The sequence below is a fragment of the Littorina saxatilis genome, linkage group LG8, assembly GCF_037325665.1.
Source record: "Littorina saxatilis isolate snail1 linkage group LG8, US_GU_Lsax_2.0, whole genome shotgun sequence".
NCBI lineage: Eukaryota > Metazoa > Mollusca > Gastropoda > Littorinimorpha > Littorinidae > Littorina > Littorina saxatilis.
Window position 1 is genome coordinate 56,344,398 of NC_090252.1, and position 70,620 is coordinate 56,415,017.

At 43.9% G+C, this 70,620-nt stretch overlaps 5 protein-coding genes across 12 annotated transcripts in view; 2 read left to right on the top strand and 3 right to left on the bottom strand.

Moving 5' to 3' along the window:
- Positions 1-7,953: 7,953 nt before the first annotated feature.
- On the bottom strand, positions 7,954-14,769 carry LOC138973894 (uncharacterized). Its single transcript, XM_070346591.1, has 3 exons — positions 14,587-14,769; positions 11,834-12,352; positions 7,954-10,739 (listed from the first exon to the last, which is right to left on the bottom strand). Exons 1-3 carry the CDS (start codon positions 14,674-14,676, stop codon positions 8,178-8,180), a joined length of 3,171 nt encoding a protein of 1,056 aa, XP_070202692.1. The 5' UTR covers positions 14,677-14,769; the 3' UTR covers positions 7,954-8,177.
- A 1,417-nt stretch (positions 14,770-16,186) lies between these two features.
- Positions 16,187-33,478, top strand: LOC138973895 (BAG family molecular chaperone regulator 1-like). 2 transcript variants are annotated; one of them, XM_070346592.1, is made up of 7 exons: positions 16,187-16,258; positions 16,625-16,759; positions 18,134-18,225; positions 21,907-22,008; positions 23,782-23,904; positions 25,571-25,735; positions 30,450-33,478. In XM_070346592.1, exons 1-7 carry the CDS (start codon positions 16,213-16,215, stop codon positions 30,513-30,515), a joined length of 729 nt encoding a protein of 242 aa, XP_070202693.1. In that variant the 5' UTR covers positions 16,187-16,212; the 3' UTR covers positions 30,516-33,478. The 2 variants fall into 2 exon arrangements, with proteins under 2 accessions (XP_070202693.1, XP_070202695.1); XM_070346594.1 differs by lacking the exon at positions 21,907-22,008.
- Positions 33,479-34,346: 868 nt separating this feature from the next.
- Positions 34,347-57,312, top strand: LOC138973898 (NADH-ubiquinone oxidoreductase 49 kDa subunit-like). Of its 2 annotated transcripts, XM_070346596.1 has the most exons (13): positions 34,347-34,455; positions 35,585-35,694; positions 36,140-36,249; positions 40,901-40,981; positions 41,480-41,600; positions 42,237-42,349; positions 43,664-43,738; positions 50,062-50,225; positions 50,715-50,834; positions 51,651-51,780; positions 51,916-52,011; positions 54,594-54,735; positions 56,482-57,312. In XM_070346596.1, exons 1-13 carry the CDS (start codon positions 34,373-34,375, stop codon positions 56,517-56,519), a joined length of 1,383 nt encoding a protein of 460 aa, XP_070202697.1. In that variant the 5' UTR covers positions 34,347-34,372; the 3' UTR covers positions 56,520-57,312. The 2 variants fall into 2 exon arrangements, with proteins under 2 accessions (XP_070202697.1, XP_070202698.1); XM_070346597.1 differs by lacking the exons at positions 54,594-54,735; positions 56,482-57,312 and adding an exon at positions 53,011-53,106.
- LOC138973896 (uncharacterized) lies at positions 36,719-40,508 on the bottom strand. The gene is made up of 2 exons (XM_070346595.1): positions 38,900-40,508; positions 36,719-38,065 (listed from the first exon to the last, which is right to left on the bottom strand). Exons 1-2 carry the CDS (start codon positions 39,379-39,381, stop codon positions 37,171-37,173), a joined length of 1,377 nt encoding a protein of 458 aa, XP_070202696.1. The 5' UTR covers positions 39,382-40,508; the 3' UTR covers positions 36,719-37,170.
- Positions 57,313-61,696: 4,384 nt separating the features above from the next.
- LOC138973899 (probable methyltransferase-like protein 24) overlaps positions 61,697-70,620 on the bottom strand; it is an 85,541-nt gene continuing 76,617 nt past the window's right edge. For all 6 annotated transcript variants that reach the window (XM_070346598.1, XM_070346599.1, XM_070346604.1 and 3 more), the window contains 4 exons: positions 69,621-69,749; positions 68,197-68,271; positions 66,969-67,137; positions 61,697-64,472 (listed from right to left, as the gene is read on the bottom strand). In XM_070346598.1, the coding sequence (XP_070202699.1) occupies positions 64,167-64,472; positions 66,969-67,137; positions 68,197-68,271; positions 69,621-69,749 (679 nt within the window). In that variant the 3' untranslated portion in view covers positions 61,697-64,166. The remainder of the gene's footprint in view (positions 64,473-66,968; positions 67,138-68,196; positions 68,272-69,620; positions 69,750-70,620) is intronic.

The following is a 70,620-nucleotide window of genomic DNA, read 5'->3' on the forward strand; positions in this document are numbered from 1 at the left end:
ACCAGCCTAGAGAACTGCTACTGCGCAGATAATCCTGGGGACCCAGACCATGGAGCTGCATATGGTCATATAAGGTTTTAAAGGTAATTCTATTTGTAGCGCATGGAGCGAAAATGTGTTGAAATGAATAGGGTTCTCCACAATGGCAGGACTTGTTAAAGATATGGAAGCGGCAGCCGCCGGCACGGAGGCGTCTGAAGATAGTGAGGAGGTTTGTTGGGAGATCGGGGTGTAGATCGTTCATATCAATGGGTTGATAGGACAGAGATGTTACGTACTGACTTCGAATGAGTTTACGGATTTTACTGTAGAACTCGGTTACTGAGTAGCCGATGTTAGTGTTAGCTGGGCTAGATTCTGCCGCTTCTTTGGCAGCGACATCCGCCAGTTCATTTCCCCGGACCCCTACGTGAGAGGGGACCCAGAGAAATGATACGGATGTGCCGGATGAGATTAACTGGTGACATATAAAGAGGATTTCTCTTTGTAGCTCTGCCCGATTTGATGTGTTTCGATGCAGAGCTTGTAATGAAGAGCGCGAGTCAGAGCAGAAAACTACCGCACGCGGTGTGACTGGGAGGTCATTTATAAAAGTGCATGCCATGAGCAAGGCAAATAGCTCGGCTGAGAATATGGAGATGTCTTTATTAAGAGTATATTTCCTTGAGATTTTGAGATCTGGGATCACAAAGGCGCAGCCAACGCTGCCGTCTGCAAATTTGGATCCGTCAGTAAAGACTTTTAAATGCTCCGAGAATTTGTAGTTTAGGGTTTCTTTTGTAACAGTAGCTAGGTAGACGGGGTTATCTTTTTTGGTAGTATTATCTTCACTGTCGTATATGATAGTAGGGGTTTCCTCAAGCCAAGGCGGGTAGGAGGGCGGGGGGACCCTGGCCAGCTCACTGACCTTCACCCCGCTATCGGCTAGAATGCGGTTTACTGTGTCGGATAAGGGTAGCGTTTTGGCCAAGAGTTGAGTGCTATGTTTGGTGTTGGCCTCATAATTTTGGTGCTGAGGAAAAAAGTCAGTCAGGACCTCGCAGGCAGAGTTCTCTACCGCGTGGGCTCTGACAGCATACTGAGCTGAACGGAGTTTTATCTCATCCACAAGGGGCAGCCACCCACACTCGCTGTAGACTCGACTCTTACTCGCTTGTTGGGAGAGTCCCAGAGCTATTTTGAGCGCCCTGCACTCTATAATAGCCAGTTTTTTCATGAGCGCCGGGCGCGTCGCGAAATAAGCTTCGCATCCGTAAAGGAGGCGGGAGCGAATTAATGCCCGCACTACCTCTGTGACACACTTACGTCCTCTGGCCCAGGATTGGGACGCCAGGTAGCGTATGATATAAAGATCCTTGTTGGCCTTATTGATCAGATGTTCGATATGACTGGTCCAGTTAAGTCGGGTATCGATGATAACGCCGAGGAACTTAACTTCTGAGCTCGGTTTGATAATATCACAACCTATCTTTATACTGCAGTTCCTGTACAGTTGTCTACGGGAGACAACAAGAAAGACTGTTTTATTTGAGGCTAGTTGGAAGCCGTTGGTGTACATATATTGACAGAGGTTGTCGATTTTAGTTTGGTAAGAAGATAAGTCAACAGTGTTGGTAACTCTGTTATGGCGTGGTCTATTAGTGTCTATTAAGGCGAGGTCGTCCGCATACAGAAGTACACTGGCACCGTCAACCTTAACAGAAGTAATGTCATAGAGCATGATGCTGAATAAGTTTGGCGCGATGATACTGCCCTGGGGAACCCCCATGTCCAGCGCATGGGTTTCGGACACCGAAGAGCCCACCCGGACAGACATCTTGCGATTGCTGATGAAGTTTTTGATGAATTGGTACATGTGGCCAGAGACACCGATTCTGCCGAGTTTTAGGAGTAGACGAGCATGCCAGACGCTGTCGTACGCAGATTTAATATCAAAGAAGGTTCCAAGAAGAGAATTATTACTATGTGCCAAGGTCTTTTTGATTTTTTCAGTGACGTGCACAATGTGGTCCGCACACGAACGACCTTGCCTAAAACCTGCCTGGCATGTAGGAATGATATTGTGTTTATTGAGGTGGAACTCCAGCCTCTGGTTCACCACACGCTCAAAGATCTTGCTGAGGTGGGGGGTTAGTGATATGGGGCGGTAACTGCCAGGTAGATTGCCCGGTTTTCCGCTCTTCAATACTGCTACTACTTGTGAGTCTGACCACGCTGCGGGGATAGTATCCTTTAACCAGCATAGGTTGAAAAACTGAGTGAGCAACTTAACAAAGTTAGGTGGTAGATGTTTTATCATGTGATATGATATTGGGTCTAAACCTGTGGATTTTTTTGGGTCTTTCACAGAAGAGATGGCGTTTTGGACTTCTTTTGCCTTAAACATGCAGTTTATAGGCAACTGGTTGTCATCTGGGGGGTATGTGAAACCCTTCTCCTGATCTAACCTATAATTGAGTCGTTCAGTATCTAGGGATTTTGATTGACTATTTTTGGCAAAGGTATCTGCTAATAGGTTTGCCTTTTCAGAGTCAGTTGTGGTCATTTTATCACCCGATAGTAGTGGCTTTTCTTTAGTTCTGTATCTACATTTAAATCTGCGGATTTTCTTCCAGATTTTGCCACAGTCTTTGTAATCTTTAGTTTCTTTGTGGACAAAGTTTTCCCAGTTTTGAAGTTTAGCCTCAGCGGTGATCTGGTTAAATTGTATTTCAGCTGACTTCATATTCGTGAAGTTAGCGTCTGAGCAGTGCCTGAGATATGTCCTAATGTGATATCGCTTGTTTGCCAAGGCTTCATCACAGTCTGCATTCCACCACTCATTCCTTTTGGCCTTACAGTTAGGATTTACTGATTTAAGCGGAATGTGATTATTGGCAGCAGTGAGTATACATTGACGTATGTTATTGTAAGAGGCTTCGATGTCATCCGTAAGGAGAGTTTCCTCCCTGACACCCTCGAGCTCCGCACGGAAGCTGTCCCAATTTGCCTGTTTGTAATTGTACTTTTTTCTGACCTCCGAGTTATTGCGATTAGGGGCGAAGTGGCGGAAGGTAAGAACAATGGGTAAGTGATCGGAGCCGAGGGCGTCCGGGAAAACGTTCCAGTCGATGTCAGTGACTATGGCATTTGAGCAAAGGGAGAGATCGATTGCTGACGGGGAATGGTCAGCTCTGTCTGGAAGTCTGGTTGCCGAGCCATCGTTTAGTATACAAAAGTCAGTTTCCAAAATGACGTCAGCAAGGTTGCTATTGGCATGTTTGTATCTAGGGTTAGCAGAGTCCCACAGAGGGTGGTGATTATTAAAATCACCCATCACGCACCAGTGTGCCCTGCCATGATCCAGGGATTTTAGCCAGTCGGTAGTTCCTTTTTTATTACACCCGTGGGGGTAATATATGTTAACTATGTTGAGGTTTTTGGATCCTTTTATTTCGATTTCAACAGCACATGTACTGAGATTTTCTGAACTAGGGATGAGAGGTGCAAAGGGTTTGTAATTTAAGGAAGACTTTAGATAAATAGCTGTTTGAATGAGTTGCCCTGAGCCCTTTTGCTCTACTATGGGAGGGAAGTCAAAACCATCTATAGAAGGCAGTAGGGAGCGTTTTCTCTTGACTGACTGGATAACTAAGATGTCAGCAGAGTGATTTGATATATAATTATATAGCTGAGAGAAGTTAGAGTTGATAGAGCGACAGTTCCACTGTAATATGATAAATCCGTGACCGCTTTCACCTTGTTCAGCCATTTTAACACGCACAAAGAAGGTAAGTTAAAGGGCAGATTTAAAATAGGTTAAAAAGTGGTTTTAACAGCTTTCATATCCGTCACGGACAACTGCTTGGCACCAGCAAGAGCGCCCAGCGCCAGAGTGGCGCCGCCCGGAATGAAGCGTTCAACCTTGGTGTTGGAGAGTTGTGTGTATGTAGCTGAGAGGGAGTCGATCAGGTCGAGAGGACTCTGCATCTGTCTGGCCTTAACCATGAAGCCGAGGCACTGCTCGATGAAACCTTGAAGGCCTCTTTGTTGTTCATTTAAATTTGCATATTGCTCTCCTGTTTTTAGCTTATCTAGTGCAGCGTCGGCTAGCTCAAGCTCTGCCTTCTCCTGCTCCTCCCTCATCTGCTGCTTTATTTCCTGTTCAGTTTTAAGTTTGTATTCTCTGAATCTCTGGGCCAATCCCTCCTCCATTCTCCCCATCAACCTCTCGAAGAGCTGCTCTTCTTTCGAGTCCTCCTTCCTGTTCTGGGCTTTGCGTAGGAGGGAGGCCTTTAACCCGGGGGTCCCATGAAGCGGCGCCTCTGCCCGAGCCGTCTGAGACTTACAGGGCGCCTGGGGGCCAGGATTTGGATTTTGCGAAGTTGTTTGGTGCTTCGCGGTTGCAGCAGAACTGTCCGCATGAACTGGAAGGAGTGTATTGTCATGTTCGGTCATTTTGTTTTTGATTTCTTGTATTTTATTTACTTGCCCACCCAGGGGGGGTCTCTGGACAGCCAAAGAGTACCCGGACCGGGGGGTTGAGGTCCGCCGGATCGGTTGCGGAGGGGGACGCCAGAAGGAGTCCCTCATTTCCGCTGGGACAGTCGCTGTTTTATTTTGTTGTTTGGCGAGCTCGCGCCGCGCCCGATCCAGGGCCTCAGAATATGGTATGTATGCTGCCGACCTGATCTTATTGGCCTGCAGCCTCAGTCTCATTTCCGGGCATCCAAGATAAGCGGCGGAATGCTCGCCCTTGCAGTTTACGCAATGTTTGGCCTTGGTGCACGTCGCTCCGTCGTGGCCCTTGGAGCCACATCGGGGGCAGATCTGCACTTTTGATTTGCATTGTTGTTTTAGGTGCGATAGTCTCTGGCACTTCGTACAGCGCCGCACTGGAGGAGTGTAGGGTTCGACGCCGTACACCTCACTCTCCAGAACGACGCTGTCTGGAAGAATTGCCGTTGTAAACGTGACACGGACCGCCTGAGACGGTTTCCCATCCCTAAGGAGAAGACGGCGAAAAGATCGAACCGAGGAGGGGCCCTTTTCTACAAGACTCCCATCCTCCATCCGGACGCGCACGCCCACTGCCATCTCAGACAGGTCTGTTCCTGAATGTATTGTGGGTATGCGTTTAATGACACCTTCGGTTGTTACCTCCGGACGGTGGCATTTCACTTTGATGCCGCCGATCGAGTCCAGCCTCAATAGCTTGTTTTGTTGTGATGCTGAGGAGCACCCTACCAGGACGCTCCCAGCTGCCAGCATGCGTATTTCTTTGACCTCGCCGATGGCAAGGTCAAAAGTTTTTTTCCTCCTGAGGCCGAGTCCCTGCAATGTTGCAGGGCCCTCCTTCAGGTCCTGCACCACCACGGGGAACTCTAAGAAGGAGGGAGGAGGTTGCTTGGGTTGGTAAAGAAGTTTTCTTCGGGGTCTTTGTTTTGTGTGTGTGTGTGTATTGGCAGGTGGTAGTGGCTGTTGAGTTGTCTGGTTTTCTTGTGATTCAGTTAGGGGTTGGGAGGTGTCGACCCCCCGGGCAGATGTTGCGTGGGAAATACCTGTGTTTCCCTGAAGAGGGGGACCCTCGCAGAGGACCTTTTGCTTCTTTTTCTTTTTGGGCTTCTTACGATTGACTTCGGTGAAGTCTTCCTCAAAATGATCAGTAATCTGAGAGCGTGGGGGGCTATCCCGGAAGAGAAGAGATTCCGGAGAGCTCTGCCCCCCCTCAGGGTCGTCCTCCCGCAATCTCTTTCTCTTGAAAGGAGAAGATATGCTGGTTTTCTCATTGGTGATTGCTTTATTAAGCTGTTTGGATTTTGGGGACTGACCAGTCCGGCTGGCCCGGTCAGTCTCATTCAGTGATTCCATGGGAATATCTGGGGCGCGGTCAGAACCGCTTGCTGTTTGGTCCATATTAAGGGACCAATCTTGCTCCCTCAGAGCAGTGGTGTCCGTTGGAAGGTAGTTATCTACCCAGATGAACGTTTCCCGCCTATCAGCAAAGGTGGTGTTTGGCAGTTTGTGTTTAGCAACTTGGCTCATCACTTACAAGGTACGGTACGGTCACCAAGAAAAAACAAGCCAAACAGCTCAGGGTTAAAAAGGCAGGATAAAAGCAGGGTAACAAAAGCGTCCCTAGACAAAGAGTGAGCTGAAGCTCACCCCTCTAGCGACTTTCACTTCTCTCCCGAGAAACACGAGGACTCCTGCAGGGCGAGTGGGAACGCCACCAAGGGCAGCTAGCCCCCTTTCTGGACCCACGCCAAGAGCAGAGGGAGCTGTGTCGTGTGTTTAAGACACAACGAAAATGTGATTGTCCCCCTTTACCCTCAGGAATTCGGGAGAAAATCGCTATTTGAGCACTGACTTGGCTATGTAAGCTCGAGGTGCGTTAAAGCAGTCGCTATGTAATCAGCATGTTTGCTTGTGAAAGAACGCACTCTACGGGCCAGCAACTGCAGTGAATTACTCGTGCTGAGTGTGACATGACATGCGACATGACATCACGACATGACATAAAATTACACATAAGCCGCCAGACCACATCACAAACAGAACTGAACAATGCACAGGTGTTGCTTACATAGAGACACACACACTCACACACACACACACAAAAACACAGAGAAGCCGTATCTATAGAGAGATAGATGACAGTGTATTTTTCGCGTGGCTATAAATTGATTCGACCTTTGCACTTTTACAGTGAGGATAATTTACGGGTCCAATTTACGTTCTGTACACTGCGTTGACCTTCTAAAAATAGTAACAGTAACAGAACGCCGGGAATATATCCGAAGACGCTCAGCGCAGTGGACAGCGCAGTGTAGTAACTTACAACTGAACGGGAAAGCCACACGAAGGAAGGGAGATAAACGCCAAACACTGGAGAAGATAAGGAAGAGTTACTTATAAGGGTGAAATGAAGACAAAAACCAAAATCAGTTCAGCGCTGCGCGCTGAGAGCACGTGTTGAAATATCTCATCAATGATATTGTGTCCGGGGTGTAGCTGAATACGGTGTCCAAATTTGAAAAAGATCCACCGAGAACTTTGGCGTTGTGATGTGGTGTAGCGGCTATGGTGTGTCGGTATGGGGGCCCGGGTAAGCTGAGGTGGAACCAAAATAGCTGAGGTGGAACCAAAATCGGTTCCGCGCTGCGCGCTGAGAGCACGTGTTGAAATATCGACCAGGTTGTGTCGTGTCCCGGGTCTACCTGAATATGCCCACCAAATTTGAAGCAGATCCATCGAGAACTTTGGCCGTGCATGGCGAATACACAAATACACAGACAGATACACAAACACACAGACAAACAGACACAAGTCGTATATATATATATAGATGATATGTTTGGATTAAAAACACGTTCAGAGAGTTAAAAAAGAATAGAGATATAGAAAAGCATGCTATCCTCCTCAGGGTAACCGCTACCGCGCTTTTCTGGATTGTTAATTTCACTGCCTTTGCCACGAGCGGCGGACAGACGATGCTACGATTGTACGGTCTTGCGGAAAAAATGCAATGCGTTCAGTTTCATTATGTGAGTTCGACTGAGCTTGACTAAATGTTGTATTTTCGCCTTACGCGACTTGTTTTTAATCTAAATGTTGATTAGTTATCATTGTGTATCGTCTCTTCAGCATTTTAATCTAAATAAAAAGTTTAAAAAGTATAAAGCAAAACAAACAAAAAATGAGCAAAGAAAGATAATCATAACTTCACACGCAGGCGAAGTAAAACTTTTCTCTCGTCAATTCGTTTTTCGCCGGGAAGGTTCAATAATTGAACACTTTGATAAAGCTCTGGGGGCCGGCAACGTCGCTGCGGAGGACTGCGGACTTGGCTATACAGACCGGATTGAAGATTTAGCAAGGCTTCGAACGCAGAAGAAGAAGATGAAGAAGAACACTTTGATTTTCCAACAGACAGAATAGAACAAGAAAACATATCATAGAGTGTGATTCTTCTTCTTCTTCTGCGTTCATGGGCTGAAACTCCCATGTACACTCGTGTTTTTTGCACGAGTGGAATTTTACGTGTACGACCGTTTTTTACCCCGCCATTTAGGCAGCCCTACGCCGTTTTCGGAGGAACTAGAGTGTGATCATTTCACAGTGTCTATTTTCCGATAGACAGAACAGAAAAGGAGAACATATCATAGAGTGTGATCATTTCACAGTGTCAATTCAGTTCACTGTTTGTCCAAACCAGAACCACGCAGCTTCCTGACCGTGGCCACGTGCGAAGCGAGAACCGAGTTGATCCAGCCTTGGATCTCAGCCAGCCTCATGACGGCCTTGACTCCTTCCTGACCTTGACCCGAAGGACTTGCTCCCCAGGCCTCGAAGATGGACTGGGCGAAAGTGCAGAAGGCCCCGAGGTCCTCGGAGATGCGCAGAGCTCGCCGTCTGTGGAGAGAGTCTGGCAGATCCTTGAGAAGCACTAGCGAGTACTCGGCCACTTCGTACAGTTCTCGCTTGCTGCGGGCAGCGCGCTTCAGAAAAGTGGTGACTACCTCAATCACTCTGGGGGTTTTGACGGCAGGGGATACAGGGGCTGCAGTAGGTTGAGGGAAGGAAGAGGGAAAAGTGTTGGAGCACACGTTGACTATGTGCTGGGCCAGAGTCTTGTCTTTGGCAGCGGCTGTGGCGACTGCTTTGGCCATGCTGGTGACGACCTTGCCGTGCTGACCGTTGAGACGTCGTTGACGATGTTCAGCCGCCCTCTCCATCAGCGAAACCCGTTGACGTTGGACCGCCGCTGCTTTCTGTCTCTCCTCTTTCTTCTCGTCTGCGGGCAACTCAAGGTGGTGGACAACAATGGTGGTGGTCAGTTTCTTTTCTGTGTACTCGCTCACACAACCTATGCCCCGGTTGGGGTGAGAAGAGCCAGCCTTCCCGCAGAACCAACAGAAATTCTGTCCGCAGCGGCACGTCATCTGGGGACAACCGCCGTCCTTGTAGACGAAGTTGCTGCACCTGGGGCAGTACTTGCCTTCCACCATCATCACCTTCTTCTCCTCCATCTCACGCTTCTGTTTGGCTTCCAGGTCGACGTTGTGGTCATCGTGGACCTCGCCTTCGCGGTCAGGAAAGATTGTGGTGGCCAGCTTGTGGCGATAGTCTTCCGCCTGTGCGCAGGACGCGGGCCAGTGAGCAGGGGAGAGGCACTGGAAGCACACGTGAGCCCCGCACGCGCACAACACGTCCTGCTGAAGCTGGGAGTTGGGGCTAGAAGCTGCGGCGGCCTGAAGCTGAGAATTGGGGTCAGAAACTGTGGCGGCCTGAAGCTGGGAGGTGGCGGCCTGAAGATGGAGAACGCGGCCGCAGGACTGGTTGGGGCACCACTTCTCTGTGAGGGAGGCTCCGATACGGACCTCCTCCTGCCTCTGCAGCACCTTCTCCACAGTGCCCAGAGGAACCACAGACAGCAGGACACCCACCTTGACCTCGTCCTGACAGTCGTAGCCCGGGCACGTGACGCGCACGAAGCCTTGATGCAGACGGCTGTGGATGTGCTGCGACCAACAACTGTCACACACTCGGTGCTTGCACTTCAGCAGGGTGGTCGCTGATGAGCTGCCCTGCGTCAGTGGGCTGACGTCATCGTAGCACACGTCACAGAAGACAGGCTCCTCCTGCAGCATGTCGGACAAAGAAGGGAGGGAGAAGTCAGTCAGGCCTGACCCCATCTGAAAAATCCGCTGAAGGGAGGGAACGTAGACTTCTGCAGAGCCCAGGTGGTGTTTGAGCTCTAGTTGCTCGCCTTTCGTTTCTACTCTGTCATGAAAAGACGGGAAGTGATTCTGAGCCTGCAGCTCAGCAACAAAACCCTCGATGAAGTCCACAGCACAGCTGACAAGGTTGATGACCGTTCCCTTGTAGAGGTCCTGACCGTCATCAGTGTTGACCTGCACCGACAGGAGACCTTCACGCAGGCAGCTGTTGAGCAGTACTTTGTACACGTCGTGCTCGTCGTCGTAGAAACCGTCATGGATGAAGACGAGGTATGTGAGGGCATCGTCTGTGATGTCTGCTACTTTGTGTTGCACGCCTTGCTTCTTCAGAAGCTCTCTAACGTTGGTTGTAATGTCCAGGAGGAATTTACGGGGTCTGCATGCAGCCTCAAAGTAGTTCTGTCCAAAAGAGTCCTTCAGACTGGCCACAGTGACGTCCTCGTTGGGCAAGAGCACCCTGGTGGGTTCAAGGGGGGTAACAGCGACAGGCAGAGCAGTGGAGGCAGCCGGTGAAGAGCCCTCAGCTTCAGAGTAATCAGCTTGCTGTGCTTCAGAGAGGTACACGATGTGAGACTTGTCTTCCTGGTGGTGACTGGATGTGATCTTGCTGCCTCTCCTCTTGCTGCGGCGTGTCTTGGCCACGCCCACCATCTGCTGCAGTCGCTCCGCCTTCTCGATGAGCGATCCGAGGAGACAGTCTGTGGTCTTGTGTTGCACCGTGACATCAGCAGCCTGTGCGATCTCTTGGCTGTCACCAACCTGTGCAATCTCTTGGCTGTCAGTGACCGGAGTGATGTGTTGCTGGTAGTGGGCGTTGTGGGAGGGCAGGTCACATTCGTCAAGGTCCTTGACTGACATCCTCTTCCTCTGCTTGCCGCGGTGCTGTTTCTTGGGCTTTCCGTGCTGCACGTGCTCGCTGTCATCGCCAGGGGCAACGGAGACGTCCTGCTTGATGTACTTGGGGTTGTGAGAGAGGGAGCTCTGGGCTGGAGACGGGTAGTACACCTCGTATCTCACCTAACCATGGACAAACAATAGTCTCTGTTAATGGGCTGTATGAGTTAATCACGCCGGCTAAATTTTTAATTAAATAGCTTCAGCGTCTTTTGCAAGCATTTAAAACACAAAAGCTAAGGTCTTCATAACATGAATAAGAGTAGTAGGTATAGAAATATCACTTAAACAGCTTCCAAAAATGCATGATGTATGCATGCTGCATCAAAGTGATCATTGAAAATATAGCTCACAGTGTCAGTTTTTAAAGACTTCTTGAAAAATTGTGCAGCAACCAAAACCTTCAAAGCTGTGTTATTGATATGATGTGAACCCAAGCACACACTTCGTGTAATGGAGATGTGGACTAGCTTATGTTCAGTGCATCTTGTGATTTTGGTGGCTCTACATGTAGAAATGACGGAAAATAAATCAATTTAAAGTTATGTTGTTCAAAAACTCTTGACTACGACACGCATAACTAGCATGTTACAGCTTTCCATAATTTAAATTTTTTTTTAATGTTTTAGATAGTAAGTCAGTACGTGCTCAAAACGTTTCAAGTCATCTCCAAAACATCAAATGCGCCAACATAATTATATAAATGAGCCGGCAAGCTGATACTGTATCAAGTCGAGCAAAAGTGTGTAATTATACTCAAACAGCAATACCAACTGCTCATGAATATGGTTACATCAATACTGGTGAATCAAAAAAACAAGAATGGTAGGTAGGCTAATTGGGACGTTTTTTTATTTATTGACAAAATGCTCTTGTTTTTTTTTAAATTCTGAATCAAATTAGAACGTTGGCAGTCTGTCTCATTATTGGGTTAGTGCTAGGACTGGTTGGTCCGGTGTCAGAATAATGTGACTGGGTGAGACTGACATGAAGCCTGTGCTGCGATTTCTGTCTTGTGTGTGGCGCACGTTAAATGTCAAAGCAGCACCGCCCTGATATGGCCCTTCGTGGTCGGCTGGGCGTTAAACAAACAAACAAACAAACAAACAAACAAACAAAAGTCTGTCTGTTTTTGGATTTGTATTTGATTTGTACGTATCAATACTGGTGATCCAAATATCTGACTGCAAATGCTGAAATACAAAAACGAGACCTACCTCTGATTCTCCGATTTCCAGGTTTCTGGCAGCACGCCCGAGCTCAGTGAAGACCTCAATTTTTTTGCCCACAATCTTCTGCGTCTTGCCCGCATTGTTTGCCCTTATCTGCTCGAGTAACTCCTCCCTTCTCTCTCGTTTGTACGCTCGTCGGGACTTGCCGTCAGCAGTCGGAAAGTTGAAGCTGAAGTAGCGACCGTTGCGAGGCTGGATTCGCTTCACCTCACCCTTGTTGCTATGGAAACTGACGCAGCTGGAGGGCCGTTTGAGTTTGTGGCGCTCCAGCAGTGACACGGTCAGGTCGGACCGGGCCACGTCGTTGCTTTCGATCTGTCGGATGAGTGCCGACGGCAGCAGCCAACGGGATTGCTTGTTGAGGGACAGGGCCACATCTACAGCAACGTTGTTCAGTTGCGGCGTCCGTGAACGCTTGTCGTCTGCTGGAACTTTGTTGTCTGCGCCGTTACCGCTGACCAGTTTCTTCAAAAGTTCTGGACGAACTCTGGACACGATGCATGCCTGGTTGGATTAAACAAAATTGTGCTCAATTTTTGTATCGTGACATATATATATAAACACAATATTTAACATTGAGGATCCAAACTCAAGCATGAAGCTTATATATTAACGAAAGACAAGAAAGGTAGGTTGTTGGAACGTTTGTTATTGGCAAAACAATACATTCACAGATATTTTGACCCAACGGTCTTTTAAGTGAACAGACAAACAAATATTCACACAAAACTTATCTTGATAGTTCTATCAGTTTACGTCCACTCGTCAGGAATCCATTCATTCATTCATCCAATCACTCGTCACTGATTCATTCGCTCCGCTTCCTGACGAGTGGACGTAAACTGATAGAACTATCAAGATAAGTTTTGTGTGAATATTTGTTTGTCTGTTCACTTAAAAGACCGTTGGGTCAAAATATCTGTGAATGTATTGTTTTGTCAATAACAAACGTTCCAACAACCTACCTTTCTTGTTTTTTTATTTAGAATTTTGGAACGTTGGCAGTCTCTTTGTTTTTGGATTTTTTTTTAGATATATATAGTAACCGGTGTCCGACATAAGCTCGAACGACAAAAGCTCGAACGACAAAATCTCGAACGACAAATGCTCGAATGGACAAATGCTCGACGCGACAAAAGCTCGACGCGACATATGCTCGAACGACAAATGGTCGAATGGACAAATGCTCGACGCGACAAAAGCTCGACGCGACATATGCTCGAACGACAGAAGCTCGACCGGACAAATGCTCGACGCGACAAAAGCTCGACGCGACAAAAGCTCGACGCGACATATGCTCGAACGACAGAAGCTCGACCGGACTGTAGAATGAATCAATGATGCTGTCAAAACTACTTTGATAACGTCATATCTGAAACTCACGGTGATGTTGTTCTAGTTTCGAGCGACAAATTGACTAAATTTGTTTGACATCACGTTGTTGTTGTTGTTGTTGTTGTTGTTGTTGTTGTTGTTGTTGTTGTTGTTGTTGTTGTTGTTGTTGTTGTAAGCACGCTGCTGGATTTCGAGCGACAAATTGACTAAATTTGTTTGATATCACGTTGTTGGTTTAAACAAGTTTAACTTTATTTCTGAATTGATACTCACAGCAAGGGACCGGCACGGTTGACCTAGTGGTAAGGCGTCCGCCCCGTGATCGGGAGGTCGTGGGTTCGAAGCGAACCCCGGTCGGGTCATACCTAAGACTTTAAAATTGGCAATCTAGTGGCTGCTCCGCCTGGCGTCTGGCATTATGGGGTTAGTGCTAGGACTGGTTTGGTTGGTCCGGTGTCAGAATAATGTGACTGGGTGAGACATGAAGCCTGTGCTGTGACTTCTGTCTTGTGTGTGGCGCACGTTATATGTCAAAGCAGCACCGCCCTGATATGGCCCTTCGTGGTCGGCTGGGCGTTAAGCAAACAAACAAACAAACAAACTCACAGCAAGCAAACAAACAGTCGTCCATCTGCCCGTGTCGCTTACCTGAACCTTTCCGGGCCAAATCAAAATAATAACATTGACAAATCTAAACCCCGACACGATCTTCCCCCTTCTTTTTTCTCTTCGTTCTTTTTGTTCTTCTATTCTCTCTCTCTCTCTCTCTCTCTCTCTCTCTCTCTCTCTCTCTCTCTCTCTCTCTCTCTCTCTCTCTCTCTCTCTCTCTCTCAGACAGATTTTAAAATAACACAAAATAAACAGACAGGCAAAATAACACCGAGAAGGACACGCACAGACACGTTCGATCTTTTGTCGCGTCGAGCTTATGTCCATTCGAGCTTTTATCGCATCGAGCTTTTGTCGCGTCGAGCATTTGTCCATTCGAGCATATGTCGCGTCGAGCTTTTGTCGCGTCGAGCATTTGTCCATTCGAGCATTTGTCGTTCGAGCATATGTCGCGTCGAGCTTTTGTCGCGTCGAGCATTTGTCCATTCGAGCATTTGTCGTTCGAGATTTTGTCGTTCGAGCTTTTGTCATTCGAGCATATGTCATGTACCCATAGTAACGAATCCAAGGGGAAACATAAAAGAAGTTAACACGATGGCGGACGAAATCAAATACTCATTTGAAAATATGTGTGCAAATAGAAAAGCAAGATACGAAAAAGGAAGGAAGGGGGGGGGGGGGCATAGTAGAGAAAGGGGTAAAAAAAATAAATAAAAGTACAGGTAAAACAGGGCAAAAAGAGAAAAACATAGAAATTATAAAGGGAGAAGATGAAGAAGACATGGAAGACATACCTGGTTCTGGTAGCGGCGGCTGTAGCGAGAGTTGAAAGCACGAAGGGTGTTCCCCGAGTGAACGCCGCGATGAGTCGTTTTGTGCACCATCGTGTCTGTCGTCTGCTCAAACTCTTCAGTGAAAGACTGAATGGTGCAGAAAGAAGTGAACTGCGACACGGAAACTGAAGAAACGGCGGCTGCTATCTTTCGTCGTCTGGTAAAGTCCCGATTCCACGGTGAGTTTTATGCGCTCACAGTTCGTTTACGTCGTCATGGTGCAATCCGATCGGCCATGCGGTAAGCTATTTATGGAACTGGAAGTCGTAATGTTTTGGCCTCATTCTGGGTAAAATTCCAAAAATAGCGACAACGTCACTTCTAACTTGGGTAAACCTGCCAGGGTCGGCTCAGCGAAGCCTCGACGTCAAGTTGTGACAGTGTAAATGCTGCATGGTGTGTGCGCATGGTGTGTATGTGTGAGTGTTTGTGTGTGTGTGTGTGTGTGTGTGTGTGTGTGTGTGTGTCAGTGTGCCGGTGTGTCTGTCACAGTGTGTGCCAGTGTGTGAGTGTGTGTGTGCCACGGCACGGTGTGTGTGTGCGTGTGTGAGACTTAGCAGCATAACTTTATACTGTGCATGTTTTCAGAGTCTTGGCACACATTACTGAAGTATTCAAACACACACACACAGACACACACACTGACACGCCGGCTGACACGGCCTATGGCGGGCCGTGGCACACTGACACACACAACGTGGCACACACACGGCAAACACCGTGTAGCCTAACACTGCATGACACACGCCGTTCACACACACACACACACACACACACACACACACACACACACACACACACTGTAACTGACACACACACGTACGCACATGCCCACACACACTCGGTGACACACACATATACACACTGCACACTGACACACACCGTGGCACACACACGTACACACACACACACACTCGCAGTAACTTTCGCTTGATCAGTGGTGACGTGTCCGGGCCGGTGTAACACGAGAAAATTACTCCCACGAGATTTTTACTCCGGAGTAAACATTTCGTATGAAAAAGTTATTCCCTTTACGAAAAAAGCACTCCCCCATTGCACGAGAAAATTACTCCCCAAGACAGGTGAGTTCCGAGTAAACATTTCGTTCAAAAATGTTACTCCCCTGACGAATAAATAACGAATAAATTACTTCACCTTAACACGAGCAATTTAACTTCCCATGCCAGGTGTACGAAATTTTTACTCCCTTGTCCCCTGTTAGTCTTGGTGGTGGAAGGGGTGGAAGGAGGGTAGCGCGACATTCGTGTGCGCAAGATCACTTATTGGCATTATCTCTTCGCCCGCATCCCATTTTTGCGTACGAGATTTTTACTGGAAGTAAAAAAAATGGGGAGTAAAAATTTCGTGGAGGGAGTAATTTTTTCGTGCCTTGGGGAGTTCTTTTCTCGTACGAAAAGTGTACTCGGAGTAAGAATTTCGTACGAAATATTTACTCCTGAGTAAATTTTTCGTGGAGTAAAAATTTAGTGTTACACCGGGGAGGCCACGGCTAGCATCTACCATCGCGCCATCGTTGACCCGAGAAACAAACCAATGTTTATCCGTAGAGTACTGTCCCCTACCAAGATGGCGGCTGATCGTGAGGGACCGTTGAAAATACACCTTGTTCATGGTTAGTATGCCTGTTTTTAGGCATCATACACTCTTTACACAGAGAAGGAGATACTAGGCAATACGAAAGTGTTTATGTCTATTAGGCTGGTGAATTTTTTTCCCCAAGATTAGCTTCACATGATCTCAATAATGGAGTTGAAGTTCTAGGATTTCTCTCTGTTCTCAAGTCATTGATCTGTGAAACAGTTTTATATCTTGATCTACCTGCGGCTGTTTGTGTTGTGTTTCTATTACCTTCAAAACTCGATCAATACCTCAAGGGGTATGACAGGTTTTATTCTTGAAACGCACCATATCTTCATCAGTTGGTAAAAGAGAAGCTGTAGTTTTGTCATTGTACTTTATGAACTCTTTCATTCAACAGGTGCCAAGAACCATTTTCTGACACTGAATTTGCCCCCTGACGACTGTTCCGATGCGATCACTGTACAACACCTGGCTGCTGTGGCTGAAGGAGTCTCGGGGATCCCACCTGAGAAACAGAAGTTGATATACAAAGGTACTAAATATTTCATACACCAGTTAACAGTTTCGGCGTTTACATGGAACGAAGAAGGAAAGCGGAAGAGGAAGGAGTACAAACACACTCGCAAAAACGATCTGCGCATGCGTTCAAATCAAAGGGGTTAAAAAGGAAAAATGCGTGTTTGTGTGCCCGATGTAAGGCCAAAAAAAATAATAGGTGTGGTTACGGTAGCCAAAAAAAATAGGGTAGGTAGGTAGGCAATCACTTTTTTTTTTTTTTTAACTTTTTTTTCTAATGTGTACAAATTAAACCTACTTGACAGGGAAATAAGTGTGCGACTCGAGCGCTTTCGCTTTCATTGCGTTTTCTGCACTCGTTTACTTGGTTTTTTTGGTATTTTTTTGACAAATGTAATAAAAAGTTATAGGGTCGGCCCCAAAAAATAGGGTAGGTCGGGTTACCGTAACCACACCTATTTTTTTTTAGGCCTAATCCATAGAAGTTACCTTTACACTCTTTCTTCAAACAACTTCAGGGCTGGAAGACTACAAAATTGCACTTTTTGCCGACTGAATCTACGCTTTCTCAAATCAACCAGAACAGGAAGAAGAAGAAAAAACTCTTGAAAAAAACGATCTGCGGATCTCCGAAAAAGCAACATGCCGCCAAAACGAAAATTGGTGCCAGAAGAAGAAGCAAAAATGCTCATAAAAAAGGATCATGCGCATGTGCGAATCTAAAATGGCCACGGAACTGTTAATCGGTGTATTGATTTTATGAAGATAGTGAAGGCAAAAGTTGACTTGACTTGATCAGTGGTGGTGGCCCGTGAGGGCCTGTTCGCCATTCCAAAGTTGATGAAAAAAAAGAAAGAATAAGATAGCAATGCGCGGCGGTGAGAAAAAACACACACAAAAAACAACTATGTTCTGATCTGGCAATCTGGGTCATATTTTGAGGGTAGATTTTGCCAGTGTGCGTTCACTCGATCACGTTTAAGTCTAGAGCTACTCTTGAAAAGTCACGCAATATGGCAGTAGATATTTTATTTGACATATAATAATGTCATGCTTCATATCTCTTGTTTCATAAAATCAGAAAGTTTATTTACATCAAGATAGTATATGACTGCATGGTTTTGGGAGCAAAAAAATGAAGAACATCCCCCTTTTTTTCTGTTCCTTTTTTTTATAATCGTCTCTCTTTTTTTGTACCCAATCAGAGTATAGCTTTAGTTAAAATGAAGTGAATTAAATTTGCAGTCAAATGTAAAGCAAAAAATAACCATATTGTACAGTATTTATTTACTGACATTATGTTAAAATGAAAGTCTGTGAGTATTGCAAAAATAGCTTTGAAGGTCTGAATAAATGCTGTTTTGCTTCAAATACTGTTCTTGTTTTTCAGGAAAAACACTAAATGGAGTAGGGGACATGAGCATTGGTCTACGAGCCGTGGGAATCAAAGATGGTGCGAAAATCATGCTACTTGGGTCCAAGGTATGGTCTCAAGAAATGTATCTCTGTAGTGATCACTGAGGCCAACAATTAAATATGTTGGTTGAGGGTAATGTGACCGGATAAAATAGGGTTGGTAGGTAGGCTTTTTTTTTTTTTTTTTTTTGACCAATGAAAACATCACAAACACCATTTTGTCTCAAGCTCTTGAATTGTATTGGATTGTAAAGGAGGTTACTTCCATTAGCCCCGGTATGGTTCGCAAAATGTGCCAAAAGTTTAGTGTTTTTTTTAGAAATGAAAACAAAGTTTTAGGGTCGGCAGGAAAAAAATACCAACTATTTTTTGGGGGGGGCCTTATAAATTTATGTAATCTGTTTGAACAGCCTGGATGAGGAGACACATTGTGTTGATTTGCCAGTTTTTATTTCTAATTCAAAGTGTAGGAGTTATTTGAGTATCATGTATGATTAACTTTCAGGATGTAAATGTATAGATCTGTGGGATAGAAATAAAACCCAACACCAACAGCCACCCACCCCCTCCTGCCACCACCATGTTTTGCATTGCATCATTGTCTGCATTATTTTTATTTTATTTACTTGAATTGAGTTTCTTGGTATTTTAATTTTTACTTATTTGGTTCTTGTTTGGAAGAGACTGCGTGTAAATGAACTGATCTTGCAATGTACCTGCTTTGGATTGATGTTATATTTGAAGGAAAGTATAGAGCAAAACATAAATACACACTATAAATATAAATGTAATAATAAATGCTGTGACGTATTTTCATTCATTTTTTTTGATCTGTCGAAGGATCTATGATCCGAAACGTCATGTTTGTTTTTTGTTTTCAGTAAAGAATCAACTCATCACCGACTTCTTTTCTTATAAATACACACATTTTAATGTGCAGAAATAGATATTTGTAAATTACAACTATAAGGCCTAAAAAAAAAATAGGTGTGGTTACGGTAACCCGACCTACCCTATTTTTTGGGGCCGATCCTATAACTTTTTATTACATTTGTCAAAAAAAAAAAAAAAAAAAAAAAAAAAAACGAGTGCAAAAAACGCAATGAAAGCGAAAGCGCCCGTGTCGCACACTTATTTCCCTGTCAAGTAGGTTTAATTTGTACACATTAGAAAAAAAAGTTAAAAAAAAAAAAAAGTGATTGCCTACCTACCTACCCTATTTTTTTTGGCTATGTTACCGTAACCACACCTATTATTTTTTTTGGCCTAAAGGCCTTCGAGATTTCAAAACTTAAAAAATGTAGCCTGTCACTCGTTTCCAGATTCCTATTTGGTTTAACCCCTTCACTGCCCACCCCGTATGTATTACGTGGTCATTTTTGGTTTGTCCTACGCCCATACACGTACTAGGTATGTGGCATTTACATCAGCACTTTTCAGGACATTTGTGAAAACTAAATGGGGAGGTAACCACTGTCCAACTTCTTGATGGGGTTTAAACACAGTTCTTTCCCATTGACCAGCAATACCAAAATGCTAATATACTGTGGCAGTGAAGGGGTTAAACAAAATGTTATTCAGAATACATAACATGTGACATTTACCAGTAGACAGCGAGGACACGGACTCAAGCATAAAAGCGTATATTACGTGACCAAAACATTACAATATTAAGGCCCCCCAAAAAATAGGTGTGGTCAGGGTAACATAGCCAAAAAAAATAGGGTAGGAAGGTAGGCAATCACTTTTTTTTTTAAACTTTTTTTTCTAATGTGTACAAATTAAACCTACTTGACAGGAAAATAAGTGTGCGACTCGAGCGCTTTCGCTTTCATTGCGTTTTCTGCACTCGTTTTTTGTGTGTGTTTTTTGACAAATGTAATAAAAAGTTATAGGGTCGGCCCCTAATAATAGGGTAGGTCGGGTTACCGTAACCACACCTATTTTTTTTTTAGGCCTAAACAAGTCTACATGGTGGTGGACTTGACAAGAATTAACCAGAAAAACTAATTCTGTGTGTGTGTGGGGGGGGGGGGGGACTAAAGCAACACAAAGGAATCTACATGGAGGAAAAGGGGATGGAGAACATATGGGCAGCCAGAAGGAAAGACTAGAATATATATGTCACAGTGGAAATGAGAATCCAGTGAGATTCCGAATCGCACTCGTGGAGATTGGAATTCCAGTTTGCACAAGGGCAAACTAGAATTCTCATCTCCACTGGATATTTGTTAGTGAAGATTGGAATTCCAGTTTGTCCTAGTGCAAACGGGAATCCAGTTTCAGTTGAGATGGGAATTCCAGTTTTCACTAGGGGAAATAGGAATTGGGGGAAATAATTGTTCAAAGGTTTATAATTGTTGTTAAAACCATTTCATCTTGAGTCACTCATGACTTTAAGGCAGGTATTGAAATGCAGAAATAAAAATAAATATTATTGAATTGATATAATCGAACAACACAGAGTAATTGCGCACAATAAGGTTTTATGATCAATATCATTAAATCATATCACAAAGTTAAAAGTTTATATATAAAGATGAAGCATGAGATAAAGAGAGAGAGGGAGAGAGGGAGAGAGAGATCAGAGCCGACAGTATTATTGTATTGTATTGTAAAACCATGTTGGGATTTTTGTCCGGGGCTAGAATGCAGACACGCTTCAATCTTGTACTTTTCTTGAGTTATTCAAAATGCATCTTTTTTGTTTGTATCCAAAGATTCAAGATGCTGCTCTAAAAGAATATAACATTTCTCCTTTTGCTCCATGAACCACTCTCTGAGTCAGTTTAGCAGAAAACAAACTGCAGCAAGTCAAAATTTTTAACAGAGTGGAGAAGACTAGTGTTCACTCTTTCTTTAGGACTAGGAGTTCACAAAAGAAGTGAGAATGCCAGACAGATAGACGACTGAGTGAACGTTCAGTAGTCGTGGTTTTACAATACAATACAATAGTACTGTCGGCTCTGATGGCCGAGGCCATCTCTCTCTCTCTCTCTCTCTCTCTCTCACGCTTCATCTTATATAAACTTTTAACTTTGTGATATGATTTAATGATATTGATAAAAAAAAACTTATTGTGCGCAATTACTCTGTGTTATTCGATTATATCAATTCAATGATATTTATTTTTATTTCTGCATTTCAAACCTGCAATGAGTAAGCCTTAAAGTCATGAATGACTCAAGATGAAATGGTTTTAACAACAATTATTTGAACACATTATTTCCCCCAATTCCTATTTCCCCTAGTGAAAACTGGAATTCCCATCTCCACTAAAACTGGATTCTCGTTTGCACTAGGGCAAACTGGAATTCCAATCTTCATTAACAAATATCCAGTGGAGATGAGAATTCTAGTTTGCCCTAGTGCAAACTGGAATTCCAATCTCCACTAGTGCGATTCGGAATCTCACTGGATTCTCATTTCCACTGTGACATATATAAGTGTGACAGGAAAAGAAATCAGCGATTCTGGGAGCTCTATGTAACATAAATATATTCTAGATAAATAAACATTCTTTTCATGGAAAGGGCAGTAATTTGTTATGAATATAACTAATAGATAAGACAATGTTGATAATTAATTGTGCCACTCATAATAGATTCCTGTTTCCCTCAGGTACGTGCATGATCACTCAGTCACTCACACACAAAAAAGCATCTTGGTTGCATGTGATTCATTGATTCTACGCATGACGTTGATTAAGTTTCCTGTTCTGTTGTTTGCGGTTGGTTCCAATCCCAGCCATCATCGAGCTCTCCAGAGCCGTCATTCAATTCGTCGTCTGCCCCGTTCCCTGGCCCATCTATGTACCAGAGAAGTCGGCAGCATGAAGACCGGTCTGAGGTAATGGTAGGAAAGTTGCTGTCTTGGGAGCCGAGTGCTGGTTTTCATTGATTTGTTTGTTGATTTCAAGCAAGGAATGTAACCTGTTGTGTTACTTGGTCTTGCAAAAATTAAAATTTATGCTGGTGTTTGTGTATGTTCTATGCATATAGATTTGTTTGCCTCCCAGGGTCCCGATATCACGTGCAGATCCTGGAAACGCCTGCTGAATATGCTATGCACAATGCTACCCATGATGTTTCTGTTTATGTTGCTGCGTGCGTGCGTGCGTGCGTGCGTATGTATGTGTGTATGTCTGTGGTAGAAACTTTAACATTTGAAGACGTCATATTACATTGACGTCACATTATGACGTACGAGGGTTAGACGTCACGCGATGGAATTACTGAAAGTCTCGGTGATTGTTATTTTGAGCGGGCCGAGACTATTTGGCAGTCGTGTCCATGTAAGTAGGCTACATGCAGACAGACAGATCTAGATCTAGTGTCTCGCTTTCTTGCACAGTTTCACCTATGCTCTTTCTCTGTGTGTGTGTGTGTGTGTGTGTGTGTGTGTGTGTGTGTGTGTGTGTATGTGTGACGGAGTGATTGAGTTTGTGTTACTGTTTGTCGATTTCTTACGTGAGCCTTGATGGCTTCGCCTCTTGTTGAGTCACTTGAGAAAAAGTGACTCTATGTAATCGGTCAGTGTTAGTCTGTCCGGCCGGCCGTCCGGCCGGCCGTCCGTAGACACCACCTTAACGTTGGACTTTTCTCGGAAACTATCAAAGCGATCGGGCTCATATTTTGTTTAGTCGTGACCTCCAATGACCTCTACACTTTAACGATGGTTTCGTTGACCTTTGACCTTTTTCAAGGTCACAGGTCAGCGTCAAAGGAAAAATTAGACATTTTATATCTTTGACAAAGTATCTCGGAAACTATCAAAGCGATCGGGCTCATATTTTGTTTAGTCGTGACCTCCAATGACCTCTACACTTTAACGATGGTTTCGTTGACCTTTGACCTTTTTCAAGGTCACAGGTCAGCGTCAAAGGAAAAATTAGACATTTTATATCTTTGACAAAGTTCATCGGATGTGATTGAAACTTTGTAGGATTATTCTTTACATCAAAGTATTTACATCTGTAGCCTTTTACGAACGTTATCAGAAAAACAAGGGAGATAACTAGCCTTTTCTGTTCGGCAACACACAACTTAACGTTGGGCTTTTCTCGGAAACTATAAAAGTGACCGGGCTCAAATTTTATGTGAACGTGACTCATTGTGTTGTGAATAGCAATTTCTTCCTGTCCATCTGATGCCTCATATAATATTCAGAACTGCGAAAGTGACTCGATCGAGCGTTTGCCCTTCTTGTTAAAGTTTGAAATTAACAGGGTTACTTGTCATGCCATGTGAGGCACAGGGTTGTTGTTTTTGTGCCGTTTAACAGAACTTCAACAAGATCGAACGAGGTATAATATAAGGCTTGTAAGACGGGTTCCCCTGTAGCAGTGACCAGTGTGTAGTGTGATGACTGGCTTACTAGCAAGATCTAGATGTGGCACTTTTCAGCACGTGTATGGGAACGTGTACAGTACGGGTAACGTCATCAAATCTAGTTTTTACCTCACGCTTTTGCCAAGATCTGCAGTATTGGTGGGAGAAAAACAACGTATGCCTTTGGAATATTGGAGACAAAAAGTGAGTCACGGGTGACGCAATATCCACACGTATGCATACAGGTCTTTACTACACGTTCGATCATGTAGAACACTGTACTGTGTTGCAGCCCCCCAACCCGTACCGGGAGGACATGGGCAAGCTGCAGGAGTTTGAGGACACGCTGTCCAAGGAGGCCGACAACCTGCAGTCCATCATCAGGGACCTGGACAGGCTCAACGTCCACCAGATGGTATAGTCGGCCTATCCCTGTCCAAAGTCCTTTTTATGTCGTTGCTTTCTAAAAGTTGATTGAGCCCGGGGTCAACTTTGCTAAGCCTTTTTACTGAAAATTCAGTGCCGAAAGCTTTGTGCGGTCAGCATTGCGGAGTAGACTTTGCGGAGCTCACTTTGCCCATTTCATTTGAGGCTTCAACCTTCACCTAATGATGTTTTGGACTACACAGTCCGGATGGTGCACTAGGTTGTATTCGAACCATGCTTTTTAATGCAGGATTCAACGTAAAAAGTATGGGTCATACGTGAACCATGACATTCGAATAGTTATACACTTTTTTTACACGTCTTTGCGGAGTATGGATCGTACATGACCGACCCTCGCCATATGAATAAGAATAAACACCGTAAAATTACCTCACAAATCTTACATGAGTCGCACACGGCCGACACCATCTGGACTGTGTGCAGTTCAAACTATGTCATTGTTTATTTGCCCGTTTAGAAATATAGTCTGGGGCGGGGATGTAGTTCAGTCGGTAGCGCGCTGGATTTGTATCCAGTTGGCCGCTGTCAGCGTGAGTTCGTCCCCACGTTCGGCGAGAGATTTATTTCTCAGAGTCAACTTTGTGTGCAGACTCTCCTCGGTGTCCGAACACCCCCGTGTGTACACGCAAGCACAAGACCAAGTGCGCACGAAAAAGATCCTGTAATCCATGTCAGAGTTCAGTGGGTTATAGAAACACGAAAATACCCAGCATGCTTCCTCCGAAAACGGCGTATGGCTGCCTAAATGGCGGGGTAAAAAACCGTCATACACGTAAAATTCCACTCGTGCAAAAAACACGAGTGTACATGGGAGTTTCAGCCCACGAACGCAGAAGAAGAAGAAACAAATATAGTCTTGTGAGACCTGGTCAGTTGGAAGATCCTATGGTGTTTGAGGACTACATAAAATCTCAAGCAAAACGTTGGCATAGATTCATAAACTTAGAGACTCTGGGTCGTCCACAACCCAGGAAGCTTTGTGAAGGTGACTATCCGCCTTTTTAAGACATGATTTTCTCAGATTTTTGGTGGTCTTAAAAGGGGGGTTCCACTGTTTAGGCCGCTTGCACAGAAATGTGGGATGCACAAGCTTTGTTTTGTCTCTCTCTCTCTCTCTCTCTCTCTCTCTCTCTCCCTCTCTCCCTCTCTCTCTCTCTCGCTCTCTCTCTCTCTCTCTCTCTCTCTCTCTCTCTCTCTCTCTCTCCCCCTTCTTTCTACTCAGAACTAACATGCAACTGCCCAGATGGTTTTGATTTGATGTGTCATTGACAAACTAATGATTTGCTACGCGCTGACAGGTTTCACGTGTGTGTTTGTGTGTGTGTGAGCGTCCGTTTGTTAGTGTGTTGGTGTGTATACATGTGCGTGTGTGTTCGTGCGGGCCTGGGTGCTTGCGTACATGTTGAAGACGTATGTGTACGTACATATGAGTGAGTGTGCGCTCTCTCTCTCTCTCTCTCTCTCTCTCTCTCTCTCTCTCTCTCTCTCTCTCTCTCTCTCTCTGTCTCTGTCTCTCTCTGTCTCTCTCTCTCTCTGTCTCTCTCTCTCTCTCTCTCTCTCTCTCTCTCTCTCTCTCTCTCTCTCTCTCTCTCGCTCTCATTCTCTCTAACCTAATTGCACTCCTGTGTTTTCAGAGAAACAGCACAACAGACCCAAACAAGCTGGAACAACTGAAGAAGCGCCTGATCCTGTCGTTAGAACATTTCATGCGAATGCTGGAATCCCTCGACGGTCTTCGCTTCGACTCCTCGGACACAGCCTCTCGCGGTCGCCGCAAAGCCATGGTCAATCAGATACATGTACGTATCATTATAGTCCAACCGCTTGTTAAGCCCATCCTAAACCTTCGCCCGCCCGGGTTATCGACTACACACGGAAGTCATCATGGGGCCGTGCGGACCCATGCTTCTCATTTCCTTCTTTGAGAAACATGGGTCCGCACGGCCCCACGATGTTTGTAGTCTGAATATGACCTCTTTTTTGACTCACATGCGAAGCAAAAGTGAGTCTATGTACTCACCCGAGTCGTCCGTCCGTCCGGCCGTCCGGCCGTCCGGAAAACTTTAACGTTGAATATTTCTTGGACACTATTCAGTCTATCAGTACCAAATTTGGCAAGATGGTGTATGATGACAAGGCCCCAAAAAACATACATAGCATCTTGACCTTGCTTCAAGGTCAAGGTCGCAGGGGCCATAAATGTCTAAAAAACAGCTATTTTTCACATTTTTCCCATTTTCTCTGAAGTTTTTGAGATTGAATACCTCACCTATATATGATATATAGGGCAAAGTAAGCCCCATCTTTTGATACCAGTTTGGTTTACCTTGCTTCAAGGTCAAGGTCACAGGAGCTCTTCAAAGTTGGATTGTATACATATTTTGAAGTGACCTTGACCCTGAACTATGGAAGATAACTGTTTCAAACTTAAAAATTATGTGGGGCACATGTTATGCTTTCATCATGAGACACATTTGGTCCCATATGATCAAGGTCAAGGTCACTTTGACCCTTATGAAATGTGACCAAAATAAGGTAGTGAACCACTAAAAGTGACCATATCTCATGGTAGAAAGAGCCAATAAGCACTATTGTACTTCCTATGTCTTGAATTAACAGCTTTGTGTTGCATGACCTTGGATGACCTTGACCTTGGGTCAAGGTCACATGTATTTTGGTAGAAAAAATGTGTAAAGCAGAAGGTCAAGCATGTGAGTCGTATGGGCTTTGCCCTTCTTGTTATATTTAGTCAAGTTTTGACTAAATATTTTAACATCGAGGGGGAATCGAAACGAGGGTCGTGGTGTATGTGTGTGTGTATGTGTGTGTGTGTGTGTGTGCGTGCGTGCGTGTAGAGCGATTCAGACCAAACTACTGGACCGATCATTATGAAATTTGACATGAGAGTTCCTGGGATTGATATCCCCATACGTTTTTTTCATTTTTTTGATAAATGTCTTTGATGACGTCATATCCGGCTTTTCGTGAAAGTTGAGGCGGCACTGTCACGCCCTCATTTTTCAACCAAATTGGTTGAAATTTTGGTCAAGTAATCTTCGACGAAGCCCGGGGTTTGGTATTGCATTTCAGCTTGGTGGCTTAAAAATTAATTAATGACTTTGGTCATTAAAAATCTGAAAATTGTAAAAAAAAATAAAAATTTATAAAACGATCCAAATTTACGTTTATCTTATTCTCCATCATTTGCTGATTCCAAAAACATATAAATATGTTATATTCGGATTAAAAACAAGCTCTGAAAATTAAATATATAAAAATTATTATCAAAATTGTTTTTTCGAAATCAATTCAAAAACACTTTCATCTTATTCCTTGTCGGTTCCTGATTCCAAAAATATATAGATATGATATGTTTGGATTAAAAACACGCTCAGAAAGTTAAAACGAAGAGAGGTACAGAAAAGCGTGCTATCCTTCTTAGCGCAACGAATACCCCGCTCTTCTTGTCAATTCCACGGGCACTGCCTTTGCCACGGGCGGTGGAGTGACGATGCTACGAGTATACGGTCTTGCTGCGTTGCGTTGCGTTCAGTTTCATTCTGTGAGTTCGACAGCTACTTGACTAAATATTGTATTTTCGCCTTACGCGACTTGTTTTTAATTACTTCTCGCTGAAATTTTAGGACATAAGAGCTTTTTAGGTGCCTGAGGCATTCTTAAAAGCTCATTAAAAAATTCCAACTAGTTTCAGAGATATTTCAATCAATCAATCAATATGAGGCTTATATCGCGCGTATTCCGTGGGTACAGTTCTAAGCGCAGGGATTTTTTTTAATTTTTTTTATGCAATTTATATCGCGCACATATTCAAGGCGCAGGGATTTATTTATGCCGTGTGAGATGGAATTGTTTCTACACAATACATCACGCATTCACATCGGCCAGCAGATCGCAGCCATTTCGGCGCATATCCTACTTTTCGCGGCCTGTTATTCCAAGTCACACGGGTATTTTGGTGGACATTTTTATCTATGCCTATACAATTTTGCCAGGAAAGACCCTTTTGTCAATCGTGGGATCTTTAACGTGCACACCCCAATGTAGTGTACACGAAGGGACCTCGGTTTTTCGTCTCATCCGAAAGACTAGCACTTGAACCCACCACCTAGGTTAGGAAAGGGGGGAGAAAATTGCTAACGCCCTGACCCAGGGTCGAACTCGCAACCTCTCGCTTCCGAGCCCAAGTGCGTTACCACTCGGCCACCCAGTCCATTTTTGCAATTAAACAGCCTTCTGGGTCCACACGGACCCACGACCACCGGCGAAGGTTAATTGAGCACGAAGTCGACTTGGCGAAGCTTCGCAAAGTCTTTATACCGAAAACTTGCAGCTACGGCGAAGTACTTTGTATCCTACTTTGCATCAAAAGTTTTCACATGCAATGCTGCGCCGTAGCTCTGCGAAGAAGTTGTTCTTTCTGTCAGAAGAGTGCTTTTTGATTCAGGATGGACGTAGAAATCACACTTGAAAGAGCAGAGTGCATCATTCCCTTGGACTTTAGGAAGCTATGCTGAAAGTAGTTTAATTAAGGGACAAATTCTCGTTCCGGAAACTTCACGAAGTGGACTTGGTCCAGTTAAGGACAGGCTTAAGAAAGGTCCTCAAACTATGTGTCCCTGCCAGTTCCAGAAGACTACTCAACATTTCTCATTTCTCATTTCTCATTACTTTATTGTCCCATCGCTGGGAAATTCGGGTCGCTTCCTCCCAGTGGAAAGCTAGCAGCTACGGAGTCGCGCTACCCAGGTGTCTGCGTGTTTAGGTGTATTCAGCCACCTGCACTTATGGCAGAATGACCAAGGTCTTTTACGTGCCATTGTGATGACACGGGGGTGGGACATGGCTTCCGTCTCTGGGTCTGCACATAAAGTTGACCCGTCCCGATCACAAGTCCAGTGCTCTACCAACTGAGCTACAGGCCTTCATGAAACCATTGTTTCCTTGTATCTTTACAAATACGACAAGGATATGATTCATATAGTCCTGTGAGGTTACCCTCATGGAAATTCGGGCTGTTCCCTGGGGAAAGAGAGCTGCTATAGAGTATATGGCGCTACCCTTTCCTTTTTTTTCCCCTACTTGTGTGTATTCATGTTTCCAAGCCCTGAGACTTTCGCTGTGAAACCATCCAAGAGAAATTCAAGTTTTACGCCCTCACGGCAAAGCCATTAGGGGCATGTTCCCGGGTTTTAACCCGACTTTAGATGAGATACACAAGTGTATGCGTGTTTAGGTGGTATCAGCCATCCGCACTTATGGCAGAATGACCGAGGTCTTTTACGTGCCACTGTGGTGACACGGGGGTGGGAGATGGATACCATCTCTGGGTCTGCACATAAAGTTGACCCGTGTCCGTCCAGGCCCGGATTCGAACCAGCGACCTTTCAATCACAAGTCCAGTGCTCTACCACCTGAGCTACCCGGGCCCCCTGAAACCATCCAATATATATATATACGGGTTGTGTGTCGGTTTCACTCTGTCTGTTTGTCGACAGACTAGACTGTGGACTGGGTGGCCGAGTGGTAACGCACTTGCTCTCGGAAGCGAGAGGTTGCGAGTTCGACCCTGGGTCAGGGCGTTAGCAATTTTCTCCCCCCTTTCCAAACCTAGGTGGTGGGTTCAAGTGCTAGTCTTTCGGATGAGACGAAAAACCGAGGTCCCTTCGTGTACACTACATTGGGGTGTGCACGTTAAAGATCCCACGATTGACCAAAGGTTCTTTTCTGGCAAAATTGTACAGGCATAGATAAAAATGTTCACTAAAATACCCGTGTGACTTGGAATAATAGGCCGTGAAAAGTAGGATATGCGCCGATGTGAATGCGTGATGTATTGTGTAAAAAAAAATTCTATCTCACACGGCATAAATAAATTAAATAAAAATAAAAATAAAAAATAAATCCCTGCGCTTAGAACTGTACCCACGGAATACGCGCGATATAAGCCTCATATTGATTGATTGATTGATTGATTGATAGACTTGATTAGAATAGATCTCTGGTACTTATGGGTCGATTGAGCTGAAATTTGGTGTATAGCTTGGAATTGTTAGTGAAAGTTGAGGCGGCACTGTCACACCCTCCTTTTTGGACCAAATTGATTGACATTTTGGGTCAGGTAGTCTTTGACTAAGTCTGGACTGTGGGATTGCATTTCAGCTTGGAAACTTAAAAATGAATTAATTAGTTTGTTACAGTGGTGCGTAAAATCAAATTTTTGCTGACAGATTTAAAAAATAATTGCATTGTGTTCCGTATCATCTCCTGAATCCAAACATATATTATGCGTATGTTGTGTTTGAATTAAAAACCTGCTCACAAATCAAGAAAATTCCACACATTGACTAAATGTATTATATTCGCTTTACACAACTTGTTTTCCTTTGTTTTTCTTTCTTTCAATTTTCCATTTCTTTCTTTATTTCAGGACTGCATGATTATGCTTTGTTTGTCATAATCATGCACACTTTGTGTTTATTTTTTCTGTTTCAGAAACTAATGGATGAGTGCGAAGAACTGGCATCGTCTATAAAGCGGAAACTGGCGGCTAGTAAATGAATCTTGCAGGGGTGCAAGAACACTAACAGTGTGTGTCAGTACATTTGCCTTTCAGTATGAAAAAGCTTCGAAGCCAGTAAATGATGGCTGTAGTGTTTTAGTTGAATATCAGAAGCGTTTCTAACTTCACCTCGTTTAGCATAGAACTGTCATCAAAGACTCAATAAACGTGTGGCGGTGATAGTGTGTGTCTATGTATATAGCTCAAGAAACTTTCTTGACCTCATCAGAGTCTTATCACTGTTTGCTGAGCAAATTTAATGATCATCTTAAGGGTACGTTCCTTCTCGTGTTTGCAATCACCACTGCAATCTGCTCAGGTTTTCACTTGAAATAAGAGCATTGCTCAACTGAAATATGTGCGTAGCCAGCTATGTTTTAAAAACAGTTACTACGCCAAGCTAAAGATGGCTACGCTTGAACAAATAACCACAAGCATGCAACAGTTCCCTCTTTTTTGTGAGTCCTGGTACTCATTTCTGCTTCCACCTCCATGTAGCGGTCACAAAATGGGTCATAAAACTTCGTCTACTCTGAAAAGGGGCACTGCAGATACTCTCTCATGGGTATTATATGTTCCTGCCTTCTCGTGAAACTTTATTAAAAGTGTCTTTGTGGGCAAGATGGCATTAAAGCGTATGTGGGAATAAATTGTAGACAATGCTACTCTTTTTTTTTTTTTTTTTTTTTGACAATGCTACACTTAAATACTATTTGCTTCACTGAAAATTCCAACATTCTAAATTGCTACGCTTGAAGGAATTACAAGGGTTGGCAGGTCTGTATGTGCAACAGTCAACAGCCCGGCTGCTTCCTCAGTGCAGAATGGGATTTGTTGTTGAATTTATTTGGTAATTGACACCTACGTCAATCTGCTACCTCAATTCAGCCAAAGTTCACACTCTGCGTAGAGCTAGAATGCAGTCACGCTATTGAGTTTTTGTATGTGCCCAAGTGGACGGTTGCTCTTATCCCTTGTAAAAGCCTTACCATTGTGGTGAACAGGATCGTTGACACTGGAAGGAACTCCGGTGCATTTAAAGTGACCAGCTGAATGTATCAGGGATCAAGGTAACTACCACAGTACATGTAAATGTACCAACATTTTTCTGCTGAAGAAAGCCTTGTCGGGTAAAAGTGTGTGATGTAATATGCAGCTGTTTGAATGCGTAAAATAATCGTTTTATTGTGGCCGTCATGAATGCACCGGTAATTTAAATGCCTAGGTCTCTCTCTCTCTCTCTCTCTCTCTCTCTCTCTCTCTCTCTCTCTCTCTCTCTCTCTCTCTCTCTCTCTCTCTCTCTCTCTCTCTCTCTCTCTGTCTCTCTCGCTCTCCGTGCCAGTGTATTATAAGCCTATGCCAAGGACTACTGCCTATGCACATCTATACAAACATGCAAGCAAAACGCTACCCAGATCTGATATTTTGCACATCTTGGTTCAATTACTTTCATGTTTGATGCTGCATAATTAAACTGTTAGTTGTCTTTTGTTAACTAGGTATTAGCATCCGTCCATGTATCAGGGTTAATGTCATAAAATGTGTATTATTGTAACAACTCTTTGTCTGACGTTGTTGAAGTAACAACCAAGTTAACATTGTTGAAAGATTTGTATGTAACATATAGACATGTGAGAGACCATCATGGTCATAACTATTTACATGTACTATAAAGTAATTTCAATACCCTCCGCGGGTTAGGGGGAAGAATTTACCCCATGCTCCCCAGCATGTCGTAAGAGGCGACTAACGGATTCTGTTTCTCCTTTTACCCTTGGTTTTTTTTTTGTTTTTTTTTTCCTTTTACCCTTGTTAAGTGTTTCTTGTATAAAATATAGTCAATTTTTGTACAGATTTTAGTCAAGCAGTATGTAAGAAATGTTAAGTCCTTTGTACTGGAAACTTGCATTCTTGCAAGCCCCTGGAGCAAATTTTTGATTAGTGCTTTTGTGAACAAGAAACAATTGACAAGTGGCTCTATCCCATCTCCCCCCTTTCCCCGTCGCGATATAACCTTCGTGGTTGAAAACGACGTTAAACACCAAATAAAGAAAGAAAGAAAGTAATTTCAATGGGGTCAAGGGGTCAAATAATGATTCAAAATGAACCAGTTTTTCAGTAAATGTGAGATAGATAGTACAGAATGTAAGATTAAAGGGAATACTACATGTCTTTCTGTTATATATATACAAGGTTTTCACATTGTAATAATTGTATTTTCAGATATTTAATGTGTGTGTGTGTGTGGGTGTGTCACTGAGTGCGTGTGTGTGTGTAAGTATTATGTGTGTGTGTGTGTGTGTGTGTGTGCGTGTCACTGAGTGCGTGTGTGTGTGTAAGTATTATGTGTGTATGTGAGTGTTTGAGAGGGTGAATGTTTGTGTGTGTGAGAGAGAGAAAGAAACTCAGAAAGAGGCTTCCTTCTTTGCAATTTTTAAAAGTTCCGTGTAATTTGTACAAGATGCCACTGTACCTATTTCATAAAAAGTGCTTGAGTCGGATAACTTGATTATATCGGGGGGAGAGGGGATGCAGACAGACTGGTGATAGTAATTAATTTGTTAGTGCAGACATCTTGCTGTGCAATTCTGGCTTATATACACAAGTCTGTTTTGTGGTCATAGCAACCAAATTAAGCGCGAAAAAAAAATCATTTACAGAGATACATTTGTTACATAATAAACATTATAGTTATACATGGGTCGGACCAGTTACACATTTTGCTTCAGATAATGTCAGAGTTCATGTAAAATTACAAAAATTACTATTGAAGGCGGTCCTTGATAAATGAGAATTGAATTATAGCTGTATAGTGGGGTTTTGTCTACCAAACTTGCATCATGGTTGTGTGAAATTGTACAACTGATGTGTATGTCTGAAGGAAGTTCTTTTATCTTTGTCTTAATTAGATGTTAAATACTATGTCTTTTGAAGTCACAAAGTAAAGATACTGCGGAACACATCAAGGCTCTTTGTTGTGGCTGGTGCATGTGTGCTCATGATGGGTGGTAGTTCATGAGTAAGCAGTATGTAAGAAATGTTTAGTCCTTTGTGCTGGAAGCTTGCATTCTCCCAGTGGGGTCATATATTGTGCTGCGTTGCAGGCCCCTGGAGCAGTTTTTTGATTAGTGCTTTTGTGAACAAGAAACACTTAACAAGTGGCTCTATCCCATCTCCCCCCCCCTTTCCCCTATCCCATCTCCCACCCTTTCCCTCGTCGCGATATAACCTTCGTGGTTGAAAACGACGTTAAACACCAAATAAAGAAAGAAAGAAAGTTCATGAGTGTGTGTGTTAAGAGTGTGTGAGTGACATGTGCCTCTGTGTGTGTGTGTCAGCGTGAATGTGTGTGTGTGAGGTAGTTCAGGAGTTTGTGTGCCTGTGCATGTGTAAACGCAAATTTTTGACATGCTGTGTACAAATAATATGTACAGTTTACATTTACATAATACATATAGTTTACACACATATATACACAACACGCACATGCACACACATAATGCACTCCCATACAGGTTTCTTCAATATTTGAACAAAGTGGGGGACTGAAAAAAGCATAATATTGAAAGCATGCCAGTTGTTTTTACAAAAGAAAGAAAACAACAATCTTCATTTAATTTGTTTTATTTGCCAGTTGTTCTGGATCTGGATGGTTATGTTTGTTGTTGTTGTTAATGTTGCCCTTCTTTCTTTTCTACTTGTTTAAAAATGAAAATTACTATCTCACACACACACACACACACACAGGCTATGTTTTGTAACCAACGCATTCTAAGGAATTCTTGGCAAGTCCACTGCTCACAAAACATCAACATCAGCGGTCCAGGGGAGATCATCCTCGGGTTACGCTAACAAAATGGCGTCGGCACTTCGGAAGGTCGCTCCGGCGTTGATTCAAAGGGCTGTTTGCAAAAACAGCGCTCCTCTTTTCTTTGCAAGGTATGCAGAATAACTAGAGCGAGAGAATTGTGTTTCCATTGTTTGATTTCATCCATCTAGACATTAATTCTGCTGCACAAACATGGTGCAGAGCTTAGTCGCTCAAGGACGTTGTGTAACTTGTTCTAACTCTTAACTTAAGGTCTAAGCAACGTTAGAACTTCACACTAGAGAATGATAGTTGTGTAAAGTAGATAACTTTCACACTCTTTTAAAAAAGAAAAAATAGAGCTCCTTACGAAAAAAATTCGTATTGGGTTATGTTGAACTTTCGCGTTGTAAATTCAGGAACGTTTTTCTAATTTCTTCTTCAATCAAACTCAACTCAAAGGCTCAGAATCTGAATTTCCAGAACTTGACAATTTGTAAATCACTAAATGTAAGCATAACAACTTGATTAACAAGTCATTTTAAAGGCATACTAACGCACTCCCGTGTTTACAAAGTGTAGTTTGCCCACAATCGATGTCAAACGCACCATAAGACCATATAATGACGATACGTCACCATGCGCGGACCATAATACATGCATTACAGCTTGTTCTAGCCTCTGAAAAAGTGAGGATGTCAACAAAGCCGCGGTGTTCTCTCCCTTGCATCAACGTTACATGTGTTGCCAAATCTATAAATAGGACGATCCAGATCAAAATGAAAATTCAAATATCTCAACATTTAAGGGGTCCTAGACCACAATATTTTGCAGGGAACTTAATTTAGTCTGTCTCCAGCTGTTGGTAAAGCAATTAGCGTGTATAGTCATCGAGTACATATGGCTTTAAGTTTGCCAGCGCGTCAAAAAAGACAGCCGCATTGGACCTGAGTACATGCATTTAGGTTTTGTTCCATGAAGTGATAGGCATACACACATGACACACACACACACGTACACACACACACACACACACATACACACACACACACACACACACACAGACACACACATAGACACACACTCACACACACACGCTCTCACAGTCACACTCACAAACACACATGACATATAGGCCTACACACACTGACTTTTGCAGAAATAATTTTCTGAAAGTGATAGACTGATACTGCTGTTAATTAAAGATGCATAGTCATAGTGTACAGCAATTACTGACTGTGTCTGATGGTTGCCTTACAGAGGGGCAGGAAAAGTATGGCAGCCCGACAAGGAATACTTCGACCAGTTCAGTCTGCCGGTCATGTACCCCGATGAAAACACCTCCAGCTGGAAACTGCCAGCCTTCAACGGTTTGTTTGTTGGACACTTTATTTTATATCCATCTGTGCTTAGAATAACTTTTATTTCCTCTTCTGTTTGTCTTCAACTTCAAGTTAATCCACTTCAGTCTACCTTGTCATGTGCCTTGATGAAAAACAGCTGGAAACTGTCCATGCACTTTTAACGTTTGTTGCTTGACATATTGGTTTTTGTTCTTGTTTGACTTCATTAGTTATTGTCTTCACATAAAGTTCAACAAGTAAACTCCGAGGCGGGCATACTTTTTTGTGCGCTTATAAGTTATATGTATGTCTGTCTGGAGAACTTCGGATGTTTTTATGTTTTGATTGTTTACAAATTACATCTATAGTGTTTTTAAGAGGAGACAAACCAATCATTTTCAATCTGTTGTTAATTTTATGGATAATAAATTAATTGTTTTATGTCTTGAAAATATTGTACATGTATTTTTAGAGCATGCGGTGGTGCGGGAGAAGCAGGTGCAGAACATCACGCTGAACTTCGGCCCCCAGCATCCCGCCGCCCACGGTGTGCTGCGTCTGGTGCTCACGCTCGACGGAGAGGTCAGGCAGTATTCATAAATTCAAATTCATTGCTCATGCTGTTGCTAGATGTTTGTTAACCCGTATTGTTGGACCTACAGTTGGATAAAAAGTGATGTGGCTGGCTGTAAGGCCTCGTCAAGGAGTGTAACTCTGCTATTTGTTAGTAGTCATTTTGAAGAAATAATTAGCATCCGAAGCATACAATTATTTAATTCACAAAATTACAGTGGTCTGGTTGTCCTGAATCAATTTTGAGGGGAGTACAGATTAAAAAAAAATGCAGTGTTTAAGGGGAGAGGTGGCACGAAAAATGAAATCTGAATATTTGTAAGTTTTCTTTGAAGTTTAGGGGTACTTTATAGAAAGAAAGCATAAAAAAGCACCTGCATGCCCATTTTTTGACCAAGCAAGTAATATTTTCACAAAAAAATACCAATTTCTTCAAAAAAATACGAAAATTACACACCACGCCCCATGAAATTCAAAAGACATTTTTGAAGCTACAGGCTTCAAATGCAGTGAAAATTACTCCCAGATATCAGTTTCAGACTTATACAGAGCCATTTTGACCAAATTACCCCAGTTCGAATTCAGCAGCATAAATTGAGAGATATAAATTTTTGCCCCCAAAATACCCTATTAGGCTTATATTATATTCTCTAAAAAAAAATTTTGATGGGTTTTACAAAAACCGCTCTGTAAGAGTCTGGCAAAATCAAATCTTACTCCTGTAAAAAAAAAATTATAACTCTACCACAAGTAGTTCTGACGAAATATCATTTCCCGCGTTGATACCGTCCTTGAAAACCCATATTCAGAGAAAATTGCATTTGAAAGTTTGTAAAGTGTTTCTTTACACATTATGAAGACACATTGCTGAAAAAAGAGTCTGGGTGTGTTCATGTAGTGTTCCGAGTCTTCTTCAAATGATGTTGGTACTTATTCCCCTCCATCCCCCATCAGTCCAGCACCGTACACCTCCCCCTCCTGGTCTTCTCGCTGCTCCAGCTGACGTTGACGACCAACACATCTTGCCCTACGAGCTGCTACAGCGGCCACATCTGTTGCTCTCTCCGCCTTCTGGACCCTCACCTTATCTTTTTTGGCCAAAGCAGAATGAGTAAGCTCAGTAATTGGCAAGCTCATGTGGTCCATGACCTGTGCCAGTGCAAAGTTGCCTCTGTTGAACTTTGCGACAGCCTCAGCGGTGGCTGCTTCCACCCGGTCTTTCCCAACAAAGACTTCTTTGGGGCAGTGTCCCCACATGACATTGTGGAGAGACTCATTACTGTTCTGAGTCTTGCCATGGGCCACGCGCTTGAGAAGAATGGGATTTGTCATTCTCCTGTAGATGGGCAGAACAGCATGTGATACTTCCCTGGACAAGGCAGTGCCGTTGTGCCCTGCGTGTGGAGGTGGTGGTTGCCCTTCTGCCCTGGCTCTTTGAAAAAAGCACCATGAGGCTGGCCCGGCTGGACATCTGTCGTGGTGAGGGTCCTCGTCAGTTGAAGTCACATGGAAGAAAGTGGCCCAGATCGCCTGCTCCATGGCTTGCTGATCTTCAAGGTTGTTGAGGATCGCGCTACGGAAGTAGTTTTGCAAGCGTTGACACTTTTCCTTGGTTAGTCGCCCCTCCCCTCTTCCACCAAGCCTTCCATCCTTTGATGCCTTGCGGAGAGCTGTGCCCATTCTCTTGGGGAGGTGGTTGGTACATTCCAGCTTGGTGATGGGACGTGTGGGACCGTAGGGCTGAGCTGCAGCCAGAGCATTGAACGCTGTGGAATCTCCGTCCGACAGCATAGTTCTGTACCTGAGGTTGTGACGCTCAACAGACCTGCAGCATAGAAAAATTAAAAAAAACTTAGTGTAAAGTACTGGCTGGATAACTACTGTCTTGAAAAAAAATATGAAAAAGACTGGGGTTCATGGGCCAACAAGGTCCTGGTGAGATACAGACGCAGACCCACGAATGAAAATGATTTTGGATATTACTTTAGTGAAGAGTATCAGGAGGCCTCTCCCAGCAGAAAATACATACATGTATTATTATTACTGGAAAGTGTGCCAATTTACATTGGCTTGTGTACTAAGTGTGTATAAAGTGATCTTTTCATAGAGGGTGAACATTTAACTTGTACTTGTTAGAATATATATGTATACATACACACATCTCTCCCTCGCTCACACACACACACACACACACACACACACACACACACACACATACACACACACACACACACACACACACACACACACGCACACACACTGACAATGAGTTTGATCCCAACTTGTTTGGGACACTTTTTCTTTTCAATAGAAAAGTTGTCAGGTTTCCTCTGAAATTTGCAGATTCAATAAAAAATTTCCCAGCCTAGCTGATCCTTTAGGACATTGTGAACATTTAATGATTTATCAACAAAAGAAAATGTATTTGTGAAGGGTTTGTGGACAGTGTTTTGTTGCAAAAATATGTGCTTCTGTGTTGTGTTTTGTTGATCTTCATCTTTCTTTGTAAAGAAAAAGAAACACCCACAATGTACCATGCTTTATACAATTTTAAATAAAATTTACTTTTTAGCGCAACCTTATTCATGTTGTCTTATTCTGTATTTGAAAATAAAGGATATAGGGAAGAGTGTATAGGCTATTAGAACAATATTCTTACCTTCCCCACAACTCCAAGGCTGTGTCCCTCTCCATAGACTTGGCAGATCCCTCATGGTTAATGCTGCAGTCAGGGTGGTGAAGCTGCTTCCACTGTAGTTGCTCGGCAGCGGTCATCCCCTCTAGTTTTTCTTTGTTCATCGCACATGTGTGACAGTATGTGGATTTCACACAGAAGTCCAGCACATACCCAGTCAGAACATCAACAACAACGCCAACTCCATAGTGTGAGGAAAATCCTCTCTTGTGCCATGTACCATCAAAGGCCACATCCACCCAGAGAATGCCATCATCATCTTCCCAAGCACCGTCTTCCTCGCCATCATCATTCACAGCATTCACTCTGCCTTGAGGAAATGTTTCCCTGTAGGCTTCCCTCACAAACTCCACTGTTTCGTTAAGTGTGGCATCTGTAGCTTCCACAATGCTGGCATTGACTCGTTTGTCTATGCGATGATAGGAACTCTTGTTCATCGCTGGCATTCCAAAGACTGTGCACAGTTTGTCCACACTGGAGTGTATAGCACAATCTCTTTGTTCACTTCAAAGGGAACATTTTGTCTGTGGTTGAGGTTGTTTTCTCTTGGCGACGAATACTCTGTGCGTGAATACTGGCAGCTGTCGCAACACAGCACTAGTTCTTGTGACAAGCCCATCGAGTCACCAACTCGAATTGTCACATGTCCTGCCTCGCACTCCGGGCACTTCACATCAGAGAGAAGCGAGTTTAACTGACTGTACTCGGCAAAACACCACGAACGGCGATTTAGCTCAGCTGGTGGTTGAGCATTCGGGTCGATGCCTGCACCACTAAATCTCCTCAGTTTCGTCGCCGAAGCAGAAATACCTTCGATTTGAGGCTGATTACGGTTTACATCGCCCAAAACTGGCCGAGGTTCGACTCCGAGTCGATTCGAAACATACGCGTCACCACTATCTCTCAAAACAACTGTCTCTGCTCTGCCAACTTCAGGCGCGTTCTCGTCGCCTGCTGGTTTTTCCTTCCTCGTTGTTCGAGCATCTGAAAGCTGATTCTTCCTTTTGCGTTGGGAAGATCCTTGCGAATTTCGGAGTAGACATTGCTGGTGGATAGTTGATATTGAGTTACGTGGAATCGACACTGTGTTTACAACGGATAAGGCAGTTTGCGCATGCGCGTCACTGTGGTCATTGACAACGACCAACCAGAGAAGTTTCTCAAAGGTTAGAGGTTGTTCTCATGAATATTCATATTACTGTCTGAAAAAGTTGATGCGCGATCCGGCCGTTGTACGGAAATAACGGACTGTTCATGTCTATTTTTAACGTTCACAGAAAACGGGAATTCCCACTCAACCGTTCGATGTGTTACTGCCAAGCTTATTCGGGGAATCGTGGTTGTTGCAAGGACTTGAAAACATAGATTGTTCAGCAATTTCTCACACTTGCAGCACTCACACATGTACACATACTTTGAAAATCACCACTTTATTGCAAAATAAACGATGAAATTGACAAAATAAACAACACACAGTGATTCTATGATGTTCAAAGTACCTGAAAAAAACAAAAACCCAAAACACGTTTTTGAACAAATGTTTGCTAAAATTCCGTGCCACCTCTGCCCTTAAAACATGTACCAGATGAGCTATTTTCATAACAGCCCAATCAGAAAGAATGACGGTGAATAAAGTAAGGTAAAAAAAACAAAATAGGTGTGGTTAAGGTAACATAGCCCCCAAAAAATAAGGTAGGAAGGTAGGCAATCACATTTTTTTTTTCTTTTTTTTTTCTAATGTGTACAAATTAAACCTACTTGACAGGGAAAAATAATTAAATAAGTGTGCGACTCCAGCGCTTTCGCTTTCACTGCGTTTTCTGCACTCGTTTTCTTGTTTTTGTGTGTGTTTTTTTGACAAATGTAATAAAAAGTTAAAGGGTCGGCCCTTAAAAATAGGGTAGGTCGGGTTACTGTAACCACACCTATTTTTTTTTTAGGCCTAATGTGTTGTGTTGATTACAGACTGTGGTTCGTGCTGACCCCCACATTGGACTGCTGCACAGAGGGACAGAGAAACTCATTGAGTACAAGACCTACACACAGGTACGCACAGCTTTTCATCTTAAGATTTGTGTGTCGGTCAGTGAGAAAATGAGAGAGATCATGTTTGTGTGTGTTTGTATGTGTGTGTGTGTGTTTGTTTACAGAGAAACTAATTGAATACAAGACGTACACACAGGTACACACAACTTTTCATGATAAGATGTTTGTGTATGTCAGTGTTAAAAGTGATTGTGTGTGAGTGTATGTATGTGTGTCAGTGTGTGTGTGTATGCACATGAATCTAATTTTTCATGTGTGCTGTGCTGATATTCTCATTTCCATGTTCGTTTTTCACTCTGTGTGTGTAAGTGTGTGAGCGCATGCATGCGTTTACATGAATTTATTTTTGCATGTGTGCTAGCTCGGCTGATATTCTCATTTCCATGTTCGTTTCCCACTCAGTGTGTTCTTCTACTTCTAGCATTAATGAGTGTCTCCAGCTTTAACCTAACAGTACCGCAACCTGCAGCGTGTGTGAACTGTTTTGTGTGTGTGCAGGCATTGCCGTACTTTGACCGACTGGACTACGTGTCCATGATGTGCAACGAGCAGGCCTACGCTCTGGCCGTGGAGAAGCTGCTCAACATCGAGATCCCCCCACGAGCCAAGTGGATTCGCAGTGAGTCTCACATTCCTGTTACTAATTGGAGAATAGCTTTTTACACACCTTTTAAGACATCCACAAATCTGAGAAAATCAGATCATAAAAAGGAGTGAGTCTTAAAATGGGGGTAAAATTTACAGACGTTATGAACAAAAAGTCTGAAAAAGTAAAGTCCTAAAATGATTTCTTTTCCAGTATTTTACACCCACACCACACCACACCACACAACAACACAACACAACACAACACAACACAACACAACACAACACAACACAACACAACACAACACAACACAACACAACACAACACAACACAACACAACACAACACAACACAACACAACACAACACCACACCACACCACACCACACCACACCACACCACACCACACCACACCACACCACACCACACCACACCACACCACACCACACCCACACCACACCACACCACACCACACCACACCACACCACACCACACCACACCACACCACACAACACAACACAACACAACACAACACAACACAGAGTAATATTTGGTTATTGCGAACACTGCTTCAGCTTTTGTTGCAATCAGAAGGTAATGTCAGTTTGTGAAATAATACCTTTACTTTAAGTGTGAACAAATATGAGTACTTTTGTTTACTTGTGTTGCAGCCCTGTTTGGTGAGATCACACGTATACTGAACCACATCATGTCTATCGGTACACACGCTCTTGACATCGGCGCCATGACACCATTTTTCTGGCTCTTTGAGGAGAGAGAGAAGGTCTGTGTGGTTTCTTCAGCTCTTCTACTCCTCCCCCATTCTCCAACCCCACTCCCCTGACCCCATCTCCCCTGACCCCATCTCCCCTGACCCCATCTCCCACCCGTTTAAAAACAAAACAAAAACTGTTATAATTCGGAATTTTCTAAAAAAAAGTAGTTTTGGGCTCAAGAGTCTTTGGGTGTCGGAAGAGTTATTTCCCCTCAGACATGCATAACATGTACAACAGCAAGAAGCTGAATGGGATTGAATTTGACCAACAGTAGAGACGACTCTGGAAAGGGCAACCCTGCAAGGGGTGACGTTATGCAAAGCATATTCAGCCATTACTTGCTATAACAACCTCTAGATTGACACAGTTTTCTGATACGACTCTGGAAAGGGCAACCCTGCAAGGGGTTCAGCCAATACTTGCAACCTTTAGATTGACACAGTTTTCTGATACGACTCTGGAAAGGGCAACCCTGCAAGGGGTGACGTTATGCAAAGCATATTCAGCCAATACTTGCTATAACAACCTCTAGATTGACACAGTTTTCTGATACGACTCTGAAAAGGGCAACCCTGCAAGGGGTGACGTTATGCAAAGCATATTCAGCCAATACTTGCTTTAACAACCTTTAGATTGACACAGTTTTCTGATACGACTCTGGAAAGGGCAACCCTGCAAGGGGTGACGTTATGAAAAGCATATTCAGCCAATACTTGCTTTAACAACCTTTAGATTGACACAGTTTTCTGATACGACTCTGGAAAGGGCAACCCTGCAAGGGGTGACGTTATGAAAAGCATATTCAGCCAATACTTGCTATAACAACCTCTAGATTGACACATGTTTTCTGATACGACTCTGGAAAGGGCAACCCTGCAAGGGGTGACGTTATGCAAAGCATATTCAGCCAATACTTGCTTTGACACAGTTTTCTGACATAAGCAACAGGTTTCCTTTGTACTGTTTCATATTTGTTCAGTGCAACAATTGTGTAAGCGGTCACCCAAACTAGCGTTGCAATTGACGCATGAGACTGAGAGTTGCTTGGCATCGCCTAATATGGGATAGGCCGTCTGAAGGCATAGCATTACGTGCACAATTAAGTTCAGTCCCATAAAATTGTAACCCAAGCCCTAGCGGGTTCGTGTCCTCATTAAAAGTTCATGAAATTAAGAGTTTTTAATTCTGGAATTTAAGATGTGTCCATTTTTCAGAAGCAGCTAAAAAGTTATTTCCCCCCTTTTCTGCAAATCTTGCTTTGCTTGACATTTATTTGTTCTGTGTAGTTTCATTCTTGCTGACTGCGTTGTATTTATTTTCAGATGATGGAGTTCTACGAGAGAGTTTCGGGGGCACGTCTGCACGCCGCCTACGTCAGGCCTGGAGGTGTGGCACTGGTGAGTCAGTGTGTGATTTGTTCAGCTTACTCACGTTCCAAGCTATGGTAGCGTAGGCTGGCGATGATTTCTGCATCATGGTGTAGGCGGTAAAGAGTCCCTTTCAAAGCCAAAATGAACATAAGACAGGCAATTACTGCAATGTTATCTTGCAACTGGACAGTATGGGATTGCTTGATTAGTTGATAAATTACAAAATGCAATCATGAAATACATTGCATGTGGTTGGTTGAAAAATGCAGCAGATAGCTTGCAGTAAGGAGAAGCCTTGAGGGTTGTCAAATACAGTCTTGTTATTAATTCAGTGTTGTAGGCTGTGTGTTTGGCTCAGCAAGTTCATGGAGACTTCTGAATGGCAATGAATGAGTGCTTTGAATGCTTTCTTCACAATAAAATACAAAACAACTTTATACATTACAATATAATACATGTACAGTACAATACAACTATATCGTCTGCTTTGTGGGTACAAACAGAAATGTTTGTTTTGGTTGGTCACACTGGGTGAATGAGTACAGTGGACATTGGATCACATCACAAAGTATTTTCCTGCACTGGCTTCATTTTCAATGACTGATGGTGATTAAATTACATATTATTACCCAACTCACATATAGCAATTAACTCTAGTTCAGTGCTGGTAACGCTGTACGCGTTCCCCTTGGTAACAAGGGAGACCACCCTAAAAAAGAGTGATCCATCCCATAATATCAGACCGATGTCCGGTCCAACATCCGTATGCGTGCGCATACGCCGCCATTTGTATCATTCTCTCTCAGCGGTTCAACTGGGAAGGACGCTCCTGATGTACGCTCCTGCTGTCTTCAGCATTTTGTCTTAGTCTTTGGCTTTGGCATCTCCCCTTGGTCGTCGCCTAACTGTTCACCTTTACCTACGCTGTGTGGTGAGATCTTTCCGTTTTGTTATAACTTTAGCGACGTTTTTCGTCGCTCGTTTTGTACTTGTGAAATTTTTCTGAAATTGTTTTTCTTTGAAATTTTTCGTGAGTTCTTTCGCTATGGCGGAGGCTGCGCTTGTTGATAGCGCCAAAAGGAAGCCTAGTTCGAGGCAGGTTTCTGACGATACGCCTCCAAAACGTAGCTCTAGGAGAGAGAAGGGCGCAGGAAAATCCGCGTCTGTTTCTTCTGATTCAACTTCTGTTAAATCTCCCGTGTTAGCAGACGTCAGTTTAACTTCCGGTCAGGCTTGTTTACGTTCTGGCAAGAGTGGTGTTTCGGGCAAAGCTTCTTCTTCTTCTGCTTCTGCTTCTGCTTCTGCTTCAACTTCAGATGGCTGCCCTGGGTTAGCGCCAACTGAAGTTGCGTCTTTATTGTTGACTTTGAGCGCTCAAGTTTCGACACTTGCGTCGGAATTATCTTCCACTAGGGAGGAATTACGAGCGCTTCCGTCTGGTGTTTCTGATGTTCTCTCCTTAGCACAGGTACGGCAGTCTCCTGCAGTTCCGGCTTCGACTTCCGCTTTGCCTTCGGCGACTGTGACTCGGGCGGATGTCCATGCTTCGCAGGATGGGAGTACCAAGTTGGTGTCTCTCCTTTATGGGACACCAGTTCAAGGTATGTCTACACCGCTTGCCGGTGTGCGAGCTCAGGGGGCTCTCTCTGGCGTTGGTAGTCGTGAGAGTTCCCACGAGCAGCGAAAGGACGAACGCCTCCGTACGTCTCTTTATGAGAATATCGGCGACCGTTTTAGTCCTCTTCCGCCCGGGGGGCAGGAAGTGGTCGGTTCTGCCGACGATAAACTGTCTGATGTTCTGCCTCCTGGCTCCGAGCTTGATCTCGAGTCGGAGTGTAGGGCGGAAGACGGGGATGCCTCAGTGGTAGAGGATTCCCAACTGAATTTGCCCGTGAAGCTGTCAGCCGCAGTGGCGCTGGCGGCGGAAACGGCGTTCAGATACTTTCCGGAAGGGGTGGTGAAGGACAAGGCTCAGCTTCACCCACCTCGTTCTGCTTTTGACGATTTCCGGAGTGCTCAGGAGCAACGGCCTCGCTACCGCTTCCGGGAATCGTCAACTATTGCCTATGAAATGGCTAACGTCTTGTGTGGTAAACGCAAACCGGCGGTGCCGTTGTTGGTTCAGCACGGCGAGGCCCCGGAAGACGTTGTCTCTTGGCTGGCTCAGCCTGGGGCTCGGGCTGCTTCCGGTGTTCCGAAGTTCAAGCTCACCCCTTATCCTGTGAATCTGATTGACTCTTTTGCCCTGCCGTCAGGGGCACTTCCGGTGACGCCGGAACTTGCTGCTTTGAGAGAGGACGGGTACAATAGGGATAGAGTTGTCCCATGTACTGACGGTTCTCTCACAGCTGTGGAGGAAGTTGGAAGGTCTTTGCTGGAGCTCACGTCCGTGTCGGAGTCTCTGCAAAGGTCTTTATCCAGATCGATTGCCACATCTCTTGATCCTTTTGAATTTCGGTTTGATGCGTCGCCGACAGATGTTTCAACACTGCTGGCTACTCTGGGCAAGGTGACTAGAGAACAGGTTACTTTGTCTGCCCGGCTGTATACTCACGCGGTGCTTTCAAGGAGATCAGCCTTCTTGACGGGGTCCAGATTTCGGGACACCGCGACTGTGGAGAGGCTGAAGGTCTCTCCTTTTGCTGAGGGGTCTCTCTTAGGGCAGGCGTCTTTCGATGCACTCCAGAAAGAGACGCAGGACGCGCGGGATGTAGCGATCGCGCGTTTGGCTTCACAGGGCTTCCAGAAGCCTCAGGGCAAGTCTCAGACTCAGGCGTTTTCTTCTGCTAAGCCTCAGACGTCTTCGTCAGGTGGTGGGAAGGCCCAGAAGCAGTCATTCTCCTCCAGGGGTAGGGGGCGTGGAGCTCCATACCCTAAGAGGGGTCAGTCTTTCGGGGGTTCCAGGGGGTCGGGGCGTAAGCCTCAACCCCAATGAAACTTCCCCGAACAGCACATCCCGGTGGCTCCCGCGCTAGTTGTAGCGGGCGGCCCGTCCAGGGCCCTTTCTTCCTGGCTGCAACTGGTGGCCAGCAAGTGGGTCACGGGGATAGTGTGTTCTGGGTTCCGGCTTCTCTGGTCAGGGCAGAAGGCTCCCCTGGTCAGGATAATCCCGCCCTGCAGGGCGCCAAAGGATTTGGTGGCACGGAACGCGGTCCAGGAGGAGGTCTCGGCTCTGCTGCTCAAGGGAGCTATAGAGGAGGTCTTGGACGCGCGGTCCCCGGGGTTTTACGGCAGACTTTTTGTAGTGCCGAAAGCCTCGGGGGCGTGGAGGCCGGTGTTAGATCTTTCTCCTTTGAACAAGTTTCTGAGAGTAATCAAGTTTACCATGGAAACTCCAACTTCGGTTCGGGAGGCCTTACGGCCGGGAGATTGGGCAACGTCGATCGATCTTACAGACGCTTACTTTCACGTCCTCATACATGTCGCGGACAGGAAGTGGCTTCGCTTCCCTTGGGGCGGCAAAGCTTACCAGTTCAGGGCTCTGCCGTTCGGCCTGTCTTTAGCTCCGTGGATTTTCACGATTGTGGTCAGGCAGCTTTGCGCTCTTGTGAGACAGGAAGGCATCCGTCTCAGAGCATACCTGGACGATTGGTTAATCCTTCACCAGAACAGGGGGCTTTGCGAGGCTCATACGCACAGGGTGCTGAGCCGGGCGGCGCAGCTGGGTTTCTCTGTCAACCTGACAAAATCCGAGTTGGAACCATCCCAGACGTTTACTTACCTGGGCATGGAATTCGACACGCTTCGGTGGTCTGTCCGTCCGTCTCAAAGGCGGATCGACAAGCTTCAGGGTCTGATTCGGTCTCTCTACGGAGAGAATCACGCCAGTGCAAGGGTTCTGACTTCGGTTCTGGGTCAGATGGAATCCATGGCTTCCCTCATTCCGTTGGGCAGGGTTCACAAGAGGCCTTTTCAGGCCTCCCTGCAGTCAAGGTGGGATCAGACATCCCAGGACTGGAGTGCTCCGATCGCACTGGGAACTTGGTTTCAGCAGACCACAGGTGTTTGGCTTCTTCCGGATTTGTTCCGGGGTGTTCCCATTGTTCGTCCACCGCCGGAGAGAGAGTTGTTTACGGACGCATCTCTGACGGGGTGGGGTGCTCATCTGGACGAGCACATGGTTTCGGGAGTTTGGGATTGCTCTCAGGCCTCCCTACATATCAATGTACTGGAGTTGGAGGCCGTTTCCCTGGCGCTTCTAGCGTTCAAGCCTTTTCTAGAGGGCAGTCATGTACGTCTTCACACCGACAACATGTCTGTGGCGTCGTATGTGAACAAGCAGGGGGGGACTCGGTCTCACAGTCTTTCCGACATTGCATGTCGCATTCTCAAGTGGTGTCACGCCCAGCACATTCTGTTGTCAGCAGTGTACTTGAAGGGCAGTCTGAACGTCCTTGCAGACACTTTGAGCAGAGGGGACAGGATTGTTCATTCAGAGTGGACTCTCACACACCAGTCTTTGCAGCGGCTTTGGTCGCAGATCGACAAGCCCAAGATAGATCTCTTTGCGACGAGGTTTTCGGCGAGACTTCCTCTCTTTGTGTCCCCCTTCCCGGATCCTCTGGCCTGGAAGGTGAATGCTCTGGAAGTGGATTGGTCAGATCTTCCGGCGTATGCCTTCCCTCCGTTCTGCCTCTTGGGCAAAGTCCTCAGGAAAGTGGACTTAGAGAAACCAGCGCTGGTTCTGGTCGCTCCTCTGTGGCCAAGCCAGCACTGGTTTCCCGACCTACTGCGTCTAGCAGTTCGGCCCCCGATCCCTCTCGCCCTGAAAAGAGGAGATCTCGTGCAGCCTCGGTCAGGCGTTCAGCACGAGAACCCACAGATCCTGGCCCTTCACGCGTGGATTCTGTCCGAAGCGCTTTGCGTAGGGCAGGGGCCTCTTCCCCTACTCTGAGATTCGTCGGACATGCACATAGAAAATCGACTTCTTCGGTTTACTCATCGCACTGGGCCTCTTGGTCTAGGTGGTGCGCGCTTAACGGGGTTAAACCTCTTTCTCCTAGGTCTATTCATGTAGCCAACCATCTGTCTTGGTTGGCTGATCAGGGGGCTTCTCCCTCTTCTATTAGGGTCCGGAGGTCGGCGATCTCTTCGACCCTCGCGCAATTAGGCCACAAAATTTCGCTCGGAGGGGTTATCGCTAGTGTTATTAAGGGGGCTGCCCTTTTAGCAGCTCGTTCAAGATCGCTTCTCCCTGCATGGGATTTGTTCCTGGTCTTACGTTTCTTAGCCTCGGATGAGTTCGAGCCTCTTTTGTCAGCCACTTTGGCCGATTTGACGCGTAAGACTGTGTTTTTAACGCTTCTCGCTACTTCGAGGAGAGGTAGTGAGGTGCACTCTTTGTCGGGTTTAGACAAGGATATTGCGTTCGAGAAGGATGGTTCCATTTCTCTCAAATTTGTTCCCGGCTTTCTCGCGAAAAACCAGAAACCTGGCCAGCTTTCTCCAATCTTGCGCATTCCACCCTTGAGCAAGATTTTGGCTCCTGGAGATCCCGATATTGCAAATTGTCCTGTGAGAGCTCTCCGATGTTACCTGTCTCGAACTCGGCCTGTTAGGTCAGAAAGTCAAAAGCTTCTTTTCATATCTTTAAACACGGCTAGGTGTAAGGATATAGCGAAGGTGACTCTGGCCAAATGGATCTCCACTCTGATCAAACGAGCATATGCCTGGTGGCTAGTGCAGTCGGGTGATGTTAGGGCAGTGTTGCCTCTCACTGCGGCTAGAACCCATGAGGCGAGAGCCTGGGCATCCTCAGTGGCAGTTCTTCGGTCCGGCAAGCTAGCCGAGGTACTGGAAGCTGCGTACTGGCGCTCTGAGGACATATTCGTCAACTTTTACCTCAGAGACGTCGCTTCTGTAAGACAGGATGGAAGCTCCGCGCTGCCTGCCATGGTAGCGGCGGGACAAGTCCTGCATGCCTAGTTTTTGGTAAGTACCCACCACCTATAGTAGCAATCTGCTATATGTGAGTTGGGTAATAATATGTAATTTAATCCAAAATTTTAATAATAAATTTTCATTTAATTAATATACTTACCCAACTCACATCGTTTAAACCCTCCCGCCTCCCCGCTGTGGTGGTATTGGGTTCTAAAAAAGTAGTGAGTTGGGCTTCGTTCGAATGATACAAATGGCGGCGTATGCGCACGCATACGGATGTTGGACCGGACATCGGTCTGATATTATGGGATGGATCACTCTTTTTTAGGGTGGTCTCCCTTGTTACCAAGGGGAACGCGTACAGCGTTACCAGCACTGAACTAGAGTTAATTGCTATATGTGAGTTGGGTAAGTATATTAATTAAATGAAAATTTATTATTAAAATTTTGGAATATGTCTGTGACAGGACATGCCCATAGGCCTGATGGACGACATCCACGAGTTCATCGGCAAGTTCGGTCAGCGTCTAGACGAAGTGGACGATCTGCTGACGGAGAACCGGATCTGGAAAGCCCGCACTGTCGACATCGGCGTCATCTCTTCTGAGGACGCCATGAACTATGGATTCAGGTGGGTGGGGGCTGTGTTTGAATTGTTCAGCTATTTGGTAGAAATAAGTGCTGATGTGTCAGATTGTTCATCCCTCAGGTGAAACAGTCCCTGGTAGAAGATAGGAGGGTGGATATTGAAGAAAGGGGCATGATTAAAACTTTTAACAATTGTTTATTTTTAATAGTTCAATTCAGTAATTATTTTTCCATGAAAGGACTGTGGTTTTCATGAAATAAGGCTTCTCCAAGGAGAGGAGACCTCCTTAAAAAGGATACCTGTTTCCTCTTTTTGAAATGACTATATGTCATTACAACTGCTTTCCAAGGACACTATATCTGCTTCTGAGGGTTTTTTTAGTCATATTTTTGTCTATATTGCCTCCGCAAGGTTCTGCCTTATTACGCATACAACCTTTTGGACCCTTTTATTCCAGACCATTCTTTCTGTTTTCATGTTAGGGACCGTTAGTTTTGGAGCACAATGATGTCGTTTTTGTTGTGTTTTCAGCGGTGTCATGCTGCGAGGGTCCGGCATCAAGTGGGACCTACGCAAGGTTCAGCCCTATGACGCGTACGACCAGGTGGACTTTGACGTGCCCATCGGCATCAACGGAGACTGCTACGACAGGTGTGTTAAGGCTTGAGGCATTACTCTCTGTACATTTGATCCCTTGTAAGACGGGCGCAGTGACGTGGTGGTAAGACGTCGCCCTCCTAATCGGGAGGTCGTGAGTTCGAATCCCGGTCGCTGCCGCCTGGTGGGTTAAGAGTGGAGATTTTTCCGATCTCCCAGGTCAACTTATGTGCAGACCTGCTTAGTGACTTAACCCCCTTCGTGTGTACATGCAAGCACAAGATCAAGTGCGCACGGAAAAGAACCTGTAATCCATGTCAGAGTTCGGTGGGTTACAGAAACACGATAATACCCAGCATGCCTCCCCCGAAATGGGCGTATGCTGCCAGAATGGCGGGGTAAAAACGGTCATACACGTAAAAATCCACTCGTGCTAAAAACATGAGTGAACGTGGGAGTCTAAGCCCATGAACGAAGAAGAAGAAGAAGAAGATCCCCTGTAGATTTTGATGAAATGGTCAGCTAGGCGCCATTTTTGACTGAGCTGATTTGTTGGCAGTGTTACTTCCCTTTTGTTGGCAGTGTTACTTCCCTTTTGTTGGCAGTGTTACTTCCCTTTTGTTGGCAGTGTTACTTCCCTTTTGTTGTCTTCATTCGGGGTGCTAACATCCTTTGTTTCTTACATGCTGCATCTTTCTTTACAAAGTATGGGACAATCGCCACCCATATCATTCAGACTGTAGTCCTAAGAGTGGTCTGGTGAAGATTGAGGTGTAAGGTGTGTATGTACACCTACGTGTGTATGTTTTGTTTTGTCAAAAATCAAATGTTCCAATAACTAATCTTTCTTGTTTTTTTGATTGTGTTCAGGTACCTGATTCGTATGGAGGAGATGCGTCAGTCGTTGCGCATCATACAGGAGTGTCTCAACAAGATGCCCGAGGGAGAGGTCAAGGTCGACGACAGCAAGGTCTCGCCGCCCGCTCGCAAAGAGATGAAGGTACGTTCTGTGCTGCTTGAACATGGACATTTATTCCCCTGTGGTCTATTCCCAGTTCATCTGCGCTAAAACATTTCTTTATTTGAGAGAAGGTATTGTTGCTTTGTATTTAATGTGAGTGTGGTGTGTTTGCAGGAGTCGATGGAGGCGCTGATCCACCATTTCAAGCTGTTCACGGAGGGCTACCAGGTGCCGCCAGGATCTACCTACGCTGCTGTGGAGGCTCCTAAGGTCAGAGGATTATAGCTGTGTATCAGTGTACATTGGAGGGAGGGGGAGGAGAAAGCAAGAGATGATAGCTTCATATCAGTGTACATTGGGGGGGGGGGGGGGGAGGGGGCAAAGCACAAGAGAGGGGATGGGATGGTTGGGGAATGTCAACCATAGTGGAATGAGGTCATTGAAGATTTGGGATCTGGGGTGATATGCAGGACAAAGTGCTCAACTGGGTGGGAACCAATTGCTGGGTGGCTTTGAAATTTCTTCGAGCTAAATTGACCCAGTCCTTGGTTCTCACCCTGTTGGGCTCTTTCTTGTTCCCACACACACACACACACCCACACCCACACACACACACACACATGCACGCACGCACACACACACACACACACACACACACACATGCACAGATGTACGCACACACACTCACACACACACACATGCACAGATGTACCCACACACACTCACACACACACACACACACACACACACACACACACACACACCTACCTCCGGTATCGGACAGTATCAACAAACTGTGCAGATAGGACGAAAAAGCTTTACAGTGCAAGATTAGGACTCCCTGTCTTCTGCTGACTGTCAAAAAGACAGGGAGAGGTTTCAGACAGCACCAGCAAGCCCTTAGCACCACTAGACTTTTGATGACTGATAAAAGTGTGTGTTTCACAGGCAGTTTGGCATGTACCTAAAATCAGATGGCACCTACAAGCCGTACAGGTGCAAATTTAAGGCGCATGGCTTCTATTGACTGATAAAAGTGTGTGCGTTTCAGGGAGAGTTTGACGTATACCTGATTTCAGACGGCACCAACAATTGAGCCGTACAGGTATAACATTAAGATGCATGGCTTCTGTTGACTGATTTAAGAGTGTGTGTTTCAGGGAGAGTTCGACGTATACCTGATTTCAGACAGCACCAACAATTAAGCCGTACAGGTGTAACATTAAGATGCATGGCTTCTGTTGACTGATTTAAGAGTGTGTGTTTCAGGGAGAGTTTGGCGTGTACCTGGTATCAGACGGCACCAACAAGCCGTACAGGTGTAACATTAAGATGCATGGCTTCTGTTGACTGATTTAAGAGTGTGTGTTTCAGGGAGAGTTTGGCGTGTACCTGGTATCAGACGGCACCAACAAGCCGTACAGGTGTAACATTAAGATGCATGGTTTCTGTTGACTGATTTAAGAGTGTGTGTTTCAGGGAGAGTTCAGCGTGTACCTGATTTCAGACAGCACCAACAAGCCGTACAGGTGTAACATTAAGATGCATGGCTTCTGTTGACTGATTTAAGAGTGTGTGTTTCAGGGAGAGTTTGGCGTGTACCTGGTATCAGATGGCACCAACAATTAAGCCGTACAGGTGTAACATTAAGATGCATGGCTTCTGTTGACTGATTTAAGAGTGTGTGTTTCAGGGAGAGTTTGGCGTGTACCTGGTATCAGACGGCACCAACAAGCCGTACAGGTGTAACATTAAGATGCATGGCTTCTGTTGACTGATTTAAGAGTGTGTGTTTCAGGGAGAGTTTGGCGTGTACCTGGTATCAGACGGCACCAATAAGCCGTACAGGTGTAACATTAAGATGCATGGCTTCTGTTGACTGATTTAAGAGTGTGTGTTTCAGGGAGAGTTTGGCGTGTACCTGGTATCAGACGGCACCAACAAGCCGTACAGGTGTAACATTAAGATGCATGACTTCTGTTGACTGATTTAAGAGTGTGTGTTTCAGGGAGAGTTTGGCGTGTACCTGGTATCAGACGGCACCAACAAGCCGTACAGGTGTAACATTAAGATGCATGACTTCTGTTGACTGATTTAAGAGTGTGTGTTTCAGGGAGAGTTTGGCGTGTACCTGGTATCAGACGGCACCAACAAGCCGTACAGGTGTAACATTAAGATGCATGGCTTCTGTTGACTGATTTAAGAGTGTGTGTTTCAGGGAGAGTTTGGCGTGTACCTGGTATCAGACGGCACCAACAAGCCGTACAGGTGTAACATTAAGATGCATGGCTTCTGTTGACTGATTTAAGAGTGTGTGTTTCAGGGAGAGTTTGGCGTGTACCTGGTATCAGACGGCACCAACAAGCCGTACAGGTGTAACATTAAGATGCATGGCTTCTGTTGACTGATTTAAGAGTGTGTGTTTCAGGGAGAGTTTGGCGTGTACCTGGTATCAGACGGCACCAACAAGCCGTACAGGTGTAACATTAAGATGCATGGCTTCTGTTGACTGATTTAAGAGTGTGTGTTTCAGGGAGAGTTTGGCGTGTACCTGGTATCAGACGGCACCAACAAGCCGTACAGGTGTAACATTAAGATGCATGGCTTCTGTTGACTGATTTAAGAGTGTGTGTTTCAGGGAGAGTTTGGCGTGTACCTGGTATCAGACGGCACCAACAAGCCGTACAGGTGTAACATTAAGATGCATGGCTTCTGTTGACTGATTTAAGAGTGTGTGTTTCAGGGAGAGTTCGACGTATACCTGATTTCAGACAGCACCAACAATTAAGCCGTACAGGTGTAACATTAAGATGCATGGCTTCTGTTGACTGATTTAAGAGTGTGTGTTTCAGGGAGAGTTTGGCGTGTACCTGGTATCAGACGGCACCAACAAGCCGTACAGGTGTAAGATCAAGGCACCTGGCTTTGCTCACCTGGCAGGACTGGAGAAGGTGTCCAAGAAACACATGCTGGCTGACGTCGTCGCCATCATTGGTCAGTTATGCTAGCTCTGTGTGTGTGTGTGTGTGTGTGACCTAGAAAGAGAGGATGATGATGATGATGATGATGATGATGATGATGATGATGATGATGATGATGATGATGATGATGATGAAACTTTATTTTACATGCATAAAGGTTCAAGACTATGCCTTTTCTTACAACCTGTACAAGTAAAATAAACAAAACAAGCAAGCAAACAACAAAACAAAATACTTGTAAAATAACACACATACAGAGAGTGGTATGTCTGTGTGTGTGTGTGTGTGTGTGTGTGTGTGTGTGTGTGTGCGAGCTAGCGTGCGCATGCATGTGTGTGTGTGCTTCTCTGAGAGAGGTGTGGATTGATTGATAATTAGTTTTAACGTGCTCTTAGGACCAATTGGCCTATCTTGGGACAAGAGGTGTGGATGCAGGGTTCGTACAGGTCATGGAAAACCTGGAAAGTCATGGAATTTGATTTTTAATTTTCCAGGCCTGGAAAGTCATGGAATTTCAATTCAAGTCATGGAATTTAACAAAAATAAGAAAGAAAAAAAAATTTACCTTTAGCACGCCAGCGGCTATTTTCGTCGCCCAGCCATTCCCCCCTCCCCCCCCCCCCCCCCCCCCTTTGCCAGCCAGCAGCGATTTGCGTCGCCAGCCCAAGGCTTGTTCATATGACCAACTTCTCGTTCGTATTTGCATACGAGAATAACGGTATTTTTTTTAACGGCGCTTGAGCCAAAGCGAGGCTCACTTCCTTCGGTTATCTCGTCGTGTCGTCTGCGCTGCATTTGAGTCGGTTTCGTCGAAGTTTTCTGCTTTGGTTTTTGCATCGATAAAGTACTTCAGCGCTTCGAGAAGCAAGATGGAGGATGATGAGTTTGAAACTTTCTTTCGAGTTGACAGTTGTTTCTTGACAACAAAAAGTATGCGGAATTGGAACGAATTACCAAGGAAGATCTTCGCAATGAACTGTGTATCGCGGTGAAAAAAATGACAGTTCGTCAAGTCACAGTGACGGTTACGAAACGCAATTTACGAAAGTGCCGATGGATACAAACAGTGGCTGGTCCAGTCACAGGCGGAAGGTATCGTTCACTGGACCACTACTTTCATAGAAAGACTTTCTATGAAAGTAGTGGTCCAGTGAACGATACCTTCCGCCTGTGGTCCAGTTTAGTGAAATGACAGGACCAGCAATCATTATCGATAATCTGACTGCGTAGCAAATGCTTGACTTGCTTGTCGAAGAGACACTGCGTAGAAACTGACTCAAATTCAGTGCAAAGCAAGCCAGTGTCAAAACTGGCAGTGAGAAGACGTAAAAGGTTTGCGTGTTCGGAAATGGCGACCTGTGGATCTAGTCATGGAAAATGTTATTGAGGCTCATGGAAAGTCATGGAAAAGTCATGGAATTTTGTTTCTAAAAACCAGTGGGGACCCTGTGGATGTGTGTGCTTCTTGGTGGTAAAAGACAGTAATACATGTATGTGCTCCTCCATGCATGTGTGTGTGTGTTTGCTCTTCCTGGAGAGAGAGAGAGAGAGATAGTAAGACAAAGTGATTGTGTGCATGCTCCTTTGCATGTGTATCATGCTTGTGATTTTAAGAGTGTTTTGCACATGATTGTGGCCATGTGCATATTGTCACTTTATTGCCTGCTAAATAACATGTTATAACAGCCTAATTTGTAATGCCCTCTGTATACTTATTACTTCAATTTGCAAAAATATTGACTTTCTTTCATTGTTTCAGGTACTCTGGACATTGTGTTTGGTGAGGTGGACCGATAATACAGCAGTGGACAGATAAACAGAGAGGAATGACCTTTCGTTGAATTGAAGACACATTAGATACCTCGTCAAATGCAAAGGAGATCTTCTGTGTGTTAGTTAGTGCACCGTTCTTTTGTTCATTGTAAATTGGAAAATGACACTGGTTCAAGGGAAAAGGAGATAGTGATGTGTGCGTGTGAGTGCTTTGGAGGGGGCATAAGAAAAAAAAAGCAATGGCAGGAGGAAGGCATAAATTGAGTAAGACAGTAGAAGACAAGCCAGAAAGCCGACAGGGTTACAAACAGGTGTGTTGGTTCTGACGTAATACTACAGAGAATTACATGGGATTTGAACATTGTGAAGCGGTACCATGTTTCTGTATTTATATTTGCCACATTTTTTGTTTAGTTTTTTTGTTTGTAATTTTCTATCACTTTTAACTGATATTTCAAATATGCTGGGTGTGATAACTCGGTTCTATTTGTGTAGCAGGTTTGAAAAAATTGTGTTTCTTGTGTAAAGGTGATGATAAATTAGATAATAGTAGAATAGAAAAAATTGAAACATACTCTTGTGTTAGCTAATTGAAATACATGTATTATGAAGTTACATTTCCCAAAAACAAAAGAACTCATTACTTAGGATAATGTTTTGAGTAATAACAGTCAACATTGTTTGAAAAACAGTCAACTTGTGTGTTGATAGGCTGGTCATTTGAAGAGATTGAGAAGTTGTCTTTCTGTAACTTGATGTACATCTCAGATTGTCCTTGAGATGTCTCCTACACAATAAAGGCAATTTAAAGAGTGTTTATCTTGAAGTATTCCTGTTATATGTGTGTGTGGGTGTGTGAAAGAGAGAGAGTGTGTTTGTGTGTTTATCTTGAAGTATTCCTGTTATATGTGTGTGTGGGTGTGTGAAAGAGAGAGAGTGTGTTTGTGTGTTTATCCTAAATGCTTTCTTTTACATGTAAATATTTCTATTATATATATATATATATATATATATTAAAGGCACAGTAAGCCTCCCGTAAACCATCACAGAGCTCCCCGAGCGTCTACATATACAGTACAAGCATACTTCCATTTGAACGCTCACCGAACGGGAACATCCTGGCTGCTTTCTGTCGAGCGTGAGAAATGTTAAAAGAATTTATTTTCGTGGACTTGGTCCTCTACAACAATGGCGCCTCGTTTTGGTGCTGGACGGCTGTTATGAATATTCAATACCGGAAATCACGCCCGGACAGTAAGCCTCCCGTAAACCATCACAGATACTGTCAGGCTTTTACACACAGTACAAACACCCTTCCATTTGAACGCTCACCAAACGGGAACATCCTAGGTGCCCTACGTAAAGAGCGAGCAATTTTTGAGTCACTTGAGAAAAAGTGACTCTATGTAATCGGTCAGTGTTAGTCTGTCCGGCCGGCCGGCCGGCCGGCCGTCCGGCCGGCCGTCCGTAGACACCACCTTAACGTTGGACTTTTCTCGGAAACTATCAAAGCGATCGGGCTCATATTTTGTTTAGTCGTGACCTCCAATGACCTCTACACTTTAACGATGGTTTCGTTGACCTTTGACCTTTTTCAAGGTCACAGGTCAGCGTCAAAGGAAAAATTAGACATTTTATATCTTTGACAAAGTTCATCGGATGTGATTGAAACTTTGTAGGATTATTCTTTACATCAAAGTATTTACATCTGTAGCCTTTTACGAACGTTATCAGAAAAACAAGGGAGATAACTAGCCTTTTCTGTTCGGCAACACACAACTTAACGTTGGGCTTTTCTCGGAAACTATAAAAGTGACCGGGCTCAAATTTTATGTGAACGTGACTCATTGTGTTGTGAATAGCAATTTTTTCCTGTCCATCTGATGCCTCATATAATATTCAGAACTGCGAAAGTGACTCGATCGAGCGTTTGCTCTTCTTGTTAAAGAATTAATTTTGCAGATTGTCTCGAACACTTTTTGGACCCATCCTGAACTCAGGTCAAAAATGAGTTACTTCCCTTCGGGTCTCATTCTATCGATGTAAACTGGCGATAGCCGTGGATCGATGATTATCAGAATGTTTTTGGACCGTGGTGCGTTTTTGCGCTAGATCTAACTTTTAAAATCTAAATAATAAATTGACAGCTTGTTACACAAACATTCTTTAATCATAAAAGAATTCTTTTTTCATCAAGACAAGATCAGTACAATTCGAAATGGGGAAAGCCTTGAAAAAAGAAAAGCCCGGAAGCAGGGTCACGCAAGGGTCGTAGCAGACGACGGTTTATGCATATCGCCGTTCCTCTCAACAGTCAAAAGCCATCGCTAGAGTTCTTGTGAACCACAGCTGTTTGTTTCGTGCATAAAAACGTGCTATTGTAGATAAGCTCACATCGAGTCGCATTCAAATTACTAACTAACGACTACATTGTGAAAAAGGGAAACTGGATCACACGGGTTCACGATGGCTCAGGGGTAAGATAAACCACGCAAAAATAAATTCTTTGAAAATTGTTCGCTCTTTACGGAGGGCACCTAGGACTGATGTTCTCAAGCGGTGAGTGTTTAAATGAAAGGGTGTTTGTACTGTGTGTAAAAGCCTGACAGTATCTGTGATGGTTTACGGGAGGCTTACTGTGCCTTTAATGTGTGTATGAGAGAGCAAGAGTGTGTTTGTGTGTGTTTTTATCCTAAATGCATTCTTTTACATGTAATATTTCTATTATATATATATTATGCGTGTGTGAGAGAGCAAGAGTGCGTTTGTGTGTTTCTCCTAAATGCTTTCTTTCACATTTAATATTTCTATTATGTATATTTCAAACAGCAGAAATTAATATGTAAGCGCCTAGGGCTATATCTAGATTAGGCGCATAAAAATGATCACAATAATAATAATAATGTGTGTGTGCGAGAGCAAGAGTGTGTATGTGTGATTATGTGTGTCTGAGAGAGAGAGTGTGTGTGGGTATTTTCTGTCTGCTGATCATAAGGCTACCTGTTTACCTCCTTCACTTTTCATGGAAACTATCGTGTGAACCACAGATGTGTCCAGTTTTTTACAGGGGATAAGACCATCCTTACAGTCAACACACACCGAATCTCAACAGCCTGCATTTTCTTTTTTCTTTATTTGGTGTTTAACGTCGTTTTCAACCATTCAAGGTTATATCGCGACGGGGGAAGGGGGGAGATGGGATAGAGCCACTTGTTAATTGTTTCTTGTCCACAAAAGCACTAATCAAAAAATTGCTCCAGGGGCTTGCAACGTAGTACAATATATGACCTTACTGGGAGAATGCAAGTTTCCAGTACAAAGGACGTAACATTTCTTACATACTGCTTGACTAAAATCTTTACAAACACTTAACAAGGGTAAAAGGAGAAACAGAACCTGTTAGTCGCCTCTTACGACATGCTGGTTAGCATCGGGTAAATTCTTTCTCGTCCCAACCAATATGGGACTCCCCCTAACCCGCGGGGGGTAACAGCCTGCAGGCTGGTTCCTCTGCAGTGTGGGGACTGTTTTCATGAATTCATTTCACATTTGTGACACTCCACCACGAAATGAATCGCATGTCACCTCGCGCGGTTCTGCGCTAGGCTTAATATATTAAGTCCGGGGAGTGTCTGGTAACCGTGTGTGGGTCACCTTAGTCACAGGCTTATAACTCAAACAGTTTTCGCTCTTTTCTAAAACGGTTTTCACCACTGGATAGAGCATAAAAAACTCTTCAGGAAAATGTAAAAATATGAAAATCATGCAAAGGTGACATGCGACTCATTCCGTGGTGGAGGCCGGTCACATATTAACAATGACATAGGCTATATATCAAAAAAACAAGCACACACACACACACTCTCTCTTTTTCTCTCTCTTCTCTCTCTCTCTCTCTCTCTCTCTCTCTCTCTCTCTCTCTCTCTCTCTCTCTCTCTCTATATATCATTGTTACTTTTGCTACCTTTATACTTCATAGTTTTTATTTAGTTAATCTATAACTTTTGATTTGCTTTTGAATGTTACTTATTACCATATGTATGTTTCGTCAAATTCGTAGTGTCCATATACTCTTTTCATGTGTTGTTTTGTTCTCGTCTTTGTTTGCAAGGACAGATTGTAAGACTAGGCAACGCCTAAAATCTCCATCCTTCTGTAATAAAGTTTAATCAATCAATCAATCAATCAATCTCTCTCTCTCTCTCTCTCTCTCTCTCTCTTTTTCTCTCTCTTCTCTCTCTCTCTCTCTCTCGCGCGCGCGCGCGTCCACACCGCTACACACATGTACACACACACACACACATATATAAAACTAAAGAAATAATTCAGTGAAGATAAACTCTTAAATCTGCTTTGCTTAAGACACACATGTACACACAACACCCAGCTAGGGTGTATATTTTGTATAGGCCTATGTGACCAGTGGAGGGGAGCTCTTACAACATGTACAAGGCACGACAGATCTGAGCCTGGTTTCCAGGATCGTTACACGAGAAGGAATCAAAACCTTCACATCTTCCACAGTGGAAGACACCCAAATTCAAGACTCTCCTTACCCCCCGCGGGTTAGGGGGAAGAATTTACCCGATGCTCCCCAGCATGTCGTAAGAGGCGACTAACGGATTCTGTTTCTCTTTTTACCCTTGTTAAGTGTTTCTTGTATAGAATATAGTCAATGTTTGTAAAGATTTTAGTCAAGCAGTATGTAAGAAATGTTAAGTCCTTTGTACTGGAAACTTGCATTCTCCCAGTAAGGTAATGCATTGTACTACGTTGCAAGCCCCTGGATCAAATTTTTAATTAGTGCTTTTGTGAACAAGAAACAATTGACAAGTGGCTCTATCCCATCTCCCCGGCCCTCAGTTTCCCGTCGCGATATAACCTTCGTGGTTGAAAACGACGTTAAACACCAAATAAAGAAAGAAAGACTCTCCTTCAAGACCTAGCTTTTTCAGATTTTGTGTTAATACAATCTGTAAAATTACCTCTACTTTAGACAACCCTTTAAAAGGCTAAAATACAACATTGGTGATTGTTGGACTCACTGTTATGAAGGGCCGCAACTCTTCCAAAGCTAATTAAACCATCAGAGAGTTATTTCCCACATTCGTCTAGATTCCACTGACTATTCTGACACGCACGAGCACCGTTCGCATACAAGACAAGAGAGTATGGGGTACAAAATGCTCCAACACCAGCTGCGCTGCTCTATGTTGTCTTTTATTTTGTATCACACTCACATTGGTTATGCATGGGTGCAACCTGGAAAATTCCAAAAACCGGCAAAAGTTGGGGTCCAGCTTTTTTAGTAGTAAAATGCAAACAAAAAAACCTCTCCTGGAACAAAAACATCGGCAGCCGATGAAACCAAAAACCGGCTGCCGGCGTGTAGCCGGCAGAGTTGCACCCATGGTTATGGCACAGAGAAACACTCTTACATTGTCAAACGACACACACACACACATACATACACCTTGGCACACATACACACACACACACACTTACAAGCCACTCCCCACACACTACACACTTTAACCATGAACAGCACAAAAGAGTCTACAAAGGCACGGCAATGAGTCACGTTCCCAAAGTTGCGTATATACGTGGCTTATTTATATTGGCCCATTCAGATATATGTGTGCGTTCACTGTGACACACACACACACACACACACACACACACCATAGACCTATATGTCCCTGCACACACACACACACACACACACACACACACACACACACACACACAGAGTTTTATTACGGCACAAAAGTGCCTACAATGGCAAGGCTCTGTGTCACTCAGTGTTCCCCAAAGATGCATAAATGCGTGACTTAGACATACTTGCATAGTCAGATCTGATGACACACACACAAACGCGCGAACGCATATACTCACTTCAGTTTGCTCTCTCTCTCTCTCTCTCTCTCTCTCTCTCTCTCTCTCTCTCTCTCTCTCTCTCTCTCTCTCTCTCTCTCTCTCTCTCTCTCTCTCCCCCTTTCATGTAGACGTTCTGGGCGAGCAATAGGGAGGGGGAGGGGGGGGGGTGGTTTAAGGTTTCATGGACCTTGCGTTCCGAATTAATTTTACATCAAAATCAGTGCGCCCGGGCCCTGTGAGGATGAATGCCTCATTGTACTGGACTGATGGATCGGAGCCAGTTAATTAGTTATGTATCGATTTAACACTGTATTTCCCTTCTTTGAGCCATGTGACGTCAGAGGCCGACACAACTTCACATTTAGGCGGCCAGCCGAGACTACAAAATAGTGCATGTTTGTGTGCGTTCAATCCTAAAAACTAAAAGGAATTCTAACCAAAATCGATCGATACATAAATGTTATTTGTATTTTTGACCAAAATATGACATTTTACACAGATCTCGACAGCCATTGTTCACCTCGACCGCGAGCGCGGCCTCGGAAGAACACTGACTGTCTCAATCTGTGTAAAATGTCATATTTTGGTCAAAAATACAAATAATGTATAGTATTGCACCGATTGTTCAGATTAAAAGCTACAGACGGTGTACCCAGCACACGTGGTCGACTGCATGGTGAAAGGAAAAGTCTTTCTTGTTGTAAACGATTCGCCTCACCATCCCAGATCCCAGGCGTTTACATGGTATGAGACCATCCCAGATCCCAGGCGTTTACATGGTATGAGACCATCCCAGATCCCAGGCGTTTACATGGTATGAGACCATCCCAGATCCCACGCGTTTACATGGTATGAGACCATCCCAGATCCCAGGCGTTTACATGGTATGAGACCATCCCAGATCCCACGCGTTTACATGGTATCAGACCATCCCAGATCCCAGGCGTTTACATGGTATCAGACCATCCCAGATCCCAGGCGTTTACATGGTATGAGACCATCCCAGATCCCACGCGTTTACATGGTATGAGACCATCCCAGATCCCAGGCGTTTACATGGTATGAGACCATTCCAGATCCCAGGCGTTTACATGGTATCAGACCATCCCTCCTCTTGGGCACATACCAAAAATCAACAATTTGGGCAATTTCTGTGCAGAGTGGATTTTTTTTAATGATTTCGGATGTCAATCTGAAAAATCAATCCCAATAAAACTGGAAACTTGCATTCTCCCAGTAAGGTAATATATTGTACTACGTTGCAAGCCCCTGGAGCAAATTTTTGATTAGTGCTTTTGTGAACAAGAAACAATTGACAAGTGGCTCTATCCCATCTCCCCCCTTCCCCCATCGCGATAATTATAACCTTCGTGGTTGAAAACGACGTAAAACACCAAATAAAGAAAGAAAGAAAGATCCCAATAAAAAAAAATGTCACTCTTCAACTGAAGCAGTCAGGGTGTTAACTTGTGGTATGTGTCCCAGTGGTGGGGTGGTTTTACAACATGGTAAAAGTGTGTACAGATCTGAGATAATTAGCCGAACGTTTTACGGGAAGGACCGTGCCTTTGATTGAGGTGTCAACTTTTTTTTTTAAATAATAATGTTAATTTTTTTTAGTCCGGGTGTTAACTGTTGGTATTAGTCCAAGTGGAGGGATGGTCTAACTCCATGTTGAAGCCTGGCAAGGTCTGAGATAATCAGAAAAACTGCTTTGACCTTCAATTAGCGTGTTCACTTTAAAAAAAAAATTACAAAAAAATTCAATTCGCAAGTCTGCACAAGAATACCCTGCTACTGTCGCATGAATTTAGTGTTCACAAAATACACTTCATAAGCAGTCGTTCTCATAACCGGATACTCCATTAAAAGCTTATACCCCCATGGGTTGGTGTGGGTGTGGTATCGTCGATAACCTAGAGCCTCCAACTTTGCAAAGATTAGCAGACGTTTCCGGTAGATGGCATCGGTGTCAATGGCGTAGGTGTGAAATTCCATCAAGAGTTGTCGAACGTTGGTTAACTCCCCTTTGTCCAACATGTCGGGAAGGGCCGACCACTCTGAATACTCGATGTCTATTTTCATGATGTCGATAGTTGTCTGCAATAAATCGAAATGTAAACATAAGTCTTAGTTTCTGTCAGTTGCAAGAGTATAAACAAAATCATGTATGTGTTTAATATGTTTGGTACGTACCACACTACTCGTCATAAGAAACTTCACACATGCGTTTGAGGGCAGATCTTTATGATGAGGCCGTTGATCGTAAAACCAATTATATGACTGGAAAGGCCGTTTATTCCCCTAACTTATTCAGACAACAGATTGAGTTTACATGACGCAGTGGAACCTACAACACAGACAAATCTCCAAAAGTTTGAAGGCATTGCGTTGGCGAGTTACTCAAATGTACCATTTTTTGTCTCATTACCCGCTAAAACTTGTGATCGAAAGGTCGCTGGTTCGAATCAGGGCCGGGACGGACACGGGTCAACTTAATGTGCAGACCCAGAGACGGAAGCCATGTCCCACCCCCGTGTCATCACAATGGCACGTAAAAGACCTTGGTCATTCTGCCATAAGTGCAGGTGGCTGAATACACCTAAACACGCAGACACCTGGGTAGCGCGACTCCGTTGCTGCTAGCTTTCCACTGGGAGGAAGCGACCCGAATTTCCCAGCGATGGGACAATAAAGTAATGGAAATGAAATGAAAAATGAAATGAAATGAAAATGAAAATGAAAACGGCTTCAAAAACTGCCTTTTATGCCTTCTGAGAGGATTGACACCTACACCGCTCAGCATGCCATAGCGTCCACGGTAGACAAGATATATGAACAAAACTGACTGTTTTGGGTGCAGATGTAATTGTTCTGTCTAATGACATGCTAACCATGGTTCGATTTAGATGTTCTGATTTGTTGTCGATTTTATCGCGGGAACCTTGATTTTGCGAATTTGATTTTGGTGGGTGTCTGTGTTGTAGGTTCCACTGTATCGACACTACGTCATGTAAACTCAATCTGTTTTCTGAATAAGTTAGGGGAATAAACGGCCTTTCCAGTCATATAATTGGTTTTACGATAAACGGCCTCATCAGAAAGATCTGCCCTCAAACGCGTGTGTTAAGTTTTTTTATGACGAGTAGTGTAGAAAACACAATGGCAGTCACCATATGAAAATTGTATGTCAACAAAATCAGCTATAGAAACACGTCTTGCAACATTGATGCATAGACGACCTCAGGAATTAATCTGAACTATGCAAAGAGTTACAAGGGAAAAAACGCAGAGAATAACATCGTTCCTGAATCGGTCTTGTGTTTGTTTGTTTGTTTGTTTGCTTAACGCCCAGCCGACCACGAAGGGCCATATCAGGGCGGTGCTGCTTTGACATATAACGTGCGCCACACACAAGACAGAAGTCGCAGCACAGGCTTCATGTCTCACCCAGTCACATTATTCTGACACCGGACCAACCAGTCCTAGCACTAACCCCATAATGCCAGACGCCAGGCGGAGCAGCCACTAGATTGCCAATTTTAAAGTCTTAGGTATGACCCGGCCGGGGTTCGAACCCACGACCTCCCGATCACGGGGCGGACGCCTTACCACTGGGCAACCGTGCCGGTATATCGGTCATTGTGTGACCCCCTGTGTACCCCAGACCCCAAAAATGGAAATGTACATATAAATTACAATAATTAAGAAATATAATTGTGAAAATGAGACACAGACGCTCAGTGTACTACAGTGTACCCTGATAGTTCGTTTGTGATCTAACACAACAGTTCTTTATTATTAAAGGCTGACATTGTCCTATTTAATTACTTCCAGGGCTTTTCCCATCGTTGCGGGGATGTATAAATTAAGCTTCCTGCAAAGTTTTAGCTTTAAAGTCCTTACCAATTACGAGAAATAATTAAATCTTTATTGCTATGTTCTCCAGGACTTGGGCTATTTTTAGACCGTCAACACAGACAGTACAGCGTCGCCAATCCCCGCGTGAAGGAAATCGCTCACCTTCCACGTGCAAAACGTAGTGATATTGACACGCCAGATTAGCGCGGTAGCGTATTGTGCTAAGCAGGAAAGCGCGCTTTTCTGTATTCTTGTTAACTTCGCAATTTCCGGGAAACATCCACTTTCACTTTGAGACTGTTTTGTTTACATTCGACACTATCAAAACCACTTTGCAATACTGAAATAATGTTTTCTGTGTTCGAAAGCTACAGCTAATCGTTATTATATCCCCTTAGGTACAGTTTTATAACATTATTGGCACATGTAAACAATAGGAATTAATTAATGAACGCTACGAAAAGGGCAGCCTTTAGGCTGTTTCTACTTCGAAGGCGGAACAAGAGGAGGAAGGGTAAGGAAGGGAAAACTAGGAGAGAGAGAGGAAGGGGGGGGGGGGGGGAATAGGAAGTTGAGGGGGCTGACGGGTGGGGTGGTGAGGGTAGAGGTTAATCAAGGCTGTTCAAATCGAAAAGCATGTTCGCGGGTTTGTTATCCTGCGAGGAATGAATTCTTCTTTAGCATTAAATCATTATATCTGTGAAAATGGTTCACGCTCACAGCAAACATACTCACATTGGTATGCCCCAGCATGGTCTTGATGTCAGTCATACTTTTGATGCTCCCGCCGGTAGCTAGAACTTTGCGCGTGTCGATGTCTGCAGAAAGCGCACCCCCTGCGCCACCGAGGCCCACCTTGAAGAAGCGAACTTTCGGTGACCTCTCGTGATCTGCCATCTTCATTCTGTAACATCAACCAACCCAGGGAAATAGAAACACTCTGCACATAACTCTGACCTCACGTGATCTGCCATCTTCATTGTGCAACATCAACCAACCCAGGGAAATAGAAACACTCTGCACATAACTCTGACCTCACGTGATCTGCCATCTTTATTCTGTAACATCAACCAACCCAGGGAAATAGAAACACTCTGCACATAACTCTGACCTCACGTGATCTGCCATCTTTATTCTGTAACATCAACCAACACAGGGAAATAGAAACACTCTGCACATAACTCTGACCTCACGTGATCTGCCATCTTTATTCTGCAACATCAACCAACCCAGGGAAATAGAAACACTCTGCACATAACTCTGACCTCACGTGATCTGCCATCTTTATTCTGCAACATCAACCAACCCAGGGAAATAGAAACACTCTGCACATAACTCCGTCGGGTTTCTGTGGGTTGTGAAAGAGTGAAGAATCAAAAAACAAGAAAGGGTTTTTTTTTTTTTTTTTTTTTTTTTTGCTTAAACGCCCAGCCGACCACGAAGGGCCATATCAGGGCGGTGCTGCTTTGACATTTAACGTGCGCCACACACAAGACAGAAGTCGCAGCCCAGGCTTCATGTCTCACCCAGTCACATTATTCTGACACCGGACCAACCAGTCCTAGCACTAACCCCATAATGCCAGACGCCAGGCGGAGCAGCCACTAGATTGCCAATTTTAAAGTCTTCGGTATGACTCGGCCGGGGTTCGAACCCACGACCTCCCGATCACGGGGCGGACGCCTTACAACTAGGCCAACCGTGCCGGTATGACAAGAAAGGTAAGTTGTTGGAACGTCGTTATTGACAAAATTACGTTTGTAACGTAATTTTGTCAATAACAACGTTCCAACAACTTACCTTTCTTGTTTATTTTATTCTGAATTTTGGAATGTTGGCAGTCTGTTTGTTTTTGAATTTGTGAAAGAGTGAATATTCTTGCTTTTAGTGGGTGAAACTTTCCCACGTGACATCATAGGCCAGTCACTATTATTATAATAATAATGATGAGTTATATACTTACGTTGGATCGAATGAAAACACGTTACATCCATATAATTTCCCCATGTCGTCATCGAATGAAAAATCAAAGTTGATTCTGGAACAGAACAACAATTTTTAGGGTTAGAGGTAAGTTAATGTTTAATGTCTCTTTTACGAATTAGCAGGAGTTTTTTGTGTGTTTTTTCGAATTACATTTTTTTTCAACCCTGACAAATCACAAAATCCATCTAAAGCTCTTAGTAATTGTAAACATGAATATAAATATGAGTTTTGGTCTGAGTCCAAAAGAAAACATTTCTGTCCGTAATGTCAACACCCATTCTACTTTGGTCTTCTTTAATCTTACAAGCTTATTCTTCAGCATACAAATAGATTAGGTGAAACTGGATCTCTTTGTCTGCAGCATACGAATGTAGAAGCCAGTTACAGACGATTTGATATTCTTATCAAAACAGAAATCAACTTATGTATCGATTAGACATTGGATTTCCCTTCTTTGAGTCATGTGACGTCAGAGGCCTACACAACTTCATATTTGGGCGTTTCAGGTTGACCGAAACTTCAAAGGAACTACAAAACACACGTCATGTGTTTGATTGCATGTGTGTGTGCTGTTCAATGTCAAAACAACAACAAAGTCAGTACCTGAAAGGAATTCGATCGATACATAAATGTTATTTGCGTTTTTGACCAAAATATGACATTTTACACAGATCTCGACAGCCATTGGATTTTTTTGGTTTTATGTGTGTCGTTTTTCCATATTTTCTGTATCTTCTGATCGTGTGTCTGCTTGTCTTCAATAAAATCTTATCTTATCTTATCTTATCTTATCTTAATGATCTTATCTTAATGATCTTATCTTAATGATCTTATCTTAATGATCTTATCTTAATGATCTTATCTTAATGATCTTATCTTATCTTATCTTATCTTATCTTATCTTATCTTATCTTATCTTATCTTATCTTATCTTATCTTATCTTATCTTATCTTATCTTATCTTATCTTATCTTATCTTATCTTATCTTATCTTATCTTATCTTATCTTATCTTATCTTATCTTATCTTATCTTATCTTATCTTATCTTATCTTATCTTATCTTATCTTATCTTATCTTATCTTATCTTATCTTATCTTATCTTATCTTATCTTATCTTATCTTATCTTATCTTATCTTATCTTATCTTATCTTATCTTATCTTATCTTATCTTATCTTATCTTATCTTATCTTATCTTATCTGATCTTATCTTATCTTATCTTATCTTATCTTATCTTATCTTATCTTATCTGATCTTATCTTATCTTATCTTATCTTATCTTAATGATCTTATCTTAATGATCTTATCTTAATGATCTTATCTTATCTTATCTTATCTTATCTTAATGATCTTATCTTAATGATCTTATCTTATCTTATCTTATCTTATCTTATCTCACCCAAATGAGTACACCACGCAGGGCTTGATAGGGCGGAACTCATAATCGTCACACACGTCCCAACCACCATCGGCAGCGGTTCCCATGCGTATCTTCCGGTGACATGCGTAGTCCGTATTGTCTAGATGGCTGGAAAAGATCAGTCAGAATAGGAAGCTATAGCTATAACACTATCAAAAATTACATTGTAATAATAAACTACATCCTTACCAATCACAAACAGAAACGAAGACTCTGGTAGATTTTGTTGTTAACGAAGGCTATGACTCTAAAAGATTGTATTGTACAAATCTTCTTATCAATCGCAAACAGAAATGCAGGCTCTGGTAGATTTCTTTGTTAACGAAGGCTATAACTCTAAAAGATTGTATTGTACAAATCTTCTTACCAATCACAAACAGAAATGCAGGCTCTGGTAGATTTCTTTGTTAACGAAGGCTATAACTCTAAAAGATTGTATTGTACAAATCTTCTTACCAATCGCAAACAGAAATGCAGGCTCTGGTAGATTTCTTTGTTAACGAAGGCTATGACTCTAAAAGATTGTATTGTACACATCTTCTTACCAATCGCAAACAGAAATGCAGGCTCTGGTAGATTTCTTTGTTAACGAAGGCAATATGACTCTAAAAGATTGTATTGTACAAATCTTCTTACCAATCGCAAACAGAAATGCAGGCTCTGGTAGATTTGTTTGTTAACGAAGGCAATGACTCTAAAAGATTGTATTGTACAAATCTTCTTACCAATCGCAAACAGAAATGCAGGCTCTGGTAGATTTCTTATTGATAAAAAAAAATACCCACAACTTTCTCTTTACCCATCACAAACACAAATGAAAGCACTGGCAGATAATATATACTTAAAATAAACGTTCTTCTTTCTCAGGAGTCAAATGTGCTGACGTTATCACTTTTAAAAAGCAAAGAGCAAAGGCAAAATGTGTGTGTAGGTGTGGGTTTGTTCGTGTGTGTGTGTGTGTGTGTGTGTGTGGTTGTGT

Bases quoted from the DNA above. Each gene is read 5' to 3' on its own strand.
- LOC138973894 (XM_070346591.1), bottom strand. From the start codon at position 14,676: ATGGTGCACAAAACGACTCATCGCGGCGTTCACTCGGGGAACACCCTT. The intron at 12,353-14,586 runs GTATGTCTTCCA...TAATCCAACCAG, and splicing joins GCCGCCGCTACCAGAACCAG to GCATGCATCGTGTCCAGAGT. The intron at 10,740-11,833 runs GTAGGTCTCGTT...GTCCATGGTTAG, and splicing joins TGGAAATCGGAGAATCAGAG to GTGAGATACGAGGTGTACTA.
- LOC138973895 (XM_070346592.1), top strand. From the start codon at position 16,213: ATGGCGGCTGATCGTGAGGGACCGTTGAAAATACACCTTGTTCATG. The intron at 16,259-16,624 runs GTTAGTATGCCT...TTCATTCAACAG, and splicing joins GAAAATACACCTTGTTCATG to GTGCCAAGAACCATTTTCTG. The intron at 16,760-18,133 runs GTACTAAATATT...CTTGTTTTTCAG, and splicing joins ACAGAAGTTGATATACAAAG to GAAAAACACTAAATGGAGTA.
- LOC138973898 (XM_070346596.1), top strand. From the start codon at position 34,373: ATGGCGTCGGCACTTCGGAAGGTCGCTCCGGCGTTGATTCAAAGGGCT. The intron at 34,456-35,584 runs GTATGCAGAATA...GTTGCCTTACAG, and splicing joins GCTCCTCTTTTCTTTGCAAG to AGGGGCAGGAAAAGTATGGC. The intron at 54,736-56,481 runs GTCAGTTATGCT...TCATTGTTTCAG, and splicing joins TGACGTCGTCGCCATCATTG to GTACTCTGGACATTGTGTTT.
- LOC138973896 (XM_070346595.1), bottom strand. From the start codon at position 39,381: ATGCCAGCGATGAACAAGAGTTCCTATCATCGCATAGACAAACGAGTC. The intron at 38,066-38,899 runs GTAAGAATATTG...TCTATGCTGCAG, and splicing joins GCCTTGGAGTTGTGGGGAAG to GTCTGTTGAGCGTCACAACC.